Raw genomic sequence first — 63,180 nt, forward strand, 5'->3', positions numbered from 1 at the left:
CGTACCCTTTGCTGTTTGTGGAGTGAATCAACAAATTGGTGGGACCACTTGCCATTAAGTCACTTTGACTAAAAGGCAAAGACAATCAGAAGGGTATAACTTCCGATGATGTGTTGTGGTTGGGTCCATCAGAATTGGTTAGTGCAATCTTGACTTGTCAATAGAAGGGTATAACTGGAAAATAATTGTAAAAGTGATTTGACTTTTTCAAAGTGACTCAAATTTTGGGACAAGCAAAAAGTGGAAATATGACATTAACAATGGGACGGAGGGAGTTTTTGCTTTGCATTTTATGAAATAGATGCACCATTTACAGTGGATCTCACCACGAAAGTAGGGGGACTTTAGGATTGGTAATGCCGGGGGCGAGTCTCAGTTACCATTGGAAATGACCCTGAGCGAGACTAGCCATTGGTGAGACCCAGGTCATTTGATTCTCGATTATGCTGAGGATATGAATTCTATACCCCCAGAGCCTTGGGTTAGTTGATTCCACCTTTTCTTGGCCTGTTTTTACTGTTTTCATGGTATGGTTTATTTTGCTTATTTTATGACTTTATTTGATAGTCTACACAATCGAGCAAGTTTAAGTCCTTAATAATTGCGTCATGATGCTCCCAACAGGTTTGACCCTTTATGCCCCTATACTCACTTACTATCCATATAGAGTGAAATTGAACTTAATTTTATATGCACATTTCACGCACGCCAATTCTGAACTTGTTAACTAGGAGCTTTTCTCTTTTTACTTGAATAGAATCATATCCTTCATTTTCCTCTTAATGCTTTCACTTTGAATATTCAATATATGGATCTACCAAACTCAAAAAAGTAGTTGTCAAGTCGTTAAAATTTCATTAAATTTTTGGAGGTATTTGTATAGGGAGTTTGATGTGAGTAGTTTATCTTCTTAATTTTAATTTGGTTTGATATTGATAATCTATGATTTTCAATAAGATTGAAAATCAATTAAAGTTTGTACAAAAGTTTTTTTATTTGTTTCGTTGAAGAAAAAAATTAGGCTTTGTTTTAATAATCCAATTCAACACTTAAACTTAATGAATTAGATCTGCACATGTTAACACGCGTTTGATAACGAAAAATTGAATATCTAAATTAATTAAATAGCACTAAATTTTCTAGGAAAAACTTGCTCTTAAAAATAAATGATAAGTTATTCATTTATTACTTAAATGTGATATATACTCAAATGTATCAGATTTAATACTTAACAATTCAACATTTTAATAGATTTAGATTTTAGATTTCAGACTTTAAATTTCAATTTTCAAATTTCAATTTTATCAAACGCACTCTTAGTCGTAGTACAACACTTTACATACTTAATATCTCTTTTATTTTTAGTAATCATGAGAAATAAACTTTGTGACTAAGTATCACAAAAAGTAATAGGTATAATGTGTGACGCACATTCTCCTACACTAATTACTCTAAGTACAGCACAAAAAGAGCGTATTTTTCGACAATAATACGTACAATGTGTAACACACATTATCTTTTTTTTTTTTATTTAACAAAGTACATTTTTGGAATTAATTTAGTAAGAACTTATGCATGAATTCCTGCTATACGCTTGTCATATTGAATAAAGCTAATTTTTTTTCCTCATAATCTTCTAATGTTAAATAGAGTCAAAATCAAGTAAAATCTCCTTATATCCAAAAATGTTTTTTGATTTTCATTTAAAAAACATAACCAATACGAAAGGATATTTCTTTTTGCCTTGGATAATTGGTCAAAGTGGTAAGGTGGAAGTGAGAAAATGTGACCTGCATCAGTTGGGGTTGATTTGTGAGTAATTAGTGCACATGTCAAGAGATTAGAATGTTGATATCATGGAGATATATATGAACATTATCGATGACGGCTATACTCCATAATGCTACTCTGGATAATACTGAACAAATGATGCACGAGAAGTTGAAATTTTTATCCAAAATGGTTTCTCAAGTTGAGCTTTATCCAATTTAGCTTGGTTGATAAAATATTTATAATATTCGGTGTAAATTCATACAATTTTAGTATAATTGTAAAATTTTGCTTTAGCTTAATTGTATGAGTTTGCAAATTTCAATTATCCTAAAATTATGTTAGTTTATAACACATATTGTAAGAATTAGATCAAATTGGAGAACCCGTAGATCCACTTTTAACAGTCTTCTTTACCTCTCTGTCTCTTTCCCTCGTACATTTGGGAGAATTAGGTACGTAATTAATTAATCCAGATGATGTAACATGAATTTGGTTATGTATGGCACGTTGCTTCTTGTAAGAAAAGTACTCATTTATATACTTCCATTTTATTGAACATGATTCACTATCTCATGAATCACTGATATACTACATAGTTACATTCCACTCTCGTGGGAACTGAAACACAAACTAAAAGGGGCATATATTTTACCCATTATTTAGTACTCGTTTAGCCTGATATTGGCTGTCTAGAGCACAAGCACTAATCATGGAATTAATATTTAGCCCAAGGCCACTCACAATATAGTGAACTTCCATCCCCAAAGTAAAGAGTGCAGCCTTCGTCGAAGCAACAATTGCCGCAGTCTGTGTAGGTCTTAGTTCCATTACAGATCTTGTACACCGGCGTCAGTATGCAAATCAGTACGCACGGCCTGATAGGCCCGGGCCTGACAGCCATGACTTCCACATTTGCTCCCAGAAGAATCATTCCTGTTTTCAGTACCAAAATCATTTTATATCGTGTGCAAACCAAATCCCGTATAGGGTTTTGAAAAATGCTCGAAACTTATTTTTTATATATATATACACATATGGGATGAATAGTTGTCTTTTTATTTTTAAAAATTGCCCCAACAGGTTTAACTCGTACACAAAAGAATAAAATTGGACATACCGCAAAACAGAATAGCCATTGCACCAATCTTGCTGATTGCCATGATTCCTTGTCTTCCAAAAGTTTGCCTTCGGTTTGAAATCGCTTGGGCTTATACCTGTGTTCTTATATAGACGAGAAGAGTAAAGAGTGAATTCAGATTTATTGAGCCCGCCCACCTGCCCTCCTGCTACTGGGTGCAATTATTCTGCTCATTGTGCTTCCACGTAATCGTGGGACCAGTCCATCCTAAATTATTGTGCTTTTGGATCCGTCCAAAATTATCGAGTATGTTTAGATAGGAAATTATTTGAAATAAATATATTAAAAAATATTGTCATACTTTTTGTAATATGATGTTTATAAAATAAAAAAATAGTTAGAAAGATAAAAAAGTACTTGAGAAATATGTTTATGCTGCAATCATATAAATTTTTACTAATAAAATGATATCCAAACAAACCCAATCCTCCTTCGAATTTTGGGACTGGTCCATTCTAAATTAGGGAAAATATCAGAAACCTCCTCTGAGCTTTCTCTTAATATCATCTATCACTCTTAAGATATTAAAAATATGACTTGCCTCTTTTACTTTTACTATTTGTGTGAAAGCCCTAAACTGCCCTTTTGCTTATTTTGCTAAATAAAAATACTCATAAGCCACTTTGTTTACGCCAAGAAAAATCATCACCTAAAAAATAATTTCTTGTAATACCACCATATCACAAAACTATAGTCCATAAAAATATACATTTGGAAAAAAAAAAAGATGTTAGTAGAAATATATTAACAGCAATTTAACTCTATATGCTCAAAATCGATTTCTTATGAACTTTATATATTTTTTTCCAACTTCTTCTCAACTCATGGTCCAATCTTTAAAATTGTACTAATCATTACAAAAATCAACTCGAAATAAACAAAGAAGTCAAACCCCATTCTATCATAATCACAAGAGGTAAAAGATAAATAAAATTCAATTTATTATAATTTAAAAATAAAAAATTGCATAGTTATCCCAAAAAAAATGAGTAAGAGAGGATGTTGGAGAAATGAGAAAGAGAAAAAAGTGACTTTTTTTTCTATTTTTTTTAGCTCTTTATTTGATATGTAAATTATGTATCAAACGAGGGCTAATAAAGTCTTTTTGTAATTATTACGAGAAGTAAGTGTTGTTTTTAAAATCTTAAGGATACTGAATAATATTAGGAGAAACCTCCAGAGTGGCTTCTGATATAATCCCCCTAAATTATTGTGCTTCCAGGTCCATTCTAAATTATTGTGCTTCGACAGAAATTGGGACCCGTCCTTCGTCAATTATTGGAAGCCAGTACTTCCTGTGCATTCAATGTTTTACCAGAATTCCCAAGCAAAATTAGTCACGTTTTTGCATGCCTGTCAATGTCAGTTAAGATGCGATGCACCTATGTTTGATATACAGAGGACGTGCGACTTTTTTCAAAACAAATAGGCCCACCAATTGTTTCTATTAAATGAACAGGGCAACGTTGAAATAGATTGAAATGTATATAAGGCATCCTTGCCCGCGCTGGGTTGGTCTGCTGATGAAAATAATTTTTTTAGGTGAGTTTTACCTGGGTTCGATCCCGGACAGCAACTCAGTTATTATCTTCTTCAGTATTGATCGAGCCCGTTCTGCTGGAGCGCTATGGGATTAGTCGGGCGTAGACTCGGATACCCACAGTGATGAAAAAAAAAAAAAAGTATATAAGGCATCCTTAATCGTCTTTGATCAATGTATTTGGTTTCAACCTAATCTGTTGATAGTTTTGTAGTCATGCAAAATTGGCATCTTCCAAGGAGAGAATGCCTACTTTAGATTTTTTTTTTTTTTTTGGAACTTGAGCTCACAAGGTCAATTTTTGAAGTGGGAAATGCAATCTTTGTCCCCTATTTTTATTCCATCCACCAAAATGATCGCAAATTTTTCACCAAAAAGAAATCTGGTACCTCCTAATTATTCTGATATCCACCAATAAAATTATTTCAATGTCTAATGGAACGAAACACTTGAAATTCACTGGAGTTTTTCTAGACGTGCCAAATTATCACCATTGTATTGAACACAACATTTAGATGGTTCTTTTGGTAACCAAATTGCTTGATCAAATGCTAATTAACTTTTTGGGTGGATACTAGATTCTTTAACTAAACAATGAGAGAGTCCACAAATATATTAATGTGTTTAAATTTGTCAACGGGGTTCTTTTCTTCTTTTTGCTTGAATAAAATCTTATCCTTCATTTTCCTCTTAATATTTTTACTTTGAATATTCAGGATATGGATGTACCAAACTCAAGAAAATAGTTGTGAAGACTGTTGAAATTTCATTAAATTTTTTGAGGAGTTTGTTTGGAGAGTTTGATGAGAGTAGTTTAACTTCTTAATTTTAATTTATTTGATATTAAAATTCAATGACTTTCAATAAGATTGAGAATCAATTAAAGTTTGTAAATTTTTTTTATATTTTTCATTGAAGGAGAAAATTAGTCTTAGTATAACACTTTAATGCTTAATATCTCTTTTTTTTTTTGGTATTCATGAGAAAAAAAAACTGTGACTAAGTATGACAAAAAGTAATATGCATAATGTACAATGTACATTCTCTTATGCTAGCTGCTCTAAGTAGTGGACAAAAGGAGCATACTTTTAAAAAGTAGTACGTACAATGCGCAACACACATTATCTTGGTTTTTTTTAACTAAGTACATTTTTGGAATTAATTTAGTAAGAAGTTATGCATGAATTTGTCATATTGAATAACGCTAATTTTCTTCCTCATATTCTTCTAATGTTAATTTAGAGTCAAAATCAAGTAAATCTTCCGTAGAGCTGAAAATGTTTTTTGATTTTTGATTTTAAAAAAAAATATCCAGTATAAAAGGATACTTCTTTTTGTCTTGGAGAATTGGTCAAATTGGTAAGGTGGAAGTGAGAAAATGTGAGCTGCATCAGTTGGGGTTGATTTTGAGTAATTAATGCCCAGGTCAAGAGATTAGAATGCTGATCTCATGATGGTATATATGAACATTATCCATGACGGGTATACTCTAATGTCTCCATAATGTTTTTCTGGATAATACTGAACAAATGATGGACAAGAAGTTGGTGGATCAAGTAAAATGAAAGGATCGTCAAGTTCTTGAAACTATTATCCAAAATGGGTTTCTCGAGTTGAGTTTTATCCAATTTAGGTTGGTTGATATAATATTAATTGTAAATTTACTCTAACTTATTTGTATGAGTTGACAAATTTCAATGTTAGTTTACAGCATATATTGTAACAATTACATTAATTGGACAAATTTCAATTGGAGAAGCTGTAGAATCTTTCTCGCTCCCTCGTATTTTTGGGAGAATTGCGTATAATTTTTTGAAATGTAATTAATCATTCCAGATGACGTGAAAATCGAGTTACAAAAAGTGATTTGAGCCGTATAAATTTTTTGGCTTAATCATGGCCGTGAACCTTCCGGAACGGCTGTCTCTTACAATCGTTCCAGCCCCTCCTCCATTATTGTGGGACCAGTCCATCCTAAATTATTGTGCTTCAACAGAATTTTGGGACCCGTCCTTTGTAAATTATTGGAAGCTAGTCGGCCCAGTCTGCTTTTCATTCATGATACCCAGCCATTATTGGTTTCTTTTCAAATATTCCTAGCAACTTTTGAATTCTCATCACCAAACAAATGTTTTGTAGATTTCCTTCTTCAATGTTTTTAGTTGATAAAACGTGTCTGTTGACAAATTGTTCGCTACTGATATGCAATGCGACAAACAAATCAGGAGTACCAAGAATGAGAGACGGTCGACCTAATTTGCCATATGTCAGGTATCTGTTGACAGTCTAATCTAATGGATCACAGTAAATGCGGTAGGATCTAATACAGAAGAACTGCTCCAAGTATCCTTTTGTAAACGATGAATGACTTGCCTTTTGTTAGACTGTGTATTAGTTAGAACAGCACTAAAACTCCTGTCTAAACTGATATATGGCTTTCTTTTTATTGATTATGTCTGTAGCTATTAGTTTACTTTTTGTTTCTTTATATATCAATAGATTGGCTCGCAAATATTTTTTTCAAAGGAAATCTTTTTATAGTTCAGATATTTATAATGGAAAATTTGCTATATAATTGGCGAAACATTTGATATTCAAGGATGGAGTATAATTTTGTCCAAAGTCATAAGTAGGGAGTTTGGATTCTTTTAATGGGAATTAAGCTAAAAAGATAGATTTGCCCGTAGATAGTTTTGCATGAATTTAGGACCTCAATTGGCCACGTTATGTCCGTAGACATTTTTGTAAAGATTTACGTGAATTTTGGACCTCTATCTTTTGCGCATAAAGGTATTCACCAGAGGAACTGGCCTCTCATCCAAAGAAAATATACTCCATTTTGACCAATTGCAACTGTTTGGATTGTAAGTTATTTGGGATATTCTTACTATAGCACTTTTTGTGATGTGATGTATATGAGATAAAAAGGTAATCGAAAAGATAAAAAGGTGTATTGGAAATTGTAATGATGATGTAAGCAAATAAAATTGGAGAAATAATGCTCAATCCAAACAAACTACGATTATTTGGAATAATTTTTTTTTCAAAAAAACATAGTGTAGTACTTTTCAATGAAAATAGATTCCATTTTGGCCGATGCGATTGTGTTTAGATAGGAGATTATTTGGGAAAATTTTTTTAAAAAAATAGTGCAACACTTTTCTGATGTGATGCCTATGAGATAAAAATATGATTAAAAATATATTTATGATGCAAGCAGATAAATATGTATAAATAATTTGCTATCCAAACTAATTCGTTGTGAGGGCCGAGTTAGATATGTATCCATATCAACTTTAATCAAGCAATCAATACATAAAAACTGAACCATTAAGTTGTATTACATTAAACACGTAAGTAGACAACATTAATTTCTTTTTTTTTTGGGGTAGGTGACGACATTAATTTCTTGCACATATGATTTCAAATGATTCTTTCATATTGTTGATTATGTACCACATTTATATTGTATCGATAAGGGTACCTCCTGACAAGACCACAGTGATAGAACCTTTTTCTTTGTTAAATATATCAACTTTTGCGAATTTGCGTTGATGGTTTTAATCCTGCATGTAAATTTCTATACAAAAAGTAGTATATGTCGTTCGTGAATTAGTACTTTCAGTTTGAGTGTTCAGCATATGGATGTACCAAACTCAATAAAATGGTTGTCAAGTATGTTAAAATTCCATTAAATTTTTGGAGGAGTTTGTTTGGAGACTTTTATGTGAGTAGTTTATCTGCTGGATTTTAATTTAGATTGATATTGATATTCTACGCTTTCTAATGAGATTGAAAATCATTTAAAGTTTGTATTTTTTTATGTTTTATTGAAGGAGAATATTATTTTGATACGACACTTTAAATCCTTAATATCTCTATTATTTCTAGTAGTCACGAGAAAAAACTTAGCGACTAAATATCACAAAAAGGAATACAAACAACATGCAACGGACGCTCTCCTATACTAGTTACTTAAAATATAGGACAAAAGAACATGATTTTAGTTTAGTACTCTAAATTTGGGTTCAAAATGTTTTCGGACGTGTTCAGAAATCACCATTGCCTGGAATACAGCATGTACATGATCTCGTTGATAATCAAATTCAGTGAAGAAGTAATTGATGAGAGGAAAAATCCACTTTTCGTCCCTAAATTTTGAGTTAGGGACACATTTCATTGCCAAACTTTTAGATGCACCACATTTAATACATGAATTAATTATATTTTGTCACATTTAGTCGAAAAACGATAAATTGCTTAATTTGGATGGAGAAAATCACGTGTTTGGCACACGACTGTTAAGTAAAAATAATTTCTCAATCAAAATTAACAGCCATGTCAGTCTTCTCCATCCTAATTAAATTATTGTGCTTCCTGGTCCATCCTAAACTAATGTGCATCAACAGAATATTGGGACTAGTCCTTTGTAAATTATTGGAAGCCAGTCCTTCCAATGCGTTCCACGTTTTAGTACAATGTCCATGCAAAATTAGTTACGTTTTGCTTTCCTCATTTTGTTCTTCACTTGCAAGCCTTTCATTCATGATACCCATCCATTATTCGGCCCCTGTGGATTTGAGGTTGTCAGCCATCAATCATCATCCTTCATTATGAAATGGTGTTTTTCAATGTACATTTATTCTTAGGTGTGATAGAGTTTATTGACAACTTGTAGGTTTAGTGATCGTTTTGTCCTCTGGTACTTTGTAAGAGCAGTATGCTAGCTGCTACTAGCTAGCTTGACTCCTCTTGCTTTTATTAATAATAATTGTGTTGAAAAGTGTTAGATCAATTTGGTTACTACATACTATAATTATTCGTTTACTGTAATTCCTCTACAATTCCACTGCTACATTTGATATACAGAACTAGAAGACATACAACTTGGTAAAATGAAGTTGAATGGTGGTGCTGGCTCAAATTGTTTTGCTCATAAAATTAACTATAACACTCCATTCTATCTGGCAAGTAAGGAATAAACAGATTTTCCAGCAAATTCAAACTTCTTGTATGTGGCAGCTGTTGAAATGGTTGTCACCGCTATTCAGATGATTCTTGCCTCTTGGCGTGGTGTTCCTCTAGCTAAAGAAAAATGGGAGCTTGCATCGGAATCCAGATTTGATCAGCGTTGCTTTGTTTATTGTTCGGTAGTGAATGTTTCAATTTTGATTCCGATTGTATAGTGCTAGAAATTAGTGGACATAAATATGAGGTAGTACCTCTCTTGTTAAACTTTACTCTCCAGCAATGGAAAAGATTAATTTGCCAAAAAAAATTGTTGAAAAGAATCTGAAGTGATTAATAAAAAAAATATTGCAGAATCAAAAGTGGCTCTAGTTTATGGTTAGATGAATGAACCGCCGGGAGCTCGTATGAGAGTTGGTTTGACTGCCCTAACTACGTCAGAATATTTCCGAGATGTTAATGAACAAGATGTACTTCTATTTATCGATCCGTTTTGTCCAAGCAGGATCCGAAGTTGACAGGTGCCGAACCTGTGCAATAATAATTACTAAAAAGTCCTAATTACCACCTCAATTAAATATTTATAGAACAAATCCAAGTACTGGAGCAGGGACCCTAAGTGTGCAATGGGTTACTTGATTCACCCTGTTCCCGAAGAGTTTGCTTGATCCGATATACCGAATTTGTCTATAAAAATACTAATTTTACGTACAATGACAAGTAGGGTCGATTCCACAGGGAGCAGGTAGGAAATTATTTCTTTCCAAATTAGTAGAACGAAATTGGGGGATTTTCAATGGGAGGCAAATAAAAAATAAAAAAAATAAACCAAACAAAATTCAAAACTAACTCACAAAGCACAATTCACTAAAAATAACAATTAATAAAAGTTCTACCCAAAGGATCAACTGCTCAGGCACGGTCCAAATAAATGCTCATCGATGCAAAGATATTTCATCCATTTATCACTAGGCTGGTTATAGCCATCAATAAGCTCTGACAACCAGCTCTTCCTTACTTTTTCGACAGTCAAGGTACGACCATTGACTGCTTCTCTAACCAGAAAACAACCCTAGGTACAACCGTAGGAATTTAATTACCCAATTGCATTAAAGCTAGAAGAACCCAACCCTAACCAATAAACACGCTAAGAGGGTTTATATAAATTAGATCTTGCGTTTCCCCATCATAAATCCAATTATGGTGGTTGCCACGGGGTGTTAACTAAATGAACAATTACGGATTCTATTTAATTAACGTGGCAGTAGGCTATTAAATTGAATCAAATACCCGGCCGTTGATATTCGATTAATCAAATACCCATGAACAATTAATTCAGAAAACGCACGAATAATAACGAATTGGAAGAAATAATGAAAGCTTGATTAGATCTCACAGGTGTGATGGACCGCGCCCTCGCGTCAACCTTTGGGTAGAGGAGGAAATTAGCCGCTCCTCATCGTGTCGATCCCGCGTGATTTAATTGAATTCATTCGATTATTTGCCGAAGAATTGGGGTCGCAATCACAAGGCAGAAAATCAACGCGAATTGTCTCAAGCTAAAGTAACAACTCAGGAGTCAAGCCGTACAAGACGAAAGCTAAAAGAAAAAGAAGAAATACGTCTGACTGAAAGAGAAGAAAAAGAAAACTCAAAACTAATCTAATTGCGGCCGACGGAGAGCAAAAGAATAAAATAAAAAGCGTCTCACTTCTGAAGCTAAAGCTAGGGTCTATTTTTACTTTTTGAATCTTGCTTTTCTCTTTATAGCTGCCGCCCAAAAGAAAGTAAAGAAAGGAGACGTCTGGAGTAATTCATCTAACAAAAGCTATCCTTTTGGAGTTTTTATCCCATGCTTCTCGTGGTTCACGTGGACCGCAGTCCGGCTTTCGGTTTCGTCCACCTTCTAAGGCGTAGCCACGCCCTGAGACGAAAAGTCTTCTGGAAATTTACCCCGCGAGATCATTTTTCATGCCTACCACCTACAATTCGCACAAATATCGAATATGAGTGCAATTCCAATTCTTAGCACCGTGAATAGCCAAAATTAGGACAAAATAACGGTGCAAAATGTGCCAAATAACCGCTCTATCAAATCCCCCCACACCTGGACAATGCTTGCCCTCAAGCATTTCGGAGCTCAGAAGTACAACCGAGAGAGCAAAGGTCATGCAATAAGCTATACTAACACAAGCACCTCAGATCCCTGACAGTATCACCAAAGGTAGAACACACCGGACATGTTGTAATTCAAAGAATCTATATGAATACTAGGAACGCTCAATTCAACATCACGGAATGCCATTACCATAGGCTTGCACATTTATCACATCTCCACCACTTAAAAGTGAATTAAACACATAAATCAAAAAGACTTTAATAGGGTTGTAATGGGGCTTCAGGTGAAAGGCGGGTTAAGAAGGTGTAGATAGGTGGTAAAGTGTCAAGAGAATGTCTGAAACTCACCAATAACCACAGTACTTTACCGGAGGAGTTTCACTAACAAGCCAATTTCCATTTGCTGTACACCCTGTACAAGTGCCCCAAAATTTTTTTCTCTTTCTCTTTTTTTTTTTTTGATTGAATACTGCTCGCAAGGCGTGGGCACGCATTGTAGCCCATAGTCCTCTGGTCATGAGGTCTCTTCAGGAATATTTTTTTTTTTCAGGAGAAAGTCCTGTAAGGTTTGGGCACACCCTGTAAGCCAAAGTTCTCTGGTCAGTGGCATTTTTCCAATTTCCCCTCCTTTACACAAGGATAGCATCATATAGCTCCTAATCTATCAGCACTTGCAACCCCAATTTTGTTTGCTTTGCACAAATGATGGAATTCAGACATCCCGTGACAACACAGGGATAAACAAGAAAGTTTAAAGAGGTCTTGGGTTAACAAACACGGATAACAACCAGAAACGAAGGACAAAAGCTCAAATTGGTTCACTATTGGGAGATAAGATGAGGGCTTGATTTTTTTAGATAGCTAAAGAGGGTTAAATCCTAAATGCCCTTATCATTTCAAATGCATCTAATTCAACAAAAATGTGGCATTGACATGTATAAACTAGCAAGTTCTAGAATGCCAATACCATGTGTGATACCCACTCAATCAAACAAAAATAGAGCAAACAAGAATAATGTGCTCATATAAGGCTCAAAAGCTCCCAAAAGTTTCAAAAATGGGTCAAGTCCAGCGTATTCAACACTCAACAACACTGCCAAGGGAAAACGAATGCATAGCTAGTATATTTACCCACATACCCACGCACCTTGATTGTTTCATTTATCACAGCAACATGCTCCAGCATTAACAAACATAGAAATAAATAAAAAGCCGACTAACTACAATGTTTTAATTTTTTTTCATTTTTCCCATTTTTTTTTTGTTTTTTTTTGTTTTTTTTTTGGAGTAACAAAGCAAAAATAAATAATGGAAGCCACTCCCCCACACTTAAAACCTACATTATCCTCAGTGTAGAAAAGACAAATGAAGTATTAGGAGAAAAGAAAAGAAACTTCCCTGACTATCGGGGAGGGAAAGTGAGACACTAAGGCGGAGGAGGTGAGACGGCTGCGTGCACAAGGTGGTGTGGTGGCGGCGGACGCAAGGTGGAGTGGCGGCGATGGATGCAACACCAACAGGAAGGAGAAGACTGAAGCTAAAACAAAGTGAAAAGGGATTAGATAAGATAGGATAAAAAAAAAAGTAGAAAAGTGGGGCTAGGAAAATTTTTTTCCTTTTTGACTTTCATTTACGGAAGGGTTGGAAGGCGTGGGCACGCCTTGGAAGTTATAGTCTTCTGACCATCAATTTCAAAGCTTCATTCCTTAGGCATGATCAACTAGAGTAGGCATGTCCAACTGCCAGCTTCCTGCCACAAAACAACAATCCACTAAATGACACTAACACTTAATAAAAATTCCAAAAATATAAGAAAACTAAAACAAAATAATCCTTGGGTTGCCTCCCAAGCAGCGCCTTTCTTTAATGTCTTTGGCTAGACATCGTCATGTTTATTCACGGAAGATAAAATCGTGTAGCTCGTTTCAGTGCTTCATCTTCTATGTAATCCTGATAGCCCTCGTAAATAGAGTAATTCTTGACTCCACGAGCTACGGTCTTCCATGGATTAGTAAATGGTGCAAAACAAATAAGTGATGACCTTAAATCTTCACTCATTCCTCCATCAAGAGCACTTATTGGTTCGAGATATTTTGCCATCGTGACTCTTAACTTATTCCTGTCATAAAACTCAAAATTTTCTGATATAATAAAATCAATCTCACTAACAGGAATTAAAGAATAAGGGTCAAGAGAATATTGATCAAGGAATGGGGGAGGTGTCACCGCATTTGGAGGTTGTTCACTGGATTCATCCACTTGAACAATTTGATATTGGGGTTCCTTTTCTTGTACTTCAATTCCCTTTTCAACTGCATCTTTAGATTCTTCTTCATGAGACTCTTGCAGTTCCATGTCATTTGTCAGGATAATTATACCCTCATCTTCTTCATGGTCGATAATAGCCGTTGAGGGCAATTCTTCACAAAATGGAGAAATCAATTTGCTCATTGTAGATGCCAATTCACGCCTTCCATCTTCCATCTCTTTAATCAACCTTTGTGTCTTCTGTTGAAATTGACGTGTCTCCTGTTGAATTTGATGTGTCTCCTGTTGAATTTGATGTGTCTCCTATTGATGTGTTAGTAGCTATTAATTCAACTATTTCTTCAAGAGACATACCTGACATGGATGACGGTCCTTGAGACTCTAGCTGTTGAAAATCTATTGGCCTTTGTTCATAATTAAAAGTGGAATCATCCCACCATCCTTGCTCATATCTGTTCGAATAAGGGTCATACCACATTTGATATTGAGGTGAAAAATCTTCAAAAGTATCGATTGGAGTACTTAGACCATCCTGAAATGCAGGGCATATGTCGGTTGAATAATTCGAGGCAAAATAAGCTCCACAATTTGCAACAGCACATTGATCATTAGAAAAAGCATGAGTCTCATAACCCCTTGTAGAATTAAAATCCAATCTATCACCAAAATACGAAATGTTAGCAGCCATAATATATATACAAAAAAATAAGAGAAAAAAAATTGAACTAAAAAAGAAACAAATTAATCAGGCACCAGTCCCCGGCAATGGCGCCAAAAATTGACAAGTGCCGAACCTGTGCAATAATAATTACTAAAAAGTCCTAATTACCACCTCAATTAAATACTTATAGAACAAATCCAAGTACTGGAGCAGGGACCCTAGGTGTGCAATGGGTTACTTGATTCACCCTGTTTCCGAAGAGTTTGCTTGATCCGATATACCGAATTTGTCTATAAAAATACTAATTTTACGTACAATGGCAAGTAGGGTCAATTCCACAGAATGCAGGTAGGAAATTATTTCTTTCCAAATTAGTAGAACGAAATTGGGGGATTTTCAATGGGAGGCAAATAAAAAATAAAAAAATAAAACAAACAAAATTCAAAACTAACTCACAAAGCACAATTCACTAAAAATAGCAATTAATAAAAGTTCTACCCAAAGGATCAACTGCTCAGGCACGGTCCAAATAAATGCTCATCGATGCAAAGATATTTCATCCATTTATCACTAGGCTGGTTATAGCCATCAATAAGCTCTGACAACCAGCTCTTCCTTACTTTTTCGACAGTCAAGGTACGACCATTGACTACTTCTCTAACCAGATAACAACCCTAAGTACGACCGTAGGAATTTAATTACCCAATTGCATTAAAGCTAGAAGAACCCAACCCTAACCAATAAACACGCTAAGAGGGTTTATTTAAATTAGATCTTGCGTTTCCCCATCATAAATCCAATTATGGTGGTTGTCACGGGGTGTTAACTAAATGAACAATTACGGATTCTATTTAATTAACGTGGCAGTAGGCTATTAAATTAAATCAAATACCCGGCCGTTGATATTCGATTAATCAAATACCCATGAACAATTAATTCAGAAAACGCACGAATAATAACGAATTGGAAGAAATAATGAAAGCTTGATTAGATCTCACAGGTGTGATGGACCGCGCCCTCGCGTCAACCTTTGGGTAGAGGAGGAAATTAGCCGCTCCTCATCGTGTCGATCCCGCGTGATTTAATTGAATTCATTCGATTATTTGCCGAAGAATTGGGGTCGTAATCACAAGGCAGAAAATCAACGCGAATTGTCTCAAGCTAAAGTAACAACTCAGGAGTCAAGCCGTACAAGACGAAAGCTAAAAGAAAAAGAAGAAATACGTCTGACTGAAAGAGAAGAAAAAGAAAACTCAAAACTAATCTAATTGCGGCCGACGGAGAGCAAAAGAATAAAATAAAAAGCGTCTCACTTCTGAAGCTAAAGCTAGGGTCTATTTTTACTTTTTGAATCTTGCTTTTCTCTTTATAGCCGCCGCCCAAAAGAAAGTAAAGAAAGGAGACGTTTGGAGTAATTCATCTAACAAAAGCTATCCTTTTGGAGTTTTTATCCCATACTTCTCGCGGTTCACGTGGACCGCAGTCCGGCTTTCGGTTTCGTCCACCTTCTAAGGCGTAGCCACGCCCTGAGACGAAAAGTCTTCTGAAAATTTACCCCGCGAGATCATTTTTCATGCCTACCACCTACAATTCACACAAATATCGAATATGAGTGCAATTCCAATTCTTAGCACCGTGAATAGCCAAAATTAGGACAAAATAACGGTGCAAAATTTGCCAAATAACCGCTCTATCAGAAGTATCGGCCTTATTGAAGTGTCAGTGAATGTGCATATTAAGATAGCAGGTCAGAGTTGATAAAACGTATCAGTTGACAAACTGCTCACTACCTAGATGCAACGCTACAAACAAATCAGGAAAGAGGGATTAATAGTCACCACAAAAATGACTCTTTGTATTGAATCTCAAATGCTCATTCAATTTAAACGTGTACTCGAAATTCTAGAGTAGAGCTCTTAAAATATTTGAACTCCTTTTGTTTTTGGTCCAAGGCAGCGATGCGAAGAATGAGACATTCAGCCCTAATTTGCCATACATCAGCAATGCATAATCACCTATCACTACTACAAAAGTGTCCTTTTATGACATTCAAAAGCGTCATTATAGATCTATGTCATGACGTTTAGGCTCTAATGACGCTCTATTAGAAGCGGTATCCATTCTAGCGTCACGATAGGTTTATGACAATTTTAAGTGTCTCAATTTATCATTATTATGACACTATTAAATATCATTATCTATGCATATTATGACACTTTCAAATGACAAGAAATGTTGGGGTACAATAACATATCATGTCACTTTTTTAGTATAAGTAGATAGAAATATTATGACACTTTTGAAGAGTAACTAGATCAAGCTTTTATGACATTTTCTACTTGTCGGTGTAGCATCCAAATTAAAGTGTTCCAAATTCCTGCTGTATATCATATGACGGCAGAAACCACATTTCATCCTGCCACACAAGCATCTCCAATCCTAAATTTTGAAGGATTGTAACGTAGCTAGTACAATAATATAAAAGAAGCAATACAATCATCCAAACTTGAGCAAAAGTACATCATCCAAACAATCCACACCAAAAGTGTCTACAAATTACAAACTAATTTAGAATAAGGGAAGCCTTAAAGATGGATCAGAAAATTTATTATTTGAGCCACCAGCAACAGCACCACTACTGCCACTGCCTGAAGTGAGTGATCATCTTCATCCAAAGACAGTCTTTCGTATGCTACGTTAGTGAAAGAAGCAGCAATAACAATCACAGGTCCAAAAGCAATCAAAGCTCCCACAACATTTCCTCCAACAACTTGACCGTATCCACCAGCCAAATATATGGTCAAATTGGTGGCACCCGGTGGAGCTGATGGTGGAAGGAAGGAGCCTGACAATGATAAAATCTCGAACCAGCCATGTAACGTCATGATTGAGCCGGCAGCAGCCGGTTGCCTCAAGCTCACATTGTTGACCGTGCCACTACTACTCAATATGCAAATACCTCTTTGCCTTTTTCTAACATATGTTGCAACTAATTCAAACACATCACAGCCGCTATTGACCTCTAATATATGTGCTGGGAGCGTGTTGGCGCTCTCTTGAGTGATTATCACCGGGAGTTTAGGCTTGTTTTTGGAGCTAGGCGGCCGGCCTCTTGGCCGACGAGCTACAACATCGCCTGAGCTTGTGTTTGATGTGACCAGCTCTATATAGACAAAAACAGCTAAATATCTCAAACAGAAAATGCATGTTCAAACTAAAGATCTGAAGAGAATACATAAAGACACATTCAACCATGTTGCAGTATTTCAGTTCTCTATTCAACTCAAGATAAGTTTATAAAATAAATTTCAAGAAAAGAAGGCAGAGCCTTGGCAAAAAATTAAAGGGTATGCTGCTTGGAAGAATTGAGTAAACTAGAGAGCAAATCCATTTGGCAAGCAATGAAAAACTCATTTAGTCAATTTATCAAACATGTGGTGGGTCACAGATGCTACCAAACTGATGCTAAAGAAGGCTATAACATTTTCTTGGAATCTTTCGACGGCATCCAAAAGACAATTATCTTTCGACATCATCCATTTAGACCTAAAGTTAAAATTATCTCTTAAATACAAGAAATCAAAAAGAAAACAACCTTGATGTTAACAAAAAATTGAATCATTGATATTCAGTAAACTAAACAAACATCTTAATCATCATACCTCCATCGGTGGGATGAATCCTAGTTGCTTCCTCCTTGAAAAATTAGCAGATTGGCAAGAAAATTGGCTAAATTTGCCCTAAATTGAGAGAAACAAGAGAGGGAGGGAAAAGTCACAATACAAAAAGAGATAAAATGCAGCGGGTGAGGAGAGATGTGATGAGATGTGGTAAGTAAGAAAAGGGAGGAAATATTAGAATTTTTGGTGAAAATAATCACGCGCTAAAACATAGAGCCAATTTTCAAAATTAAGGGTGATACGGTGTAGTTTTGTCTATTTTTGGCACCTTTTTAATGACACTCCTGACTGACTGTCATGTTATCACCCTATTATGACGTTTAGGAAAAAATGTCATAATACAAGTGTCACTAAAAGCTATTTTTCTAGTAGTGTATAAATCCGGTTCAAATTAACAATTCCCATGTTTAAGCTGTAAAATTGAACCTTGACAATTTGTCCACCTAACACAAAAACACGCCCAAAGTCGTGAGAAGTAGTGGCTTTCTTTTGCCTACATGGATGGCTTTTGTCTAACTCACAATGCAACAATATCCTGCAAGCCTACAATCAACTTTTGACCAAAGGCAATGTTGCAGTTTTTCTAATTCTATCTGCATTGGGCCCTTCAGTATATGACATTGAAATTGCCTTCATCAGTTGCAAGTTTAGGTGTTTTTTTAGGCTGAGAAATGTTGTTCTAGTCTTCTAGACCTGCACATGAGCTCGCTCAATGCACTAGCCTTATTGCTCAAACTGAATTCTGGTAGGATAACCCAGATTGGTCCCAAAACAATTCAGATTAAGGATTCCTATGCAAAAGCAATTGTTGCCAGACAATAGGTGTTGGATATTTTAATATTCCTAATTTCTTAGCCTATATATAAGGCATCTATCAACCAAACCAAATATATACTTTGCTATCTCTATACTACCTTCCACATTTGCTCCCAGAAGCATCATTCCTGTTTTCAGTACCAAAATCATTTTAAATCATGTGCCAACCAAATCACGTATGGGGTGATGCGCAAATATTTTGAAAAATCATCCTTATAAATTTTGGGAGATGCTCAATTTTTTATTTTTTATTTTTTAGATGGGATGAATGGTTCTCTTTTTATTTTTTAAAATTGCCCCAACAGGTTCAACTCATATACAAAAGAATAAAATTGTACATACCACAAAAAAGAAGAGCCATTGCACCAATCTTGTTGATTGCCATGATTTCCTTGTCTTCCAAAAGTTTGCCTTTGATTTGAGATGGCTTTGGGCTCATACCTAAATTCTTATATAGACCGAGAAGGGGAAAGAGTGAGAGTCTCTGATCGTGCCAACACCAGGAGCAATTATTGTGGGACCAGTCCATCCTAAATTATTTTACTTCTGGGTCCATCCAAAATTGTATCTTCCTTAGAGTTTTGGGACCAGTCCATCCTAAATTATTGTGCTTCAACAGAATTTTGGGACCCGCCCTTTGTAAATTGTTGGAAGCCAGTCGGCCCAGTCTGCTTTTCATTTGCGATACCCAGCCATTATTGGTTTCTTTTCAAATATTCCTAAAAACTTTTGAATTCTCGTCACCAAATGAGCAGGGCTAGAGGTGGCAATATGAATAAATGATTCATAATTGGTTTTGATTTAATGGATGGTGGATGAAATTTATGCAATTCATTTAGATCCATTTATTAAATGGATCTAAATGGATTAAATAAAAACCAATTATCCATTTATAATCCATTTAAATATTTTGGTTACTTTTTTTTTGTATTATCATTTCTTGTAATATGAAGATACTTTTTTATGTACTTCTAAATTTTAGGTGTTGAAAATGACAAAAAATCAATAAATGACAAAAATAATTGGAACTAACCATGAAGATTGTTGTACAAATAACCATGTGGTAATTAATAGGGAATTAATGGGGACTGAATCACATCATAATCTAAGGAGGGAGGTCCAAATGGGCCTATGGAGGACTAAACCACACTCGTATGAATTTTTTTTGAATTAATAGGAGGTAATATTTAAACTCTTAATCTCCCACCCCATTAAGCCTTAATCCTTAAGTTGGCTTAAAACTAGAATGGAACACAAGCATTTAGTCATACTGGAAAGGTAAAGGCTGTCTTTCTTTATTTGTCACTTCTGAGCACATACTTAAGCAGGCAAGGCACTAGTTGCTCTCTTTATTTTCTGTCCAAAATTAAACTTTTTCACTGCGGTAAAAGAGTTAAAAGGTCGGAACTAGTACATCATTGAATTAGCAGAAATTGAGACACCACGTTTAAGATTTGATGGCGGTTGCTAGTTGCCATCATCATCAACGTGTTCATAAGGGCAGTGGACTAAATGCGGAGGAGGCCAACACTAAAGAACAGAGGAATGAGATAGAGTTTAAAAACATGCAACAAGAAATACGGTTTCTTTTATTTGGTTTTTAAGTAAATGGATATCTATGATTTTTGTGGATAATTCATATAAATTCATTTTTGTGGACAATTTCAAGTTAACTATTATATTTTACATACATGATATATGTCTAACCCCATTTATATATATTCTGTTAGTGTATATAAAATTTATATATCTTTTTTCTTATAATTGGTATTATTTTTTAGTACTATTAAACTGAACTGGCTCAATGATTTGCAGCGGTCATAGAAGGAGGAGCAATAGCAAAGGTGCCAGCCTCAAGAAAACCTACCAGCAGAAGCTGATGCATTAATAATAGAGGCAGAGGCAAATGGAGTTGAGGGTGACCAATTGCCCTCCCGACTTTGAGAAATTTTTGTTTTAGGCATAGAATTTTTGAAAATTTTTAAGTTGTCCTTTTTGCACCCTTGAAATATTTAAAATTCTCATTCTTATCAAAGTTGCCCCTAATATTTTTGAAATTCTCTTTCTTGTCTATATTTTTTGCACCCTTTAGTTTTCATATCCATGATTTTTTCTACCGTTTCCTTGCACTTAATTTTACAAATCCTATCAGATTTCTTTTTGAGTTGGGAAAGTTAAACTCTTCTTTGTTCAATTTTAGATATTGGATAGATTTGTTCATAATTTTGTTGATTCTTTATTTTTTTAGGAAATACTTTTTCTTTTATTTGGTAGATGAATTGGAGGGTACTAGACCAGTAAATCTTCCCTAGATAACATTAGAAAATTTAGGATTTTTGTGTTGATTTTACACATTTTTTCTTATTTGGTATTTTTTATTTTAAAAATAAAAAATCAATGACTCGGGATTGAACTGATTGAACCTGATCCGACTACTTTACTAGTTTAATCTTTTTTTTATTTCCGGAAACGATGGAAGTTAACTACTTTACTAGTTTAATCACTAGTTTGAGTTTCAAAACAATGGTTTTGTATGAGTCCAGGCACATTATCATTTGTGTCCCCACTCTTAACACGGAAGCCAAAAAAAATGAAATTATTATTGCTGGTTCACCGCCACGTCACATTATTATTTTGGGATCCCACCCCTATCAAGGAAAGGAAAAATGAAATTCATTGATGCTTTAGAAACCAAACCGCCGTGCCCAGATTTTCTCAATGCTCCGTTAAAGTTTAGGCTTGGTCATCGACAAATGTAGGGCAAATTCCACTTTATCACCTGTGATTTAGTGTTTTTTTACATAACCCCTTTATAACTTTAGAAACTATATATAACTCTCTCATGATTTAAATTAAAGTGTCAAAATTATGAAAATGATCATTTGTAATGGAGTCACCTAAAATATTAAAAATATCCTTACATAAAGTTAAAAATTATTTATTAACCAAGGCGGTTTATGTGTATATTTTGAAAACCTTAAGGGAGTTATATTGATAAAGTTTTAAACCATAAAGGAGTTATATAGTAAAACATAAAAACCATACGAGATTAGTGTATCATATATTTATAAGGGTAATTTTAATATTTTTAGAAGTTTTGCTACGAATGCCTATTTCCGTCATTTTGACACTTTAATCCAAATCATAAGGGGCTATATATAACTTTTGAAACCCTAAGGGGTTATATAAAAAATATTTAACCATAGGGGAATATAAAAAATAATATTCCCTTATGTCACTAAGAAAGCAGTTTATCCTTTTTTTCCACCACAAGTTCGTAATTTTTTTTAGTCTTATTTTTAAGGAAAACTCTAAATCTTATAGAGAAAAAGGAAAATAAAAAGTTTAATAAGCCTGTGTTAAGTAATTTGCCCGGAATTAATTTAGTAAGAAGTTATGCATGAATTCGTCACATTGAATAAAGCTAATTTTCTTCCTCATATTCTTCTAATGTTAATTTAGAGTCAAAATCAAGTAAATCTTCCGTAGAGCTGAAAATGTTTTTTGATTTTTGATTTTTAAAAAAAAAATCCAGTATAAAAGGATACTTCTTTTTGTCTTGGAGAATTGGTCAAATTGGTCAAGTTGGTGGATCAAGTAAAATGAAAGGATCGCCAAGTTCTTGAAACTTTTGTCGAACATAGGTTTCTTAAGTTGAGTTTCATCCAATTTAGCTTGGTTGGCATAATATTAATCGTAAATTTTGCTCTAATTTATTCTGTATCATGAGTTGACAAATTTTAATTATTCTGAAATTATGTTAGTTTACAGCATATATTGTAAGAGTTACATTAATGGGACAAAATTCAATTGGAGAAGCTGTACAGTTTATCGAGATGTAATTAATCATTCAAGGTGATGTATGACGAATTTCATTATGCACGACACGTGGCTTCTGTTAAGAAAAGTACTCATTTTATTGAACATCATGATTCACTATCTCATGAAGCACGTACTGTCGGTACTGATATATTACTTGGCATGGTTATATCCCACCCTCGAGGAAACCGAAATACATACTAAAAAGGGCGTATATTAATATTATACCCGTCATTTAGTACTCGTTTAGAGTACTATATCTTGTAAACTCCTTTACCAAACCCCAATTCTTGCTTAGCCGGCCAAGTACAAAAGTATGAAGTTCCATCTTTAAAGTGAAGAGTGCAGCCGTTCTCGAAGCAGCAATTGGTGCAGTCTGTGTAGGTCTTCTCTCCATCACAGTCCACGTACTCGATCCCAACTATGCAATAGAGTGGGCAAATCTGCTCCGGCCCGGGCCTGACGGCCGTGACCTCCACATTTGCTCCCAGAAGGATCATCCCTGTTTTCAGTACCAAAATCATTTTAAATCAATTGAGAGATGGGATGAATTAGTTTTCATTTTTTGATATATATATATATATATATATAGATATGGGGTGAATACTTCTCTTTTTATTTTGATATAAAGAATAAAATTGTACATACCACAAAAAAGAATAGCCATTGCACCAATCTTGTTGATTGCCATGATTTCCTTGTCTTCCAAAGTTTGCCTTTGATTTGAGATGGCTTTGGGCTTATGCCTAAATTCTTATATAGACCGAGAAGGGGAAAGAGTGAGAGTCTCTGATCGTGCCACCACCAGGAGCAATTATTGTGGGACCAGTCCATCCTAAATTATTGTGCTTCAACAGAATTTTGGGACCTGTCCTTTGTAAATTATTGGAAGCCACAACATTAATTTCTTGCTTTGCTAGATTTTAAATGATTCTTTCATATTGTTGATTATATACCCCCCCCCCCCACACACACACACACACATATATATATATGGTATGGATAAGGGTACCTCCCGAAAGGACCACAGTGAAAGAACCTTTTTCTTTGTTGAATATATCAACTTTTGCGAATTTCCGTTGATGGCTTTAATCTTGCATGTGAATTTCTATACAAAAAGTAGTATATGTCGTTGGAGGAGTTTTAAAATTCCGTTAAATTTTTGGAGGAGTTTGATATTTTATATTTTAGAGGAGTTTGACAATTAAATAGTTGTCAAGCTTACAACATGAGTGTGATATTTTATTATCGTTCATATGGATCTTATGCATCCTGATTGTGTGTTTTGATATAAAATTTTATAAATAATTCACAAAAAATTACAAAATATTCAAGAAGTATTACATCATTCGGGTCCAGGCTCGAAGTCCCTCAAATTGATGCTAACATCACGGTACCCCGCGAATGCGACTATTGTTATCTTATCTCACAGAATTTTGGGACCAGTCCATCCTACATATTATACTTCCAAATAATTTTGGGACCAGTCCATCCTAATTAAATTATTGTGCTTCCTGGTCCTTCCTAAATTATTCTGCTTCAACATAATTTTGGGACCTGTACTTCGCAAATTACCTTCAGAAAAAAGCCCTTTGTAATTATTGGACTGGCACGAGTCCCTCAAGTTGACGCCAACGTCACCATACCCCACGAATGTGACTATTCTTAACTTGTTGCATAGAATTTTGGGACCAGACCATCCTAAATATTGTACTTCTAATGAATTTTAAGTCACTCATCTTGATTTTAAACTTTTTAAGTTTACACCGTAAAAAATGGACTATTTTTATTCACAAAAACATTTCAATAGCAACTTTGGTCAATGTGGCCTGAAACTATTTTTTTTTGAAGGAAATCTTTTTTTATAGTTCAGATATTTATAATGGAAAATTTGCTATATAATTGGCGAAAGATTTGATATTCAAGGATGGAGTAAAATTTTGTCCAAAGTCATAAGTAGGGAGTTTGGATTCTTTTAATGGGAATTAAGCCAAAATGATAGATTTGCCCAGAGTTAGTTTTGCATGAATTGAGGACCTCAATTGGCCACGCTGTGTCCGTAGACAGTTTTGTAAAGTTTTACATGAATTTAGGAACTCTATCTTTTGCGCATAAAGGTATTCGCCAGAGGAACTAGCCTCTCATCCAACGAAAATATACTCCATTTTGACCAATGCAACTATGTTAGGATAGGAGATTATTTGGAATAATTTTTTTTAAAAAAAAACATAGTGTAGTACTTTTCAATGAAAATAGATTCCATTTTGACCGATGCGACTGTGTTTAGATAGAAGATTATTTGAAATAATTTTTTAAAAAAATAGTGCAGCACTTTTCTGATGTGATGCCAGTAAGATAAAAATATATTTATGATGCAAGCAGATAAATTTGTATAAATAATTTGCTATCCAAACTAATTCGTTGTCCATATCAACATTAATCAAGCAATCAATACATAAAAACTGAACCATCATGTTGTATTACATTAACACATAAGAAGACAACATTAATTTCTTTTTTTTGGCGGGTAGGTAACGACATTAAATTCTTGCTTGCATGATTTGCTAGATTTCAAATGATTCTTTCATATTTGTTGATTATGTACCACATGTATATAGGTATCGATAAGGGTACCTCCTGAGAGGACCACAGTGATAGAACCTTTTTCTTTGTTAAATATATCAACTTTTGCGAATTTGCGTTGATGGTTTTAAGCCTGCATGCAAATTTCTAGACAAAAAGTAGTATATGTCGTTCGTGAATTAGTACTTTCAGTTTGAGTGTTCAGCATATGGGTGCACCAAACTCAATAAAATGGTTGTCAAGTATGTTAAAATTCCATTAAAGTTTTGGAGGAGTTTGTTTGGAGAGTTTTATGTGAGTAGTTTATCTGCTGGATTTTAGTTTAGATTGATATTGATATTCTACGCTTTCTAATGAGATTGAAAATCATTTAAAGTTTGTATTTTTTTTATGTTTTATTGAAGGAGAATATTATTTTGATACGACACTTTAAATCCTTAATATCTCTATTATTTCTAGTAATCACGAGAAAAAACTTAGCGACTAAATATCACAAAAAGGAATACAAACAACATGCAACGGACGCTCTCTTATACTAGTTACTTAAAATATAGGACAAAAGAACATGATTTTAGTTTAGTACTCTAAATTTGGGTTCAAAATGTTTTCGGACGTGTTCTAGAAATCACCATTGCCTGGAATACAGCATGTACATGATCTCGTTGATAATCAAATTCAGTGAAGAAGTAATTGATGAGGGGAAAAATCCACTTTTCGTCCCTAAATTTTGGGTTATTGACACATTTCATTCTCAAACTTTTAGATACACCATATTTAATACATGAATTAATTATATTTTATCGTATTTAGTCTAAAAACGATAAATTGCTTAATTTGAATGGAAAAAGTCACGTGTTTGACACGTGATTGTTAAGTAAAAATAATTTCTCAATCAAAATTAACAGTCACGTCAGTCTTCTCCATCCTAATTAAATTATTGTGCTTCCTGGTCCATCCTAAACTAATGTGCATCAACAGAATATTGGGACTAGTCCTTTGTAAATTATTGGAAGCCAGTCCTTCCTATGCGTTCCACGTTTTAGTACAATGTCCATGCAAAATTAGTTACGTTTTGCTTTCCTCATTTTGTTCTTCACTAGCAAGCCTTTCATTCATGATACCCATCCATTATTCGGCCTCTGTGGATTTGAGGTTGTCAGCCATCAATCATCATCCTTCATTATGAAATGGTGTTTTTCAATGTACATTTATTCTTAGGTGTGATAGAGTTTATTGACAACTTGTAGGTTTAGCGATCGTTTTGTCCTCTGGTACTTTGTAAGAGCAGTATGCTAGCTGCTACTAGCTAGCTTGACTCCTCTTGCTTTTATTAATAATAATTGTGTTGAAAAAGTGTTAGATCAATTTGGATACTACATACTATAATTATTCGTTTACTGTAATTCCTCTACAATTCCACTGCTATATTTGATATGCAGAACTAGAAGACATGTTGGGCTCTGAGAGAGTCAAACTCGGGAAAAATTTAATCATGAGCTAGAATGGGAATCACAACCATGGGTTTGACACCACATCCAACCCAAAACCTTAAGGCCTTAGGTCTATGGATCATTCCCACTTATATGTTTCTCATTCTACTCATCTCTTTTCCGATGTGGGATATTAATTCACACTTGATATCCCAACAATCTCCCCCTCAATTGTGAATCTCTTCCACATCGAACCTCTCTCCCTAGCCCATCCACTCCATCAAGTCTACTTCAATCTGGAGTGTACGATTCTTACTCAAGAGCCCACATGCCCTTGTTTCACTGTAGATCTGCATGATTTTTTTTTCCCCGCTCTTATCCAAGCCACACCTTACCACTCCCACTGGCTTTTTATCCTGGAGTCACTGCCCAACCGAACCATCGGCTCTGATACTACTTGTTAGGGTATCAGACCAATTATTTGAAAAGGAAAAGACCAACAATTTAATAGAAAACAATATCTAGCATGAACGATGAACAACACACAAGAATTAACGTGATTCGGTTTAATCACCAAACCTACATCCACGGAGAGAAAAACTTGTTCTTACTATGAGAAAAACACCACAAGATTACAACTTGATTCCCAAGCCCCAACTCTTGTATTACCCTCTCACCCACTAAGAACTCTCTCACTCCTTTCTTGTATATCTTTGTAGTATGTCAATCTCTTATTTATAGAGAACATTACTGCCAAAAAATCAAATAACAATTAAAAACCAATACTATTTCCTAAACTCATATAGAGTAGAAAATAGCATTTAGCTAAATAGGAATTTACTTGACTACTACTTCAAGTAACTAAATCCAATTAGGAAACTAGTTACTTCTACACAAAACAGGAATTTTACCTAAAAGAAATTAAGCCAATTCCTAACAAATCTCCACCTTGGCGAAAATTTCTTTTAGTAAACACAGCAAACCATCCAAAAAACTCCATTTGCCTTTTTCCACCAAGTACCTTGGTGCCTAACTACACACCCGAATCAATACGGTTTTGGTTTCAATTAATTCAATCGGCAAATGAACGTGTGTAGCTAACAGAGTCCAACATCTAGTTGACTCGCGAGAGGGGCCTCAATTCACCCTCTCCCATAGTAGGATTTTTCCTCTCACCACCATTTGTAATTTGAGAGCATTCTTGGATCCCTTTCCGCTCCCAATCCATTGAGGTATTCAAATGGTACAGATTACCATACTTCTTCCCCATCAACAAGACCATCTCGCCATGTGTGATTTTCAAGACTCCACCTGCAGCGAAAAATAGTAACCCTCGGAGTCCAATTGGCTCAAAGAAATTAGATTCCTTTGTAACTTTGGGACATAAGCCACACCACCCAAAGAACGAATCTCTCCATTCAACATTTTGATTTTCACCACTCCAACACCTTTGACTTGATAAGTAGATCCATCACCTAAGAACATAAAACCTGTCTTCTTTCTTTGGAGAGTATCAAAATAATCTAACTTGGAGCAAACATGTGAAACACATCCAGAATCTAAAATCCAACCATCACGAGAAGAAGTATTATTACCTTTGGAGATTGTGAGAATATCTCCACTTTATGCATATCCAACAACATTATCATAGTCATTCTCATCATTTTTCTTTCGATGAGGGCAATATCTTTTGATATGGCCAAACTCATGACAACCAAAACACTGGATTCCACCCTTTCTCTTGGCCTTTAAACCACCTGCTTTAGATTCACCGTCAAATTATTTTTCTCTTTTATTCTCACCTCGAGCAATTAAAGTAGCTTCTTGTGTCACATCTTAGTTTGCCTTCCTTTGTTTTTCATGATCCAACAAAGAAGACTGCACATTCTCGAACTCTAAAGTGTCCTTCCCATACAACAGGGTAGTCACGACACTTTCGTAAGAATCAGAGACTGAGGTAAGAAGTAAAAGGGCCTTATCTTCTTCCTCAATATCTACGCCAACCTTTTGGAGTTGATCCAAAATTCCGTTGAACGTATTCATGTGATTCATAAGGCTGCCACCCTCCACCATCTTTAGTGCATAGAGTTGCCGCTTTAGATGCAACTTATTGGATAAGCTTTTAGCCAGATAAAGCTTTTCCAATTTTTTCTAGAGGTCTGCTGCAGAATCTTCCTCATCTATCACATTATTTATGATGTTGTCCGCTACATAGAGCCGAATCGTGCTCGCACACCTTGCGTCCAACTCCTCAAACTCATCATCATTCATGCTTTCTGGCTTCGTGTTCTTTCCATTCAACGCTTTTGCCAAACCTTGTTGAACTAGAACATCCTTCACTCTTCTTTGCCAAAGAGTGAAACTTGTAGTTCCATTAAACGGTTGAATTGGAAACTGTATAGTTCCAAACCTCATGGTATACCACCACCCACTCAATTTCAAATAATTAACCAAAACCCCAACGGAGCTCTGATACCACTTGTTGGGATCTGAGAGAGCCAAACTCGGGGGGAATTTAACCATGAGCTAGAATGGAAACCACAACCATGGGTTTGACACCACATACAACCCAAAACCTTAAGGCCTTGGGTCTATGGATCATTCCCACTTATATGTTCCTCATTCTACTCATCTCTTTTCCGATGTGGGATATTAATTCACGCTTGATGTCCCAACAAGACATACAATTTGGTAAAATGAAGTTGAATGGTGGTGCTGGCTCAAATTGTTTTGCTCATAAAATTAACACTCCATTCTATCTGGCAAGTGAGGCATAAACATATTTTCCAGCAAATTCCAACTTCTTGTATGTGGCAGCTGTTGAAATGGTTGTCACCGCTATTCAGATGATTCTTGCCTCTTGGCGTGGTGTTCCTCGAGCTAAAGAAAATTGGGAGCTTGCATCGGAATCCAGATTTGATCAGCGTTGCTTTGTTAATTGTTCGGTAGTGAATGTTTCAATTTTGATTCTGATTGTATGGTGCTAAAAAATAGCGGACATAAATATGAGGTAGTAGTACCTCTCTTGTTAAACTTTACTCTCCAGCAATGGAAAAGATTAATTTGCCAAAAAAATTGTTGAAAAGAATCTGAAGTGATTAATAAAAAAAAATATTGCAGAATCAAAAGTGGCTCTAGTTTACGGTCAGATGAATGAACCGCCGGGAGCTCGTATGAGAGTTGGTTTGACTGCCAATATTTCCAAGATGTTAATGAACAAGATGTACTTCTATTTATCGATCCGTTTCGTCCAAGTAGGATCCGAAGTGTCGGCCTTATTGAAGTGTCAAAACGTGAATGTGCGTATTAAGATAGCAGGTCAGAGTTGATAAAACGTACCAGTTGACAAACTGCTCACTACCTAGATGCAACGCTGCAAACAAATCAGGAAAGAGGGATTAATAGTCACCACAAAAATGACTCTTTGTATTGAATCTCAGATACTCATTCAATTTAAACGTGTACTCTAAATTCTAGAGTAGAGCTCTTACAATATTTGAACTCCTTTTGTTTTTTTGTCCAAGGCTGCGATGCGAAGAATGAGACATTCAGCACTAATTTGCCATATATCATCAATGCGCAACCACCTATAAATCCGGTGAAAATTAACTGTCCAATCAGGTTAATTAACAATTCCCGTGTTTAAGCTGTAAAATTGAACCTTGACAATTTGTCCACCACCATAAACAAGTAACACGAAAATATCCCCAAAGCCATGAGAAGAAGTAGTGGCTTTCTTTTGCCTACATGGATGGCTTTTGTGTAACTCACAATGCAACAATATCCCGCAAGCCTACAATTAGGTGTTTTTTTAGGCTGAGAAATGTTGTTCTAGACCTGCACATGAGCTCGCTCAATGCACTAGCCTTATTGCTCAAACTGAATTCTGGTAGGATAACCCAGATTGGTCCCAAAACAATTCAGATTAAGGATTCCTATGCAAAAGCAATTGTTGCCAGACAATAGGTTTCACAGTAAAATCACGTACAATTGTCCCTATCCTCTGTTTGTCTTTGGCCTGAACTTAAAAAATCGTTAGCTCTTCTTCACTTAGTGGCCCTAATAGGTATTCATAGTAAAATCACGTACGTTTGTTGCCATCATCTATTTTTTTAATGTCAAAATTAAAATAAAAAAAAAAAGTCGTTGTCTCTTGTTCAATTTAAGGGTGCCCACGTTTTATTAAAATTGACATTTCCCAGCAAAATAAATTTTGTTCTTAAATATGCATTTACAGTTTGGTGGATTGTAGAATCTGCTATCTAAAATAGGATTTTGCCCACTAAATTTTGTAGCCACTTGAGAAGGATGTAAGACTTACCTCATTTAGAGGCAAATTATGACCCACATAATTGATTGATATTTTAATTAATTGATTGATAATTAATTGGTGTCTCGCATTAGGCAATGATTGGTGATTGGTATCCTAATTAATTGATTGACATTTTGTCAATAATTAATTAGTATATTCCATTTGTTAGTGATTGATTGATATCTATTGTTAATTACTATCTTATTCAATCAGTTAATCAATCAATTGGTCAGAAAATATTAATTTCAGTTATGAATTTTGGCAAGATTTCCTTGATGGAAGGAAACCCTAGGGATTTTTGTATTTGCCAGTAAGGGTTCCTAGCCTATCCTATAAATAACCTGTGGTATTCCATCAATTGTACACACTTTTGGGTTAGGCATAGGTTAGAAGATCCTTACTCTAAATTCTCTTTCTACTTTTCCTTCTTCTACATATTTTATATTGTTAGAATAGGCAGGAAGAAGTCAAAGATACAAGAAGAGATCAACTTGTGCTTGACAACAATGGTTAGAGGTAAGTATATTTAAATTTCCGCTGCATAGTACATTCACATGTACATAGTTAGTTTAACATGTGGTATCAGAGCCAACCTTTAATCATGTTGTTTAGCTTATAATTTCCCTCTATATTGAAACCATGTTTACATGGTTGCTGTTTTAAGTCTTGTGTACGTGGCTTTCATGCCTTGCTTCAACCATGATTTGTATATTCTTTGGCTTATATTCTTGTTTAAGAATCAATATGCATATAATTACGTTAAAGAAATTAGGGTTGCCCTTCATTGAGTGAATCCTAATCAAGTTAAATAAGATATTTAAACTTTACAAAGTTTAAAAGGTTGGTCCACTAAGTATATAGGCATTTGAGGGCTTCAAGAAGATTCTGGGCTTAAGTGATAAATTTTGGATCAAGTAATTATATGGATCTTTGATTCAATAAGTCTTGATCCAATTGATCAATTGACCAAAATTGATGATCAATTTGAATAGTTTGACCATGTTTGATTAGAGTTGACCAAAGTTGACTATGATCTAAAATTTTGTGTATTTTAAAATTTAAATATTAGTATGCTTATATATATATATATTGATAAACAAATTGAAATAATATGCCACCAAAGTGACATCTATTGTGGAAATTAATTTGTTTTATAATAGAACTAGTTCGATACTTATAATTTTCTAAATATTGATTGACCCAAAAGGAGGTCAATATTTAACAAACTTGTGTGTGCAATTGTGGTAATAAACACACGGTGATTATTCAGATTTTACATGTGAATTATAAATTAGTCCAAATAAAAATTTATTTTTAACATGTTCTTATTATTAATATTTATTATTACACCAATATATCACTTAGAAGCTAACATTTCTGTTCAAAAATGAAATATTAGTATCTTGAGATGGGGTTATCTCTATTTGAAATATATATTTTTTTTTCCAAATAAAATGACATCCATACAAACACAATCTTCCTCAGAATTTGGGACCCGTCCATCGTAAATTATTGTTATTGGGACCGGTCCTTCCTACACGTTCCCATGCAAAAAATAGTCACGTGATAATTTCGTCAATTTTTTCTCCACTTGCATGCCTGTCCTTTATCACACCCCGCCATTATCCGGCCTCCGGGGGTCTGAGGTGTCAGCCATCAAACATCATAATTAAGACATTCATAATTAAGCTTAGCTTTGTCCGTAGTTGTAAGTAGAGAATCTGGATTCTTTTATTGCTATCGTATCAGATAGGTCCGAACCTTTCCAACAAAATGATGGATTTGGTGCCGACATTTTTGTTGCCTGAGTTTAAAATTACATCGCCATGTTATTGAGCGGGTTCCACCGCCACATCACATCAGATATGAATGATATATAATGTGCTTTATCTTTTGCGCATAAAGATAGGTATTCAGCCAGAGGAACTGCCCTCTCATCCAACGAAAATATACTCCATTTTGGCCAATGCAACTATTTGTTCGTTTGTACAGTGAAATTATCCTAAATAATATTTTACTTGTATCATAAACATATTTTTTAATCTAATTTTTTATATTTTTAATTATTTTTTTATTTCATATACATCACATCATAAAAAGTGATACAGTGATTATTCCAAATAATATTTCAAATAATACGCTATCCAAACAAACCATATGTGTTTAGAACGGAGATTATTTGAAATAATTTTTTTTTTTAAAAAATATTGTAGCACTTTTCAACGAAAATATATTTCATTTTGGCTGATGCAACTATGTGGCACTTTTTTGATATAATTCCTGTGAGATAAAATTATGATTAAAAATATATTTATGATGCAAATAAGTAAATTTATGTAAATAACTTGCTATCCAAACCAATTGGCTGTGAGAGCCCGAGTTAGGTACGTATCCATATCGACATTAATGAAGCAATCAATACATAAAAATGGAACCATCATAAAGGTTCTTTCACTGTGGTCCATTTTTATGTATTGATATATTTTCTTACGTTGCTGTACCTCTCAGCAACGTAAGAAAATATATCAATACATAAAAATGGACCACAGTGAAAGAACCTTTTTCTTTGTTAAATATATCAGCGTAAGAAAATACCAACTGAGAGGACCACAGCGAAAGAACCTTTTTCTTTGTTAAATATATCAACGTAAGAAAATAGTCGTGAAGTCCGTTAAAATTTCATTAAATTTTGGAAGGAGTTTGGAGAGTTTGATGTGAGAAGTCTATCTTCTTAATTTAATTTAGCTTGATTTAAAAATTCTATGACATTCAATAAGATTGACAATCAATTGAAGTTTTTTTATATGTTCTGTTGAAGGAGAAAATTAGTCTTAGTACAAGACTTTAATACTTAATATCTCTTTCATTTCTAGCAATCATGACAAAAAAACTTTGTCACAAAAAGTAATACGCATAATGTGCAATGTACATTCTCTTATTCTAGCTACTCTAAGTACCAGATAAAAATAGCATACTTTGAAAACGTAATACGTACAATGTGCAAAATCAAGTAAAATATTTTCTTTCTTAACTAAGTACATTTTTGGAATTAATTTAGTAAGAACTTATGCATGAATTCCTTCTATATGGTTGCCATATTGAATAAAGCTAATTTTCTTCCTATTATTCTTCTAATGTTAATTTAGAGTCAAAATCAAGTAAAATCTCACTAGAGCAAAAATGTTTATTGACTTACATTTAAATAAAAAATCCAATATGAAAGGATACTTCTTGTTGTCTTGGAGAATGGGTCAAAGTGGTAAGGTGGAAGTGAGAAAATGTGACCTGCATCAGTTGGGGTTGATTTTGAGTAATTAGTGTCCAAGTCAAGAGATTAGAATGCTGATCACATTGCGAACATTATCCATGACGGCTATCCTCTAATGTCTTCAAAATGTTTCTCTGGATAATACTGAGCAAATGATGCAGAGAAGTTGGTGGATCAAGTAAAATGAAAGAATCGTTTTAAGTTCTTGAAACTTTTGTCCAACATGGGTTTCTTAAGTTGAGTTTTATCCAATTCAGCTTGGTTGATCTAATATTAACCATGAATTTTGCTCTAATTTAATTATATGATGACTTGACAAATTTCAATTATCCTGAAATTATGTTAGTTTACAACTGATAAGAGTTTATTTTACGTATTTTTAGTGTGTTTTATTAGTTAATTTTGGTTTGATTATTTAGTTTTATAACTAAAATAACTAAGGTTTTGGTAAAAATCTACATTTTATGTTAAAGTGGCTAACATTGCATTTCTATTGATTTTTATGGGAAAAACTTCATATTTTGTAGGTTTAATGATTCAATCATCAAATGAAGTGCATTGAGAAGATATTTGGATGATTGAAGATGGATTAAAGTAGTGAAATTAAAATATGAAGTGTAAAAGGAAGAAATGCAATTTGAGGACAAAAAAAATCAAGAAATATCAGCTTTGACAACTCAGACACATTTTCGTATTTTGACTATATCAGGAGCTACAATGATCGGATCAAGGTGATCTTGGTACCATTTTGAAGCTAAGAGATATATCTACATTTGGTATGAAGACATCAAAGTCCAATTCAGCCGTTTTCTTGGTCAAAAGGTCGAAACACAGAAACTTATCTGGATGGTCGAAAGCTGAAGCCTAGAATTGACCAGTCTATGGTATTTTGACCATATCTCCGTCCTCCGATCTCCAAATTAGATGATTCTTGAAGCATTGGAACGCTAATTCAAAGGGCTACAACTTTTGTGTTTTCCACAAAAGCCAGTTCGGCCTTCATCATGGAGAAAAATGCAGTTGAAGTGAGGTCAAAAGTGAAAACGTAGGCTGCACATGCTTCAGAAGACATAAGGAAGAGATATAGCCAAGGTTCCAAGTCAAAAGCCATTATTTTTGACTCCTTTAACAAATTCAGATTTGGAGAATCATAGCAGAAATTTTGGACCAGTGGAAAGGCACCTCATATCAGTTTTATATAGAGAGCAATCAGAAGAAGATGATACGGGAGAGAAAAGCTGGAAGTGCAGAAATGTAGTTCTTCCATTTCCTTTGTGTAGTATAGTTTAGCTAGTATAGTTCATCCATTCTTGTATATTGCTAGACTAGGATTAAGATAGAGATGAAGAAGGCAAGGTGATGAGCTCAAGTGACATGGGTTACATTCCTTTCCAACTCTTTATCTTTTGTACTTGATTCCAAATTTAGTTAATATGCAAGTACTGGATTTTATGTTTAATATGTGTCTTTAAAGTTTATACCTTGGGTTTGGTTGAACTTCCTATGATTGTTAGTGTTTATTATTTGGCTATTTGATTGCTAGTATTTGAGCAAGTTATTTAGCACTTTAGCTCTTTAAATCATGATTAATCTGGTACCATTAATTGTGATTATCTAAGGTGTTATTTCTGCAATGAAAATTGAGATTTAACATTAGTTCAATAAGTGCTAAACATGGGGAGTACACTCACGAGAGTAGAGGTGCACCTATGGGGTTTTGGTGATTAATTTCATGTAATTTCATTGAAGAAATTGACTTGTAACTAATTTCATAACCATGAGAATAGGTATGGATTAGTTATAAGTATAGTTGATTCACTACGAAAGTAGGTTTCACATGTTTAAGGAAATTACACCATAACTAGCCTAGATATAGTACTCAATGATCCAAATGTAGCACTTGCATGAGTAGTTAGGGATACCACAACCTAAGGAGCTTTTATTTGTTAATTTCAGTAGGTTAAATTTGTTATAATTCATTGATAGTCTAAATAATAGAGAAGCTTTAGTAATACCGGTAATTGTTCACTCTTCCCTGTGGGATCGACCCGATATATACCCTAAACTACTAGTTGATCTGTATACTTGCAGTGAACGGGTGTAATTCGGTATTTTTTAGCTTGCACGTATGTAAAATACCCGTCAACAACATATGTTGTAAGAATTACATCAATTGAAGAAGCAGTGGATCCACTTTTTGCAGTCGTCCCTATCTCTCTCTTTCTCCTTCCCTCGTATTTTGGGGAGAATTAAGTACAATTTTTCGAGATGTAATTAATCTTTTCAGGCTATTGATGTGGATCCACTTTTTGCAGTCGTCCCTATCTCTCTCTCTTTCTCCTTCCCTCGTATTTTGGGGAGAATTAAGTACAATTTTTCGAGATGTAATTAATCATTTCAGGCTATTGATGTGTCATGAATTTGATTATATATGGCACGTTGTTTCTTATAAGAAAAGTACTCATTTATGTACTTTTATTTTATTAAACGTGATTCACTACTGTCTCATGAATCACTGATAGAGTTCATAGCTATATTCGGACCACCATCGTAGAACCGAAGTACAAACTTAGAAGGGCATATTTTTTAGCATGATATTAGCAAGCCCCACTTGTTGCTTAGGCGGCCAAGTACAATATTGGGAGGTTCCATCTTCAAAGTGAAGCGTGCAGCCCTCGTCCAAGCAGCAATTGGTGCAGCCTGGGTACTTCTTCTCTCCATCACAGGTCACGTACTTGACAAATATGCAAATCAGTGGGCAAGGCCTGATAGGCCCGGGCCTGACAGCCATGACTTCCACATTTGCTCCCAGAAGCATCATTCCTGTTTTCAGTACCAAAATCATTTTAAATCATGCGCCAACCAAATCACGTATGGGGTGATGCGCAAATATTTTGAAAAATCATCCTTATAATTTTTGGGAGATGCTCAATTTTTATTTTTATTTATTTATTTTTTTATAGATGGGATGAATGGTTCTCTTTTTATTTTTTAAAATTGCCCCAACAGGTTTAACTCATATACAAAAGAATAAAATTGTACATACCACAAAAAAGAATAGCCATTGCACCAATCTTGTTGATTGCCATGATTTCCTTGTCTTCCAAAAGTTTGCCTTTGATTTGAGATGGCTTTGGGCTTATACCTAAATTCTTATATAGACCGAGAAGGGGAAAGACTGAGAGTCTCTGATCGTGCCAACACCAGGAGCAATTATTGTGGGACCAGTCCATCCTAAATTATTTTGCTTCTGGGTCCATCCAAAATTATATCTTCCTTGGACCAGTCCATCCTAAATTATTGTGCTTCAACAGAATTTTGGGACCCGTCCTTTCAAATATTCCAAAAAACTTTTGAATTCTCATCACCAAATGAGCAGGGCTAGAGGTGGCAACATGAATAAATGATTCATAATTGGTTTTGATTTAATGGATGGTGGATGAAATTTATTTAATCCATTTAGATCCATTTATTGGATGGTGGATGAAATTTATGCTATCCATTTAGATCCATTTATTAAATGGATCCAAATGGATTAAATAAAAATCAATTATCCATTTATAATCCATTTAAATATTTTGGTTACTTTTTTTTTGTATTATCATTTCTTGTAATATGAAGATACTTTTTAATGTACTTGTAAATTTTAGGTGTTGAAAATGACAAAAATCAATGAATGACAAAAATAATTGGAACTAACCATGAAGATTGTTGTACAAATAGCCATATGGTAATTAATGGGGACTGAATCACATCATAATCTAAGGAGGGAGGTCCAAATGGGCCTATGGAGGACTAAATCACACTCGTATGAATTTTTTTGAAAAAATCACATATTGTGGCAATTAATAGGAGGTAATATTTAAACTATTAATCTCCCACCCCATCAAGCCTTAATCCTTAAGTTGGCTTAAAACTAGAATGGAACACAAGCATTTAGTCATACTGGAAAGGTAAAGGCTGTCTTTCTTTATTTGTCACTTCTGGGCACAGACTTAAGCAGGCAAGGCACTAGTTGCTCTCTTTATTTTCTGTCCAAAATTAAACTTTTTCACTGCGGTAAAAGAGTTAAAAGGTCGGAACTAGTACATCATTGAATTAGCAGAAATTGAGACACCACGTTTATGATTTGATGGCGGTTGCTAGTTGCCATCATCATCAACGTGTTCATAAGGGTAGTGGACTAAACGCGGAGGAGGCCAACACTAAAGAACAGAGGAATGAGATAGAGTTTAAAAACATGCAAAGTGTTTGGATTGTAAGTTATTTGAAATATTTTTACTGTAGCACTTTTTGTGATGTGATGTATGTGAGATAAAAAGATAATTGGGAAGATAAAAAGGTGTTTTGGAAATTGTAATAGTGATGTCAGCAAATATATTTGGCCAAATAATTGGCTGTCCAAACACACTCACGGTTTCTTTTATTTGGTTTTTAAGTAAATGGATATATATAATTTTTGTGGATAATCCATATAAATTCATTAAATTTAATGATTTTATTTTGATCAACCATTTAAAATCAACACTATAAATAGATAATCCAAATCCATTTAATTATGAATTATATGGATCGATAAATAGATCTCAATCCAAATTGCCACCTCTGAGTAGGGCAATGTTCCAATGTTGAGCAGATTTCCTTCTTCAATGTTTTAAGTTGATAAAACGTCTCTGTTGACAAATTACTCGCAACTATATGCGATACAAATCTGGAAGGAAGGAGTAATAGTCCGTACGTACTCAAATGAAAACACTCAACACTAGACACCACAAAAATGACTCTTTCTATTGAATCTCAAATATTCATTCAATTTAAACTTGTACCCTAAACTCTTAGAGCAGAGCTCTTACAACATTTGAACTCTTATTGTTTTTGGTCCAATGCAGCAATACCAATAATGCGACATTCGACCCTAATTGCCCATGTGTCATTACTTTCGAATCAGGCTTACAATTCCCACATTTAAGCTGTAAAATTGAACCTTGACAATTTGTCCACCACCATCAACAAGTAACACGAGAATACCCCCAAAGCCATGAGAAGTAGTGGCTTTGTTTTGCCTACATGGGGTGGCTTTTGAGCAACTCATAATGCAACAATATCCTGCAAGCATACAATTAAGGCAATGTTGGAGATTTTCTAATTTTATCTGCATTGGCTCTTGTATATGACATTGAAATTGCCTTCATCAGTTGTGGTTTTGGTGGTTTGTTTAGTCTAAGAGATGTTGTTCCAGACCTGCCCATTAGCTCGCTCAATGTGCTAGCCTTATTGCTCATACTGAACTCTGGTAGGATAACCCAGATTGGTCCAAAACGATTCAGATGAAGGCTTTCTATAGCAAAAACAATTGCTGCCAGACAATTAGCGGCCCCAATAGGTCTTCACAGTAGAATAATGTGTTAGATCCTTAATCTAACATTGGGTTTATACGTAAATAATTATTGTAGAAGTCAAAAAAATATATAGGAGATATATTTCATAAAACCATATATGTGAAGAGGCAATTTACACACATACAAGTTTGTGTGGGGGAAGAGGAATAAATCAACAATATATCATTAATCACACACCATAATAACAAGACTCTCAACTTTCACCCTTCTCAACTAAACACAATAATATACCTTTCTATTTATAGACATCTTGATAAATAAGTCTTGCAACTATAAGAAATTTTCTAATAAAATACTAATTTCTAAACAATAAGACTACCATAATTTGACTCCAATAGAATTACTAAAACCCTAATTTGACTAAAACACTACTAAATAATAATATAGAAAATTTTAATTTTGAACTTTGATTTAATATGCGAACATTGCCTCTTTTAAATCAAACTCTTTCTTGAATCAGGTTCACCACCATCACGATCAATGATCTCCCTTGATCTTTGGAGCTGCAATATTTCACGCACCAGGACAGATTTATCTCATCGCTTAACTTATTTTTCAATTGCAAAAATAATCCACGTTTCTGGATAGACTGCTTTCGTCACCCAATTTGATGTCAATTTATTGACAATTCACTTTGTGATTTTCATAATAACAATTCAATTGATAGGATTCCTTTCCAATATCTTTCGTAATATCCGCAATCAATCAATTTGATAATTCTCGAACCAATTTTATGGTCCACTCCTCACAAACTAGATACTCCATGACCAACCTTGTGGAATAACTCGATCAACTAATTTCTTCGTAGCAAATTTTATGGTCTAACTCTGATAGCGAAAAACACTCACAATTAACCCTTATAATCGGGTCAATTCTTTAATGTATACAGGCACCACAGGATCAATTTCTCGAACCTAAACCTCTAATACCATATGTAGAAGCCAAAAAAACATATATAGGAGATGTATTTCATAAAATTAATATATGTGCAGAGGCAATTTACACACATACGAATATGTGTGGGAGAAGAAGAATAAATCAACAATATATCATTAATTACACACCATAATAACAAGGCTCTCAACTTTCACTCTTCTCAACTAAACAAAATAATATGACTTCCTATTTATAAACTAGATAACTTGATAAATAAATCTTACAACTATAAGAAATTTCTAGTAAGATACTAATTTCTAAACAATAAAACTATCATAACTTGACTTCAGTAGAATTACTAAAACCCTAATTTGACTAAAGCACTACTAAATAATAATATAGAAATTTCTAATTTTGAGCCTTGATTTAATATGCTAACTATTATGTGTTACAAACTAAAGTACAATTAAAATGATCAATTATAGTTTAGATTTTAATGTATCTAATGGGATGTGAGTCTTTAATATGTAGAGACTCAAGGATAATTTCTTCTTTTATGATGGACTGAAATAGAAATTCCAAAAGATAACAGAAAAATTATCTATAGGTAGGATTATGGTTCTCGAGTCACACTTATTCTTATTATTGTATTTTTTGGTATTACAAAATAGTTCCCTCTTGATATCCCATCATCAAGAGAGATACCAAAGAGAAACAAAAGGGTTCTCTCAAAAGATCAATGAATAGTGTTGATCCGAAATGTCACCCCAAGGTTTTAAGGATTCAAGTACCAGTCAGTCAACATGAATTCAAGTGCGCTTTTGCAATTTTGTTATTGATTATTTCCCAATAATCACCATAAAGACTCCGAATTTTAATAGGTGATGGTTTTAATCAAAAATCAATATAAACAACCAATAACAAGCAGTATCAGAGCAAAATATGGTTGATTATTAAGAAATAATTTGTGATTTAGTAATTTGCGATTATTTAGAATAATATGCGTCTACTGTATGTGAAGAATCGACCAATAAAGTCAAGTTTACTTGTCCTAGAAGAATCGGCCAATTGCCTGTGATTTTTAGAATTGTTTGTGTTTAATTTGGTTATATGGTATGAATGGCCAATTGTTCAATTTTGTACGTCACATGAAGTCGGCTTTGGATATATGCATCAATATAACCGTGTTCAAGTTTGAATAGCCGAGAGTTTTCATATAAGTTATTGACATGTTAAGGCACCAGTCCTGAAAATTAGGACTGCATGTTTACATGGTTTCTGTCTTAAGTCTTGTGTACGTGCATTCATGCAGTGCTTCAACCATGATTTGTGTATTCTTTGACTTATATTCTTGTTTAAAAAGCAATATGCATATATTTACGTTAAAGAAATTAGGGTTGCTCTTCTTTGAGTGAACCCTAATAAAGTTAAACAAAACATTTAAACTTGAGAAAAATACAGTTTTGGTACTCAAACTTTAACAGATGAGCAGTTTTGGTTTTCAAACTTTGGACGAAAACAAATTTGGTACCCAAACTTTTAACTTTTGAGCACATTTAGTACTCTTGACGGTTTTTTTCCAAATTACTACTTGCAAGAGTCACGTGATTGTCACATGTCTAACAATTATTAATAAAAAATTGCCACAAATGTAAAATATCCTTTTGATAAAATTATTAGTTTTTAAACTTAGTATTTAGTATCAGAAGAATATTTTACTTGATAAAATTATTAGTTCTTAAACTTAGTATTTAGTGTCAAAAGGATATTTTACACGATACATGGTGTCAGAAGAAAATTTTACAATTTTTTGGCATTTTTTTATACAATAGTTGCTGGACATATGACTATCACGTAACTTTTTTCCATAGTAATTTGGAAAAAATCGTCAAGGGTACGAAATGTGCTCAATAGTTGAAAAATTGGGTATTAGATTTGTTTTTGTCCAAAATTTGGGGATTAAAATCGCTCATGTGTTAAAATTTGGGTATCAAAACGACATATTTCTCTTTAAACTTTACAGAGTCTAAAAGATTAGCCCACTAAGTATGTAGGCATTTATGGGCTTCAAGAAGATTCCGGGCTTAGGTGATAAATTTTGGATCAACTAATTATATGGATCTTTGATCCAATAAGTCTAGATCCAATAGGCTATTGACCAAAATTGACTGATTGATCAAATTTGATCGATTTGAATAGTTTGATCATGTTTGACTAGAGTTGATCAAAGTTGACTATGATAAAAAATTTGTGTAATTTTAAATTTAAATATTGTTATGATTATATATATATATATATTAATAAACTAATTGAAATAATATGCCACCAAAGTAACATCTGTTGTGGAAATTAATTTGTCTTAGAATATAACTAGTTGGATACTTATAATTTTGTAAATATTGATTGACCCAAAAGGAGGTTAATGTTTAACAAATTTGTATGTGCACTTGTGGTAATAAACACATGGTGATTATTCAGATTTTACATGTGAATTATAAACTGGTCCAAAGAAAAATTTATTTTTGATATGTTCTTATTGTCAATGTTTATTATTACACCTAGATATCACTTAGAAGCTAATGTTTTTTATATGTTCTTACTGTCAATGTTTATTAGTACACCGAGATATCACTTAGAAGTTAATATTTTTGTCCAAATATAAAATATTAATACAATATTGGTATCTTCAGATGGAGTTATCTTTATTTGAATTTATTATTAGTTTGGCCTATGTGAGCTTATTTTAATTATATGATTGTTTTGTCCAGTCGTGAATGATCTTGCAAATATAACTACCAATATCAATAATATTCCTATACTAAATGGCACAAACTTCAAGTTCTTAAAAAAAACCTCTTGATAGTTCTTGGAGTCATGGATCTTGACCTTGCATTAAGGGTTGATTCTCCTCCACCTCTTACAGATCAGAGTACCTCTAATGAAAAGAGGAGTAAGAAATGGTGGGAGGGATCAAATCGCTTATATTTGATGATCATTAAAAAGATCGTTCCGGAAGGATTCAGAAGAACAATATCATCAACGACAACTATGGTCTATGGCTAAGGCACTCCTTCAGAATATTGAAAAAGGGTTTGTCAAAAGCAAAAGGGTTGAAATAAGTATGCAGTTGACATGTCTAATTTCAATGAGACATAGTGGTATAGATAACATCATGGAGTACATCACAGAGATGTCTCATCTTGCTTCTAAGTTTAATGTGTTTAACTTAGTACTTTCCGAGGAGTTACTAGTGCATCTAATTTTGATATCTCTTCCTACACTATTTAACTAATTTAAGATAAGTTACAACTGTCAGAAAAAGACTTGGTTTCTGAATGAATTCATCTCGCACTGTGTAGAGGAAATGGAAACATTGAAACAAGATCAGACAAAGAATGCACATCTAAGAGAAAGAAGGATAAAGAAACTGCATACACGGCACCTCAAAAAATAAAAAAGAAATCAGTTGAATTGGGAAAGAGTGGTTGTTTCTTCTGTAGAGTTGAAGGGTATAAAAAGAAGTATTACAGGTATGCATAATATTTTTTTTAGGATAAATCTTTTATCCATTATCAATATATACATTGCAGATTTAAATGCATGTCACATATATAAAAATTGGTGCTCAAAATTAAATTGAGATAATGTGACGTGTGAATAACATGGCACTTAAGTGCACATCCTAGGGTCCATACTAGGCTTGAAAGCATCGGGAGGAGTATAGTTCCCGAACGGGAACGTAAGCCATCCTACTTGACAGGCGTTGACTAATGTGACTTGTGCCATTTCATGTGACAACATGCAGAAGTCATTTGTACTGGAGCTAACCTATAGATTCCCTTAAGATCATTGGAGGTGGTTCATTTCTCCATAAATAGTACCCGTTTTCTGCACTATAAATGCTGCTCCTCTCATCTCTTATAAGATAATCAATCATACACTCATAACTCCTGACCCAAGCAATGTTTTTAAAATCGGATCGGAGCGGCCGATTTAATCGTGAATTGGTCATGGCTCTGATCCGGTTGTATTTAAAAGTTGGATGGTAGTCAAAACTTGGTCAAAGCTGATAAAAACCGATGAATCGGAAAAAATCGTGCAAACGATGAAACGTTGATTTTTTTTTATTACTAATCATCACACTAACATCCAAAAATAAACTCTCAAAATTCACTTCACACAAAAATTAGTATCTCTACTTTTTCCTTCTCTTTCCTATGTTTTCTCTAGACCCTTCTCCAATATGTGTTTACTTTTCATATTTGTAATCTCCATTGCTCTAGAACTTCTTAATCGCTCTTCTTCACTCTCACTATCCAATTTGTTCCAAAACCCATTTCTTTCCATTACTAGATCTGAAGCTTTAGTTTTTCCTCTATTTTTTGTTTCCTCTCATTCTTTTTCTCAAAAATTTTTTGGCTTCTTACTATTATATTCTATGTATGTTGTTACTTTATACTTTGTTTATGGTTTTTTTCCATTATAATTGATGGGGATTGAGATTATTTCTTCAAATTCACATGAGAAAGGATTGCAATCCATGGGAGACGTTGTATAGTACAAATAAGGAAAAGATGAAGAGACAACAAGAAGTTTGGAAGAAAGTTGTGGAATTTTTTGAAGTTTCATCTAAAAGTTCAAAATTTTGGGTTTTTTGGCAAATTTGTAGGGATTTCATTTAAAAGTTCCTAGGTTTCTGGAATTTTTCTAAGTTTTCTGGAATTTCGTTTCAAAGTCCAAATTTTGAGGATTTTTTTTTTACAAATTTTAAAAATTTTCATATGAAAGTCTAGTTTTTAAAGAATTTTGGACTTTTTAATTTATCAAAAAATTTCCTATACTAATTTCTCAGCCTGTTAGTAGTGAGATGATTGTGATGATATGTCAAGTGTGAAATAATATAACTGATTCAAGTTTGGATAAATTTTTAATTTGTTGATGATAATCATGTATTTTTTCTAGTTTCTTAGCATTTCTTAATAAATTATTCTCTTAAAATGTGCTTCTTAATAGAATATTATCTCAGAATATTCCTTTGAAACAAAATATTCCCTCCTCTGTAATTGGTAAAAGTTTGGATAAATTTTTAATTTGTTGTGATAATCATGTATTGCTTCTAATTTCTTATTCTTTCTTAATAAATTATTCTCTTGAAATGTGCTTCTTAATAGAATATTCCCTTAGAATATTCCTTTGAAATAAAATATTCCCTTAGAATATGTTGTCTTGAATAGGATATATCCTCCAGGCAATCAGCAGTCTTCACATTATTTTTGGTAAAAAGTAATTATTATTATTATTTTTTTAAAGATAGTGAACGGTTGAACTAGCCGGTTGAACCTCGGACCAGAGAGTCAATCAGTTCACTTGTTGGTCCGAGTTTTAAAACATTGACCATAAGCCTATTTTAGCAACTAACTTAGCCATCAAAGCCATCCAGGAGAAATATGTATTCTTTTGTTGTATTCGTAGGCAACTAGTTTGGCTTTGCTAGGACTTTGTTTGCACAACATGTATTTAGACTTGTCAGTGTATATACTGACAGTGTAGAAAAAATTAATCTATTTTTTTAACTTCATTTTATAGATTGACCCTCTCTCTGCATGTCAGTGTATATACTGACAGTGTAGAAAAAATTAATCTATTTTTTTTAACTTCATTTTATAGATTGACCCTCTCTCTCTCTCTCTGAGGAATTATGGCAAATTAAAGGTTGCTTCTTGCTGTGTTGAGAAGATTTGGGCTGCTTCGACTTTCATACATGGCAGCGCTCATCTCCTCATGTTAATGCACAGCTACAATCTCCATTTTCTTTTGGAGAATTGTAATTTTGGTCCCTAATGTTTAGCTCGTGTGCTCAATTGGTCCCTAATATCTTAACCAAAGCAAGTTTAGTCCCCAAGTTTGTGATTTTAGATAGAATTAGGACAACTGACGGAAATAGACCAATAACTAATAGTTAACATTAAATTGCTATTAGTCAACAACTTTGACATTACACTTTTGGCCCCCAATGTTTTGATTTTGGTTTATTATATTTCTCTAAATTTTAAATAGTGATATTAAGGGTCTTAGCATGAATTGAGATGCAAATTAAAATGAAACAGTATTAAATGGGTAATAAGAATTCTTATTAAACTTCTTTTTCTTCGTTTTCTATTTTTTTTATCATTTGTTCATGCTAATGATATATCATATATTTTGGGGAGAGGGATGAATTGGGTGATACGAGAAGAGGGAGTGTAGTCTCAAATTTGGTATAATAAATTTATATCATTGCTTCTCACTATTAATAATTAACTGATAAATAGTTTTATTATTTTCGTTTCTAGTAATAATAATTAAAAAACTTAATTAAATATTCATTTTGAATATAAGGAATATATACATTTTGCAAACTAAGTTGATCATTTTCTTGGGTATTTTAATATGTTATTAATTGAGTTTAAAATGAAGTTGGCATTTTATACAAATTATATGAACCATTAAATAATTATCAAGGTACATAGATATTAAAATAAATGCTTTAAAACTATAATATTGGAATGTTAGATTCTAATTGCAAGAAAGACCAACAACAAAAATTAAGAGATAGTTTTCTAAAGAATTCCTAAATTACGTCACATTGATACTTGTAGACACAAAAAATTTTGCTTATTTTAGTTTATTTTAGTTATATTTATTTTATTTTATTTCTATTTTATGTTTATTTATTACTTTTTCTAAAGAAAAACATCTCAATTCCTTTTTAGAAAATCAGAAGGAAAAGAAAAGAAAAAAAGACGGAAAAGAAAAGAAAAGAAAGAAATCAAAATCAGATATTGTTAAACAAAAAAAAAAAGAGACCATTGCACGCCCGGTTCATCACCTTCATCGTACCAGCCATGGACAAGTAGTATGAAAATTGCAGCGGCCATTTCATCCATTTCCACTCTTTTTTTTTTTGCATTTTTCTTTCCCTCCAAGCCTCCCCAGTACAAGGCCACCTGGCCTCAATCCAAATCATCAAGAAAAATCTGGAATCAAAGCCATCCAATGGCATCAAAGTTACCAAGAAACCCAACTCTAATCTCCACCATAGCCCCTAGGTTTTGGGGGGGGGGACGGGGTCTGTTCCTATAAAAGCTTCAAAAATGCATCCATAGGGTAAGAAAGTAGTAGGGGTGGCGGCAAACGAAAAAAAAAAGAAGAAAAGGAAACAGAGGAAACAAAGGGAGAAAAGAAGAATTGCTTGCTACATCTTCTGGGATAAGGCTGACTTTCAGGTTTCCTTACAAGGGATTTTTCTATGTCAATTAGCTTCATTCGAGAAGATATTGATTTCTACGCAAACTAGGGAGTTAGGAGATGAGGTTTTATTCAGAAGTTTTTTGCAAAAAACGTCGATTATGTTGCCGAATTAGCCCCCCAAAGTCGCAACTCCGTACGACTAGCTCACCTGCAAATTTGCGGGAACTCCATAGAACGTAACTTCGGGTCTTTTTTTTTTCTTCAATCTCATCCGAGATTGACAGGTTGTCGATTCCTGTGCAATAATAAAAATAAACCTAGTTGCCAATTAAAATAATCAAAATCCAATTCTGAGTATTGGAGCAGAAACTCTAGGTATGCAATGGGTTACTTGATTCACCCCTATTCCCGAAGAGTTTGCTTAACTCGATATACCAGAATGGAATTGGTTATTTACAAGAAATTATTGATTTGTAAACATGGCAAGTAGGGTCGTATTCTCAGGGATTGGGAAAAATTCGTTTCTTTTCAAATCCACAGTAACAAATGGGAGTTTCTGTATAGACGATGACAATCAAAGGAGTTCAAATAAAAATAAATAGCTAACTAGAAATTAAATGATAGTTCACTTAAATTAGAGTAATAATAATTAAAGGTCTAGTCAAGAAATAACTTCAGCAATAGTTCACCTAATTGATCATCAATGCAAGGGCAATTCCAATTATTTACTAATAAATAGGTTATAACTGTCAAACAAGCGATGACAATCAACCCCTCCTTACTGTGTCGGTGATTAAGGTACGCCAGTTAATCACTGCTCTAATTGAAAAATAATCTTATGTACGCCCATAAGATTTAATTTTTCAATTGCCTTACGTATTAGAGGAGCCATATTCTAATCAAATAACGCACTACCAGGGTTATTTTAGATTGTCCTGCGTATTCCCCCGACACAAACCTAATCATGTCAGTTGTCACTATTTTGAGACAATTAAACAATTACGGATTTAATACCCCAATTGACAATAGATTATTGAATCAACTCATTATCGGGATCCAACACAATCAATTAATTAAATAATCATAAGCACTGCAATCAGGGAATATGCAAATACCAATAAATAAGAGGAAAAGATAAATTTAAATCGATCTCACAATTTCTAGGCAAACCAAAGCATCCGTTGTTTTTTGATTAGAAAAAGAGAATTTAGTTCATCCCCAATGCGAAAGACCCACGCGAGAGTTCAAAAGTAATATTCACGGACATCGTCTTGATTGAGTAAATTCAATTGCGATGGAATAAGGATGAAAAAGCCAAGCTACAGAGGTTGATTCATTGGTTTGTTTTTGGTCTTCACCTTGTCTACTCCTACGGAAAAAAGAAAAGCAGCTAAAGACGAAAAGAAAAGTCAAAGGCTAAGCTTCCGTAGTGCTTGTTCCCTGCTCCTCTTTTCTATCTGTTCCTATCTAGTTCCTACTCTCCAAATCCCTCCTGCTTTGCGGCTGCCCAGCGGAAGAAGACTCCAGCATTTTCGTTGTTTCCCTCAATGTTGTCTTCCGCAAATTACCAAAAGGGGTTGCGTTTTGAACTCTTTCCTAATGACTGCCAAATTGGCACTTGTTATGGTATTTTTGTTCTTCTCCCTATAATAAGTGTAAATTTCCAAAAGTGAATGGAATCTGACAATTAATCCACATCAGGTCAGGTAATAGGGGAAATTAACAATAAAATAAATAATAAAATTGTAATCTATCAATTCCCTCCACACCTAAATCTTACTTGTCCTCAAGTATGAGAACAGCAAACAACCACCAATATTTGACAATGGCTATTGCTTCATCTACCATATTGTCGAGATACCAAGAAAAATATAAATCAAGCATCAATGGCCAAGTCCAAGGAACATCACCCCGGATAGATTCTAAACCACAAACTCTTGCAATTTAAGGCAAATTAATCTAAGAAAAATGAATGGTTGCTCAACATTATCAGCAAATGGTCCAACTATTAACCGAAATCTCAACATTAAATTCACAAATTAGCAGGCTGACGTTAAGCACATATCGACATAACCTTCACTTTTTTATCTTACTTTTCTATCTTTCTCTTTTTTTTTCAATGGGAACAAAAGATTTAGTCTCTAGCCATTAGAACCTTTTGACGCGAGTTCCAACATTTGTCAGATAAAAGAGTCCGATTACTCAACTCCTATCACCACGCGACCACTACTCATAGCAATTACTACTTTTTGACGCGAGAATCAACACTTTTGGTAAAGATTCCCGATTACTCAGTAGTAACAGCTAGCGAAGTACAGTCAACTCTTATTTACAATCAGATAACACAAGAACTCACAATATCACAAAGAAAATAGCAGCAGCTAGCCTCATTATATTCAAAACTTGGAGAACTAAAGTTAATCACTAGATCAATTCACATGAAAATGCCAACCATCATTCCCAATGCCTCGAAAAATTAACCAAAAATTAGAAAAGCCAAACAATCACGATATTCACCAAAGAAATGTTTTTGGACTTAACCACATTAACTAGATATACTTTTATTGCTAAAACTTGGTAATAGCAGAATTAGAGTAAACAACCCAATATCAAACCTTGGTATTCACATGAGAGCGAAGCACTAAAAAGAAAGAAAGAGAATGAAAGATAAACAAATAACAAACTAAAAATAAAGAAAAAAATCTAAAAACTAAAAACTAGAAACACTAGCACCCCATCTGATCCCTCCCACACCGAAACGAGACATTACCCTTAATGTAGCAAATTAACAGCAAAGTAGAAAAAATGGCAACAGAACTCCCTTGAAGTCGGGTCAAAGCGGTGGGTTAGGTGGAAATTGAGAAGCAAGACTCGCATGGTGCATAAATTCTGCCAAATTCTGCGCCATGCTAGTCACGTTGGCGTCGATATTGATCACCCAAGCCTCCAAATTCTGAACTTGCGTCCGGAGTTGATGCCAGTCATAAGCCCCTGGGAGTGGAGGAGGCGAAACGGAGGTAGACGGGCTGGGATCATCGTCGGTAGGGACGAATGGGCAAAAGAGGATCGAGGGGGGCGCGAGGCGGTCTCGGGGGAGTGAATCGGTAGAAACCATCGACGTACTCGAGAACTCCCATCCTCTCCAAACATTCCGTATTCAGAAATTTCATTTCAAACGCCAAGTGTAGGTTGTGGTCCTGTAGATTAAGGACTCCCAGTTGTACAACCAGGTGGGTAATGTAGGACCCGAGAATCAGAGACTTGTTCTTCTTGGCTAAAACAGTTTTGAACTGTGCCGCCAACCAACATCCCAAGTTGACCTTGATATTATTTTTCATACCTCAGATGAAAAAGAACTCGAGTCGAGAGAGTATACCGGAGTTGTCCTTTCGACCCGAGTAGCTGTAGGCCAAGAGTCGCTGAACGTACCGAGCACTGGGGTCCTTAAGAAAGGAGCTCCAAGATCTAGAAGGGTCATAGTGGTGCCTGTCCATAGACAAGTCCTTCCACACATCGTGGTAGGAGGAGCGAAATGACTCTACGTAATTTCAGGCACTCTCAGCGTACTCTCTAGTCTCAACATACTCCCGAATAATGAAACCAAATGCCATATTAAACTGAATAATTGAGAAATTGAACTCCTGACCCATTAGACGGAAATGAATGACATCTAGGGTATCAACAGTATACCTCATAGGCAGCTCGAACTAAAACGTGGAGTAAAACTCCCTAATCAACTCGACAAAAGTAGAACGGAAGATAGCGAGATAAGGGCGCCATCTAATGGCGATAAACATTCGCTTAACCTTCTCTTGGATACCCAAAACACCCATAGTCAACTCGTCAGAGCATTTACATGAGATGATACGTAGCTCACAAATCTTAGCGTAGCGCCATTGATCGGCAGGTTTAGTGAAGTTTAAATGCCCCCGTAGTGAGCGGGAGCAGTCATATGAACACCCTTACCCCTGCCTAAGCGGGGACGGGCACCGGAGGAGGAAGGTTGGTTAGTGGGTGGATTCACTGGAATAGAGGGTTGGGGTCGGGGCTGAAGGTGAGAGATTTTAGACCTAGAGGATGATTTCGGTCTCACCATGGTCGTAAGCAATCAACTCAATCAATAGAAGCTCCAACAAATATAACAACTCGCAAATGCAAATTAGCAGCAACACAATAGTCTCGGGTGTCCCCCAGTTTTCACCCCCAAACAACCAAATAGAAAAAGGCTAACAATTATAGAATCCAACAAATGCAATTTAGTAGTCACCAGCGCTCCCCAACTCAACAATCAAAAGCAAACACAGTCTACCCAAACCCAAACACGGTCAACAATGTAACAATTGCACTCAATAATCACAGGATACCCCACTATTATCAACAACCAGAAACTAGCAAAAACACTTCAATAAGCACAGGGACTACCCAATTTAGGCAGTCAACAAAGCAAACTTTGTCCATCCACAATCTCAACAAATGCACTCTAAAACTTCAGCAAATGCCCCCACCAGTCAAACCGTAACAATTGCCCCAATAATATGGCAAAACCAGCAAGAACAGTTCAGAAGTTCAGCAAGAGCAACACATTGACAAGCCCTTGGCAGTCAATTAGATATCCAACCACATAGAGTTAAAAATTCAAGGAAAAATACGCCAACCAGTACCACTGAATGCAAATTACAGTCCAAAATCAATGAAATTGCTATAGCAGAGCAGAGCAGTAATAAAGCAATAACCCCAAGTATTAACCCAATCACAAGAAAGAGAATGTGCCACCAATAGAGCAATATCAAAGCAGAGCAATTACTACCAATGTCCCCCAATTTATCAGTCAACAGTAGAGTCTATACAATTTCAAAATCGCAACAAAGGATCCAACAAACTCAGCAATTGAACTCAATTGGAATCAATACGTAAGGCAAGTGAAATTAAGAGACAGAACACACCCAGCGATTCAAAATGATTTAACCAACTTCAATAAGCAACGCAAGGGTCACAGTCCCCTCCCAATCTAACAAACCTAGAAATTGCTCCACTACAGTTACAATAGAAGTCTCGTGCAGTCAATACCCAAATAACTCCCAACAAATCACCCCAAGATATGCAATAATTCAAGTAGGAAATTGGACCACAGTTGATTCCTAAAAGTAGCAAACGCACTTAAAATTTCAGAAGCCCAGGAAAATGGACGAAGTGAGGCAATACCTACACCATGATGACGGCAAGATATGACGGCCAGGGCGACACACATAGGTACGGCACGAACAGTGACGGCGATGCAGTGGCGGTTGACTCCGTGCAGCGCGTAATGGCGAGACCGATAGCGGTGACAGTCACGTGCATGAGATGCGGCTGCAGGTAGCTGCGTGTATGGTGCCGCTAAGTGGCCGCGTGAGCTGCGGTGGTTGGCGGTTGCTGTTGGGCTGCGGCGTGCGGCTGCGTGGAGAGATCGCGAGGCAATGGAGAGAGGCGGAGGACAGTCACGTGCGGGAGAGAGAGAAAGCGTGCGAGGGAGCTGCGGTGAAACTGTGGTGAGAGAGACGCGCAGCGAGGTGGCAGTCGGCATCGCACGATAGCGATGAGGGAAGGAGATGGCGGCGGGCAAAGAGCCTTCGGTCGACAGAGAAGAAAGAAAGAAAAAGGAAGAAAGAGAGAAAGAAAAAATAATAATTTTTTTCTTAAATTAAAAAAACAAACTTGTGACTTGAAAATCAAAAGCTACGGTCAAACCAAAGACTTTTTTTTTAGAATTTTTTTTGTTTTTTTAGATATTATTAATAAAATTTATTTTTAAAATTCAAATTTAGAGATTAACAGAAAATCAAAAATTTTTCTCGAGATTTGAATACTTACATTTTTCGCGAATGTTACGTGGGCGCGTCAAAAAGGCAAGAACCCTTCTGAAAAAGAGCTCTTCATATTACTCGGCGCGGGCACGTCATAAGGATGAAAACTCTTTTAACCAAGCACCAGGAAGTCGCATTATGCCACGCTCCCAGTTGACGTGAACGCGTCAAGTCAGAGAGATACCTACAAATCATCAAAAAATGAAAATTGAAACCAGAAATTGGTCAAATTCAAGTAAAACATATTTAAGCTATCAAACCAAACTGAACAAACAATTAAAAGAAATTGGGTTGTCTCCCAATGAGCGCCTTTCTTTAATATTTTTGGCTAGACATGACTAAGGAGTACTAGTCGGAATATTTTGGTTCGTCCAAACGTATCACCTCCACTTCTCCATCTACAAAACCCTCGTAATAGTGTTTGAGACGATGTCCATTCACCATAAACTTATTGTCTGTCTTAGCGCTCTAGATTTCTACTGTATCATAGGAAAAGACGTGAGTAACAATAAAAGGTCCAATCTAATGGGAACGTAGCTTACCTAGAAAGAGTTTAAGCCTGGATTGATACAGGAGGAACTTCTAACTAACTTCAAAGGTTTTCCAAGAGATTTGTTGGTTATGAAATGCCCTGCTCCTCTCCTTATAAATTAGCGCATTTTCATACGTTTTGTTCCGGATCTCCTCCAATTCTTGTAAATTCAACTTTTGCTGGCCACTGGCCTTTTCTAGATTCATGTTACATTGTTTTATCGCCCAAAAAGCCTTGTGTTCGAACTCCACTGGAAGGTGACACCGCTTCCCAAATACCAATCTGTACGGTAACATCTCTATGGGGGTCTTGTACGCTATACGATATGCCCAGAGTGCATCTTCCAACCGTTGACTCCAGTCCTTTCTATCGAACCGGACCATTTTCTCCAAGATGGACTTAATTTTCAGATTTGATACCTCCGCTTGACCATTGGTCTAAGAGTGGTACGATGTCGAGACATTGTGGAGTACACCGTACTTGCGAAACAGCGCGGCTATAGTCTTATTGCAGAAGTGCGCCCCCCTGTCACTTACAATGGCCTTTGGCATTTCAAAACGCACAAAAATATTAGATCTGATAAAATCTACAACCACTTTTGAATTATTAGTCCGAGTGGCCTTAACCTCTACCTATTTGGACACATAATCTGCATATATACAAAACCAAACGATGTAGGAAAAGGCCCCATAAAATCTATACCCCAAATATAAAAAATTTCTACAAAAATTAACGGGACTTGGGGTATATGATCTCTACGGGCTATATTACGCACCCGTTGACATCGATCACAGGACTTACAAAATACATACGCATCTTTAAACAAAGAAGGCCAGTAAAACCCGCTCTCCAATATCTTATGTGCAGTTCATTTCGGTCCAAAATGACTCCTACAGGTTAAAGTATGACAACAAGTTAAAATTGATTGAAATTCAACTTCACTTACGCATCGTCTCATCACTTGGTCAGTGCATCTCTTCTACAAGTACGGGTCATCCCATATGAAGTATTTGGCATCGCTCTTTAACTTGTCCCGTCTTGTTTTTGGCCAACCTGCAGGAAAATTGCCCGTTACTAGGTAATTTACAAAATCCGCATACCAAGGCAATTAAGACTTTAAAAAAAACAAGTGTTCTTCAGGGAATGTATCCCTTAATGGCTCTTTCTTCTCTCCTACGGATATGCGACTCAAGTGGTCAGCCACCAAATTTTCTTAGCCCCTTTTATTCTTTATCTCTTGATTGAATTCCTGCAGGAGCAATATCCACCTTATGAGCCTCGATTTTGCATCTTTCTTCGTCATTAGGTACTTTAATGCTGCATAATCAGAAAATATAATAATTTTAGTACCTAACAAATATGATCTAAATTTTTTTAAAGTAAAGATAACTGCTAGAAGCTCCTTCTCAGTAGTGGAGTAATTCAGTTGAGCTCCATTCAAGGCTTTGGATGCATAGTAGATGACGTGAATTGCCTTTTCTACTCTCACAGCCCTCACTGTATGGTCACCGGCATCGCACATGATCTCAAAGGGTAGACTCCAGTCAGGGAGTTGGATAATCAGTGGCGAGGTCAACAGTGTCTTTAACGTGTTGAAGACCCTCTCACACTTGTCATCGAATTCAAAAGCCACATCTTTTTATAAAAATTGGAATAGAGGGGTTCCAATTTTTGAAAAATTTTTGATGAACTTGCGGTAAAATCTTGCATGTCTGAGAAAATAGCGCACTTCCCGCATACTCGCGGGGTAAGGTAAAACAGATATAATATTTATTTTATCCTTGAATACCTTTAGAAGATACAACATGACCAAAAACTATCCTATATTCAACCATAAAATGACATTTTTCCTAATTAAGCACGAGATTAGTTTCTATACATCTTAACAGGATCAATTTTAGGTTATCTAGACAAGTATCAAAACTGTCACCATATACACTGAAATTGTCCATGAAAATCTCAATAATTTTCTTCACATATTATAAAAAGATACTTACTATACATCTATAGAATGTGGCAGGTGCATTGCACAACCCGCATGACATGCATTTGTATGCAAAGGTTCCGAACGGGCACGTGAAGGTCGTCTTCTCTTGATCCTCTGGTGCGATTGCTATATGAAAATATCCTGAAAATCCATCCAATAAACAATAGTAAGCCCTACAAGGTAAATGTTCAACCATTTGGTCAATGAAAAGAAGAGGAAAATGGTCCTTTTTCGTGACAGTATTCAATCTGCGGTAGTCGATACACTGTCGCCATTCGGTAGGTTTGCGCACTGGCACAAGCTCACCCGTTTGATTGGTTTTCACTGTCACTCCTATTTTTTTTGGAACTACCTGCACTAGATTCACCCAAGAGCTATCTGATATTGTAAAGATGATTCCCACATTGAGCAACTTCAATATCTCTTTCTTCACCACTTCCATCATGAGGTGAGTGAACCTCCTTTGAGCTTGCCGTACAGGTTTGGCGTCCTCTTCGAGTCTTATTCGGTACATGCAGATGGAGGGACTGATTTCCTTAATATTGGTGATGGTTCACCCTATCGCCTCTTTATGTTCACTCAGGACTCGAATTAGTTTCTCCTCCTGGGTGTCAGAGAGTGCAGCTGAGATGATCACCGGGAGTGTTTCGTTGTTACTCAGATATGCATATTTCAAGTGTTTCGGCAGTACCCTTTGGTAAGGTTTGGGAATAAAAATAGGTGAGACTTCATACCTTTTCGTTGTGGTTGGCAACGAGTATAACGCCCCTATTATGCATTTTAAATCTTCACTCCACTCCACGTCAGGAGTTGTCTCCAACTCTAGATGTTTGGTTAAAACAACCTCTAACTCATCCCTGTCAATAGTTTCAAACACTTTCTGCACCGCAGGGTCAACAGCACTCACAGAAAAAATAGAGGTAAAATTAGAGTTTGAGAGATATTTCATAGTATAAAAAATATTGAAATGAACAATCTCCCTATCAAATTTCATGGACAAGGTACCCTCATTAACATCAATTTTAGTCTGTACTGTGCTAAAAAAGGGTTTACCTAATAGTAAAAGTGAGGGATCGGGGGAATGATCATCATCAATCTCAAGTACATAAAAGGTAGTTGTGAATACCAAATCATTAATTTTGACCAACACATCCTCAACCAACCCATCAAGGTATGCATTAGTTCGGTCAACTAATTGAATTATTATCCCAATTTCTTTTAATGGACCTAGGTTCAGAGGAACATAGATAGATCTAGGGATTACATTGATCGATACTCCTAAGTCCAACATGGCCTTCCTAATCAAAGTGTTGCCAATTTTACAGGAGATAGTAAACATACTTGGGCCCCCGCACTTCGGTGGGAGTTTCCTTTGTAGAACCACTGACACATTCTCCCCCACAATAATTCTTTCATCTCCCCTCAGCCGCTTTCGATTGACACACAGGTCTTTCAAAAACTTGACATATTTCGACACTTGTTTGATGGCGTTAAACAGGGGGATATTTATCACTATCTTGCGGAACACCTCCAGGATCTCTTTCTCCTTATTCTGTTTTTTTGGTTTTTTCAACCTACTAGAAAAGGGAGGCGGATGAGTTTTTACCTCAACGATCGGGTCAGGAAATACCACTGGAGTTGTGCCTTGGCTACCCTCCTTCTCAAGTTCGTTCTCAATTTTTTTCTCATCCTTGTCCTTTGAAATTGTGAGTTCAGACCCCTGAATTTTCTTCCCGCTCTTTAGGATCATCGCACTTATGTTCTTCGGATTCAATTCAGATTGAGATGGTAATTTATCTTGGATTTGGAATTCTAGGCGGTTAATTGCTATCGCCATCTGACTCATCTGACTCTGCATTGCTTGCACCTGTCCCAGTTGGTTCCTCATACTCTGCAGGTCAGAATCCGTCTTTTGTTGATTAGCAATTAATTGATTCATCATTTCCTCCATAGACGGACTTGAGTTTGAAAGGGGTGGTGGCGAGCGAGGCTGATACTATTGTTGATGCCCTTGCTGTCTATTTGGTGCAAAATTGGACTGCCTATTTCCTCCATATCTGAAGTTAGGGTGATCTTTTCAACCCGAATTATAAGTATTTGAGTACGGGTCATAGGGCTTTCTTGGCGAGGACGCGTGGCCAGCTATGTTCACTTGCTCTGCACTTTTTTCTTGGATCATTAGGCATATTTCTGTAGAATGACCCATAGCAGTGCAAATCCCACACACCTTGGTCTGTGATGCATTTCCTACAGTCAGTTGCCTAACAAAAGATGTTAACTCAGTCAACTGCTGTTGGATAGAAGATGTCTCTATCTCATTCACCTTGTGTGTTGGGACATCCTCCCTCGTACTAAACTACTGCGAATTCTCAGTCATTCTTTCAATTAGTTCCCATGCTTCTCGAGGGATCTTATTCACCAATGCCCCTCCACTTGCAGTATCAATTATGCTCCTATCTCTGAAAAGTAACCCGTCATAAAAATATTAGATGAACAATTGCTCACTTATTTGGTGTTGAGGGTATTTAGTGCACAATTTCTTGAACCATTCCCAATAATCATAAAGCGACTCTCCCAGATGCTGCTTGATACCGCATATCTGCTTCCTTAGACTTGCAGCTCGAGACGCAAGAAAATATTTGTTTAAGAATTTTTTCTTCAGCTGGTCCCATATGGTAATACTACCTGGTGGTAGGTAGTACAACCAATTTTTTGCAGAATCCTTTAAGGAGAAAGGGAATACCCTCATTTTTATCTGTTCCTCTATAATTTTCGGGGGTTTTATGCTGTTGCAAATGACATCAAACTCTTGTAAGTGCTTATACGGCTCTTTACCTGGCAAACCATGAAAAGATGGCAAGAGATGAATTAGCCCAGATTTTAACTCAAATGGAGTGTTATCATTTAAATTTGAAAAAGTAATACATAAAGACTGCTGATTTAAATCAGGAGCAGCTAATTCCCTTAGTATTCGTGCATTAGCCATAGTGACTTCTTCTTGATCCGAGTCACTCGAAGTGTCACCAAACGAACTTGTTGCTTCAACTTCCGGATCAAGTCTATGAGATGCAGCGCTAGATTGCTCATTTCGGAGCTGTCTGGTCTCTTTTCGGGTTCTCCGTACGATTTTCTCTACCTCAGAGTCAAAAATCAATTCACCTGTATGAGAAAAACGAGGCATACACTAGAAAAATATGAAAAAATTAGAACAAATATGAACTTAAAAAGAAACAAATAACTAATGCCAGTCCCTGGCAACGGCGCCAAAAATTGACAGGTTGTCGATTCCTGTGCAATAATAAAAATAAACTTAGTTGACAATTAAAATAATCAAAACTCAATTCTGAGTATTGGACCTGGGACTCTAGATGTGCAATGGGTTACTTGATTCACCCTATTCCTGAAGAGTTTGCTTAACCCGATATATCAGAATGGAATTGGTTATTCACAAGAAATTATTGATTTGTAAACAGGGCAAGTAGGGTCGTATTCTCAGAGATTGGGAAAAATTCGTTTCTTTTCAAATCCACAGTAACAAATGGGAGTTTTTGTATAAACGATAACAATCAAAGGAGTTTAAATAAAAATAAATAACTAACTAGAAATTAAATGACAGTTCACTAAAATTAGAGTAATAATAATTAAAGGTCTAGTCAAGAAATAACTTCAACAATGGTTCACCTAATTGATCATCGATGCAAGGGCAATTCAAATTATTTACTAATAAATAGGTTATAACTGTCAAACAAGCGATAACAATCAACCCCTCCTTACGGTGTCGGTGATTAAGATACGCCCGTTAATCACTATTCTAATTGAGAAATAATCTTAGATACGGCCATAACATTTAATTCCCCAATTACCTTACGTATTAGAGGATTTCTATTCTAACCAAATAACGCACTACCAGGGTTATTTTAGATTAGCTTGCGTATTTCTCTGACACAAATCTAATCATGCCAGTTATCACTATTTTGAGGCAATTAAATAATTACGAATTTAATACCCCAATTAACAATGGATTATTCAATCAACTCATTATCGGGATCTAAGACAATCTATTAATTAAATAATCATAAGCACTGCAATCAGGGAATATGCAAATACCAATAAATAAGAGAAAAAGATAAAATTAAATCGATCTCACAATTTCTAGGTAAACCAAAGCATCTGTTGTTTCTTGACTAGAAAAAGGGAATTTAGTTCATCCCCAATGCGAAAGACCCACGCGAGAGTTCAGAAGTAATATTCACGGACATCGTCTTGATTGAGTAAATTCAATTGCGATGGAATAAGGATGAAAAAGCCAAGCTACAGAGGTTGATTCATTGGTTTGTTTTTGGTCTTCACCTTGTCTACTCCTACGGAAAAAAGAAAAGCAGCTAAAGACGAAAAGAAAAGTCAAAGGCTAAGCTTCCGTAGTGCTTGTTCCCTGCTCCTCTTTTCTATCTGTTCCTATCTAGTTCCTACTCTCCAAATCCCTCCTGCTTTGCGGCTGCCCAGCGGAAGAAGACTCCAGCCTTTTCGTTGTTTCCCTCAATGCTGTCTTCCGCAAATTACCAAAAAGGGGTTACGTCTTGATATTTCAAAAATGCCCCTAGACGCCTGCTACTTGAATTCTTTCCTGATGATTGCCAAATTGGCACTTGTTATGGTATTTTTGTTCTACTCCCTGTAATAAGTGCAAATTTCCAAAAGTGAGTAGAATCTGACAATTAATTCATATCAGGTCAGGTAATGGGGAAAATTAACAATAAAATAAATAATAAAATTGCAACCTATCAGAGATTCACCCTCAAGTAATCATGACTCTACCTCTTATCCATTCTAGTTCATGCATGAAATGGAATCCACAAAATATGCGCTTTTGGGTTGTTATTTCTTGGTCTGACTTTGCATCTCAATAGTTGACCATGGCTGGCGTTTGGATGAACCTGGTTTAATCGTTGTTGTTTTTGCAAAAAAGGACGATAAAATATGCAAATGAATCTGATTGGGATTATTTTTCTCGTGGTTATGCACGTTTGTCCCCTTTTCCATTTTCTCGTTGCCTTTTTCCTTCCTGCCTTTTCATTTTTTGTCCCAAAATTTGTTTCTTCCCATTGAAGTTGTGAAGCCTAGTTTAACGTTTTGGTGATTTTGCTAGGAGGTTGGAAAAGATTTGGACTTGATTTATTCCCTAGAATAATGTATTGGCTGTCTTCATTTTCATGATGCACCATTCGTTTGAAGTTTGTCATGTTTGGTGAACTGCAGAGCTGCAGAAAGGCTTTGAAGCTTTGCATGATGATCTGAAAATTTTGCGTTTTGATCCCTAAATTTTCACATAATTCTAATGTGGCCCAAAATCTGAAAAAATAAATCAATTTTCTCCCTTTTAAATTTAATCTTCTTTTGCATATTTTAAATATGTTGTTAAGCAAATTATTTCTAGGCTTTGGGACATAATCAGGGTTTAATAATTTTTAGTTGATTTTTTATCTTGTTGGGTTTTAGTAAAATAGTTTAGGTTTTTTGTTCAGTTTTGGTAGTGGATTTTGGTTTATTTTTAGTTGGATTTTGACTTGGGTTTAGATGCCAAGACCCATGCATTTTCGGTTGGGTTTGTTTGGTTAAAATTATAGGCTGGTCTATGTATTTTTCTTTGGACCTTCATTGGGCTTGTGAGGCGTTGGCCCAAGTAAATAATAGAATAGTCCAATGGCCTTTTATCTTACAAAAATCTGATAAGAAAATTGCAATCTAGTCCCTATACTTTCGAGTAATTTTATTATGGCTCTAAAAAGTTTGAACTTCTTTCAATTAGGTCCTTAATTTAATTGTAATTTGGTTCGTAAGCTTTATGTTTCTTTAATGTTGACCCCAAAAACTTTCTCAATTTTTTGCAACTAGGTCCCTAACAGCTTTGATTTCTAAGTATTGTGGAGTGAAATTAGCCTATCAAGAAGTACAACCAAGAGAAACCTGTATTTGGATGTGGAATATAGCAAGTTTATACTGCTTTATATGCTATTTTCACCAATCAAAATTATTATTCTATATAGTCCTCAACTTTTAATAGCAAGTTTATACTATTTTGAAATAATCCCTCAACTTTTACTTATTATTCTATATAGTCCCTTAACCGTTAAAAGTGTCTAATAAAATCCATAAGCTTATGAATTTTGTTTTAATTGGTCTCTAAGGCCAAACCCAATTAAGACAAGTTTTACTTTTTTTTTTTACCAAGATTTAGATCGGTTTTTCATGTCTACATCAAAATTTGAATCATTGTTCAATCAAACTAAAGGCATGTTAGAAAGTTCTATCGTCACACATTTTTGGTTCTACTAAAAAAAGTAAGAAAAAAAATGTATACATGTCACGTGTAAATGTAAAATGTAACTCATTTAAACCTCAATTAGAAATGACAATAAACAAATATTTAGGCAATTACCATGGGTAAAAGGCCAGTCAATGTTAGTCAACCACAATAAGAACAGTAGGATCAAATTCGTTTCCTTTATGCTTTAGACGCCAAACTGTAGTGTCCATAAACGATTATTATAGTATTGAACTTCAAGACGATTTTCTTAATGCTCCGTTAAAGTTAAGGCTTAGAATCTCATTGATGAATGTAAAATTTTAGAACCAAACAATAGTCATACACGTAGGGATTGTACGCGTATTGGCGGCTCCCATAGACTCTTTGGAATTGATATAATTTTCTCTTTTGCAACTACAAGAAAAGGGGTTTATCTTTTTTCCCCCATAAGTTCGTAATTCTTTTCTGTTGCTTAAGAGAGACTCCAAAACTTATCTGAAAAATGGAAAACGAACGGCTTCATAAGTCAAATGATAGGTCTCAAGATTCACCTAACTAATGTCCCAACTAGATGATCAGTTGAATATTAATGGACATAAAAGTTGACATGCATAGAAAATTGATCTTCTAAATCA

At 35.0% G+C, this 63,180-nt stretch overlaps 3 long non-coding RNA genes and 1 pseudogene across 3 annotated transcripts; all 4 read right to left on the minus strand.

The window, feature by feature from the left end:
- Window positions 1-2,284: 2,284 nt before the first annotated feature.
- LOC140013742 (uncharacterized) lies at window positions 2,285-3,025 on the minus strand. The gene is made up of 2 exons (XR_011820596.1): window positions 2,891-3,025; window positions 2,285-2,706 (listed from the first exon to the last, which is right to left on the minus strand). It is a non-coding gene; the product is annotated as an uncharacterized lncRNA (long non-coding RNA).
- Window positions 3,026-16,831: 13,806 nt separating this feature from the next.
- On the minus strand, window positions 16,832-19,088 carry LOC113706026 (AT-hook motif nuclear-localized protein 23-like; annotated as a pseudogene).
- Window positions 19,089-22,855: 3,767 nt separating this feature from the next.
- Window positions 22,856-23,567, minus strand: LOC113707202 (uncharacterized). The gene is made up of 2 exons (XR_003452172.2): window positions 23,430-23,567; window positions 22,856-23,283 (listed from the first exon to the last, which is right to left on the minus strand). It is a non-coding gene; the product is annotated as an uncharacterized lncRNA (long non-coding RNA).
- Window positions 23,568-36,813: 13,246 nt separating this feature from the next.
- LOC140013765 (uncharacterized) lies at window positions 36,814-37,607 on the minus strand. The gene is made up of 2 exons (XR_011820603.1): window positions 37,421-37,607; window positions 36,814-37,197 (listed from the first exon to the last, which is right to left on the minus strand). It is a non-coding gene; the product is annotated as an uncharacterized lncRNA (long non-coding RNA).
- Between the last annotated feature and the right edge of the window lie 25,573 nt (window positions 37,608-63,180).

The sequence above is a fragment of the Coffea arabica genome, chromosome 8c (genome assembly GCF_036785885.1).
Source record: "Coffea arabica cultivar ET-39 chromosome 8c, Coffea Arabica ET-39 HiFi, whole genome shotgun sequence".
In the NCBI taxonomy this organism is placed as follows: domain Eukaryota; kingdom Viridiplantae; phylum Streptophyta; class Magnoliopsida; order Gentianales; family Rubiaceae; genus Coffea; species Coffea arabica.